Source organism: Vipera ursinii, assembly GCF_947247035.1.
Source record: "Vipera ursinii genome assembly, chromosome: 1".
NCBI classification, from domain to species: domain Eukaryota; kingdom Metazoa; phylum Chordata; class Lepidosauria; order Squamata; family Viperidae; genus Vipera; species Vipera ursinii.
Window position 1 is genome coordinate 207189784 of NC_139512.1, and position 54212 is coordinate 207243995.

The following is a 54212-nucleotide window of genomic DNA, read 5'->3' on the forward strand; positions in this document are numbered from 1 at the left end:
GGAATTTCAGGTAATTTAAAAGTAGAAGTGTGCATTTGCAATTATGGCTGTAGCAGAGAAAGAAAAGGGAGCAGCTTGAAACCTGTGGTTTTTTTTGCCTCCTTTGTTTTGACTCTTTGATTCAGTCTTGCCTCCTGGCCATTGCCTGGACTAAGCCCTGCAAGTGGTTGGTTTTTGTGTTGTTGTTGTTTTTTGCAAAGTTGATCAGAAGTGGTTTGCATTGCCTGCTTTCTAAAGCTGAGAGAAAGTGACTGGCCCAAGGTCATCCCACTGGCTCAAAGTCTCCAGCCTAGTGCTTTAACCTCTATACCAGGGGTAGGCAACCTTGGCTCTTTTATGACTCGTGGACTTCAACTCCCAGAATTCCTGAGCCAGCCATGCTGGTTCAGGAACTCTGGGAGTTGAAGTCCACGAGTCATAAAAGAGCCAAGATTGCCTACCCCTGCTCTATACCAAACTGAGTCATGTATATAATTGTATAACTGTAAATCAGATGTTAGCATTAGGCCACATGACCACGGAGACGTCCTCGGACAAGCGCTGGCTCTTTGGCTTTGAAACGGAGATGAGCACCGGCCCCTAGAGTTGGAAACGACTAGCACGCATGTGCAGGGGGAACCTTTACCTTTACCTTTTTAGCTATTAAATAATTGATGTATCAATTAATTTATTTGTCATACTTGGAGAGCCACCTACTTCCATAAAGATTCAGAGCTTCTCAGCTCCTTCAATAATAAAATATGCAGTGGGGAAATGTAATGGATGTGACTCACTCACATTTACAATGTCGTACACCGAGCCTTTTTACACAGAAGCAAATCTCACTGAAAGACCCCAGTCCAATAAATTGGAGGTTACCCTAAGTCAGGGGTGTCAAACTGCCAGCCCGCAGGCTGGTTGCATCATACAGAGGCCATGCCAAAACCAGCTCCTGCAATGCAAACAAAGTTGTGATACATCATGTGATGCGACAAGTTTTTACACCCGTGCCCTAAGTAGCACTTCTGAGGCCAGACGTTGGCTCAGCAGCAGGAAAGCTGTAGAAACCCAGATTACTAGCACATTTTCAATTAAGGGCCCATATCTTTTTTTTCAAGTTGTGCCCAGTTTACACACACACAGAAGCATGCACATCTATGCCATAGAAGGGATTTATTTAAGATGCAGCTTTCATTTCTAATAAATTCACTTTTGTATAAGATACAGACGGTGTAAAATGCAGCAGAAATCTTATTTAGGATTTAGCATATTTGTTTGAAGGAAAGTTAACTTTCAACATAACCACCATCATTTTGGATACAAAGCTTAATACAGTTTTGTAGTTCTCCAAATATGTTCTGCAGTAATATCACAGCTGCCCTAGGGCTCCCAAATATGTGCATCCAAGAACCTAGAACCATTAGAAGCTATTCAATCATGCTTCCTAAGGAACCTGGTTTGGTTCATTGTTTTAACTCAACCCTTCAGAATGAATGGTCCAATTAAAACTTGTGCCCAAACACCACATATAAGTTACTGGTTCAAATTAATCTTTAACCTAGGTTGTCCAGCCTCTGACTTTTCAAGACAAATTCTAGGCTTCTTGGTGAAAATTACCTGGTGCCATCTTAGGAGAGAATTACAGATATAAAAATACACATACCATTTTGTTTTATTTTGCTATTTGTTATAATTTGTTGCACCATAATTGTCTTAATCCCAACAAACCCTAGCATGGTCTTAGCAAGTATTAGAAGTAATATAAGTTAGCATAGTTTTACATCCTCATAGTTTAATAAATTCTAGCATTACTTATGTCTTTTTATCTTTTTATTTATGGTGTTTTATTCATTGTTAAATTAGTTATAATTTTAAAGAATATTTTTGGCATTTTAATTCCTATACTCTATAATTTTATGTTAATACCCTATTTTATTCTGTCAATAGTACTTTTTATTTTTCCTTTAGAGCAATTGTTATGTTATTAGTTCTATGTTCATCTATAACCAAAATAAAACTGATTGATTGAGTGGATAGCACTGGGCTTTATCAACCATGGACCAAAGATATAGAATGTCTCAAAATGCCACATCAGTGCTTGCAAACCCTTTAAAATGCTTAATTAAAAACAATAGACTTGAGATTAACATGATTCACCAAAACATTATATTTCAAATCTATTATACTTCCCAGAGAATATATATTTGAAAGTATGGATGGCAGACTAGCTCTTGAAAATGTGTAAATTATCCATTTTCAGAAAAGCAATATTTTCACCTAATCAGAAAATGAAGCAATGTGTTTTTCTTAGTATAGATGTCATTATATTTATATAATTTATTTTCATTTCTATTTGTTAATTATATAGTATTATAATATAGATAGATAGATAGATAGATAGATAGATAGATAGATAGATAGATAGATAGATAGATAGATAGACAAGACAGACAGACAGACAGAGACAAATAGACAAATAGATTAGATTGGTATTTTAATTTTTTGTTTGTATACTTATGGGTATTATGAACTCTCTTTAGTATTTCATTGTTCCTTTTATTATTTAATGTTTGGATTTTTTGTACTCTACATTTTTAAAATCTTGCTATAAAAACAATAAAATGGGAGAAATTTACAAAATCTTAGACCTAGGTACTATATTCAAAATGAGAAATGGGAATTTTGGATCCAGGTATTCTGTGTGATCTATAGCTTTTTGTTAAAATGTGCTTCTTACTTAATGTTTTATTTATTTATTTATTTATTTTTGGGACTTATATGCTGCCCTATCTCCCGAAGGACTCAGGGCGGCTAACAACAATAAAAAACAACAATACAAAAATTAAAAAAGAATTAAATAACAGCCCCAAAATAAATTAACTACACAGTTAAAAAATTAAAATTAAAAATTAAAACATATTTAAAACCCATCATCAATCCAGGTCAGCCTGATGGAAGAAAAAAGTTTTGAGGTCGCGGCGAAAGGACCGGAGGTCCGGGGCCATCCGAAGCTCAAGGGGGAGTTGGTTCCAAAGGGCTGGTGCTCCCACATAGAAGGCCCTCCCCCTGGGGGTCGCCGGCCGACATTGTCTGGCCGACGGCACCCTGAGGAGGCCCTCTCTGTGTGAGCGCACTGGGCAATGGGAAGTCGTCCCCGGTAGCAGACGGTCCTGCATATATCCCGGGCCTAAGCCATGTAGGGCTTTAAAGGTAAGTACCAGCACCTTAAATCTCGCCCGGAAGACAACTGGTAGCCAATGCAGCTCACACAGGAGGGGTGTAATATGGGAGTATCGGGATGCTCCCATCACTACCCGCGCGGCCGCATTCTGCACCAGCTGAAGCCTCCGGGTGGTCTTCAAGGGCAGCCCCATGTAGAGAGCATTGCAGTAATCTATCCGAGAGGTAACAAGTGCATGAGTGACCGTATGTAGGGCATCTCAGTCCAGATAGGGGCGCAACTGGTGCACCAGGCGAACCTGGGCAAATGCCCCCCTGGCCACGACTCCAATATGATCTTCAAAACTGAGTCGTGAGTCCAGGAGGACGCCTAAATTGCAACACCTCTCCTCCCATAAGCAAAGATGGAAACTCTTGGACAAGTCGAGATGCCAGTACGTAAAGCCACTCAGTCTTGGCCAGGTTGAGCTGGAGCTTGTTCTTCCCCATCCAAATCCGTACTGCTTCCAGGCAACGGGACATCACATCGAGGGCATCACTGGCTTGGTTCGGGGTGGAGATAAAAAGCTGGGTATCATCGGCATATTGATGATACCTCACCCCAAAATCACGGATGATCTCACCCAGCAGCTTCATATAGATGTTGAACAGGAGGGGCGAGAGCACCAACCCCTGAGGCACCCCACAATTATGGGGCCTAGGGGTTGACCTCTGCCCTCCTGTCAACACCGTCTGCGAGTGGCCCGAGAGGTAGGAGGAGAACCACCGTAAAATGGTGCCTCCCAACCCCGCAAGACGTCGCAGCAAGATACCATGGTCGATGGTATCAAAAGCCGCTGAGAGATCTAAAAGGACCAGGACAGAGGAATAACCCATCTCGGGCCCGCCAGAGATCATCCACCAGTGCGACCAATGCCATCTCCGTGCTGTACCCAGGCCTGAAACCCGATTGGTATGGATCCAGATACTCAGTTTCCTCCAGGACCAAAGGGAGCTGCCGTGCCACCACGCTCTCAACAACCTTCGCAAGAAAGCGAAGGTTGGAGACAGGACGAAAGTTGTTTAAGATAGCTGGATCCAAGGCAGGTTTCTTGAGGAGGGGCCTTACCACCGCCTCCTTCAAGGCGGCAGGGAAGCACCCCTCACTCAAGGAAGCATTTATAATTGCCAGGAGCCAGCCTCGTGTAACCTCCCGGGCTGCATAAACCAGCCAGGAGGGACACGGGTCCAACAAACACGTGGCGGCACTTAATTTCCCCATGGTCCTGTCCACTTCATCCAGAGTCACAGGATCAAACTCTTCCCAGATATTATCGGCCAAACCCGTCGTTTCCCCCTTATCAGATACTGCCCAGTCGGAGTCCAAGCCAGCCCGAATCTGAGCGATTTTATCCACCAGATACTCACTAAACTCCTCGGCCCGTCCCTGCAAGGGGTCCTCTCCCGTCCCCTGATTTAAAAGGGAACGGGTCACCCTAAACAGGGCGGCCGGGCGGTTATCTGCAGATGCAATGAGGGTGGCGAAGTGAGCACACTTCGCCACCTCCATTGCCACAAGATAAGATCTAGAAAAGGATCTTAACTGTGTTCGGTCAGACTCAGACCGACTGGACCTCCAAATGCTCTCTTAGGCCCCTTCTCCGGCGCTTCATCTCCCGCAGGTCCACGGAGAACCAAGGAGCGAGCTGGGATCTGCGCCGGGTCAGAGGCCGCAAAGGCACAACATGGTCGAGAGCCTCCGAAGCCACCCGTTGCCAGGCATCAACTAAGGTCTCGACCGGGCTGTGGGAAAGGGAGGAAGGAATAAGTCCAAGCGCCGTCTGGAACCTATCTGGGTCCATCAGGCGCCTGGGGCGGAACCACCTGGTCGGTTCCGCCTCCCAGCAGCGGGGAGTGGCATGACGGAGGCTCAGCCGCAGGAGATAATGGTCTGTCCATGAAAGGGGTTGAGATGTTGGAGTAACCCCACCCAGACCATTAAACCACTGCCCAGAGATGAAAATGAGGTCGGGCGTGTTTCCCCCCTCATGAGTCGGACCCTGAATAATCTGGGTCAGGTCCATGGCTATCATGGAAGCCATGAACTCTCGGGCCACCCCCGACGCACCACCCAGGGAAGGCAGATTAAAATCTCCCAGAACCATAAGCCTGGGAAACTCAACCACCAACCCTGAGAGAGCGTCGAGTAGCCCGGGCAGGGCTGTTGCCACGCAGCTGGGAAAAAGGTACGTGAGCAACAGACCCAACTGAACCCCAGGACCCCACCTCAGGAGAAGGGACTCACATCCGCCAATCTGCGGGGCAGTGGTCTCCCGCGGATTTTAAAAAACTGTTGCTTTAATTTTTGTATTGATTAGAATCCTATTTACTGTATTATTTGCTTAAAATGTTTTATTCCAATGAAAAATGCTAAACATTTGTAAGAAGTGCAAATTTTTGGAATTTATACTAAATGTCAAGTACTGAGGAGATTCATTGGTTTATACTATTTTATATGTTAAAGCTGGATTTTCTTTTCAACCACATGGTTTTAAAGCAACCAACTACAAGAATACAAACATAATTAAATGGAATAAATACATAATAAAAATAAAAAGCATAATATATTTTAAAAGGCAGATAATTCAGAAATAAATAAAACCCGGTTAAAATTCCAGAGCCTATAAAGCAGTCACTTAGCCTCAACTGCTTACCAAATAGGCTTCAGATGTTTGTGAAATTTTATTGGTATTGGATGTCAAAAATGTATTTTTTTCCACTTGATTAGATCTGGAAAATTACATTTAATAAGATGATATAAGGTCAGCTTATTGTAACCCATTTTCTGTTTTTTTCATATTTCTCTTTTCATTTTCTAAAAGCTTCAGCTCTGCATCTATAGTCCTAAATATTAGCAGATTTTAGCTTTGAAGAACAATGATAAAATCTTATGATTCCTTAGGGACTGGCAGACAAATGTGGAATTTCAAAAGCATGTCATGTGCATTCTCACAAAATGGGTGGTATGGTAGATTTGATCAGTCACAAAATTGGCTTCTTGTGATAGTCTTGCCCTCCCAGTCTACTTTTATTTTTTTCTGGGCTATTTGTCACAGTTCCAAACAGTACTGAACAAAAGCCACTCACAGTTTTTAATTTGTTTCAATGCAACCCAACAGAACGTTCAAAAGAAACTATGTATAGTAAAGGGCTCTGAGTTGTGCCCATTTGTCCAAACACCTATTCATCTCTCAGTAGGATAACTCGACCAAAACAGCACACAACAGAACCAAACTAGGTGTGGGAGAAAAAGCTGACAAAAGAAGAATTGTGTTATTAACCACTCTGGGTATTTTTTGCATATCAGGTTTAGACATTCATGTTTACCTTTTGTCATTGATACCAAGAATGGGTGAAATTATGATAATCTCTGAGGTTTAGCAGAGTGACGTTGTAATTAATTGGTCCCTCCCAGACATCTAGGTGAGCAGCTGTTGTGAAGTGGTCTCCATTTTGATGCCAGATGTTAGGTTTTTTTTTTCTCCCTTCCACAGATCTTGGGATGTTATCACCTTTCCACAGTGGCATTTGAATGATGCATCCTGAATGTTATCGTGAGTGTGAAAATTGATCTCCTAAGCTTATACCTGCACAAGGATACTTAATTAAACCCATGCAATCACCAGAAGCACACTGTCAAAGTGTTAACTGAATGTCCTTCCCACCCACCCCATTTCCCCTCCAAAATCCCAGTCCCTTGGCAACCGTTGCCTGGAGTTACAGAAGCTTCACTCATCCCATTCCTCCTTCACAACACCCAATGGATGAATCCCCTTGTACTTGCCCAGAATTGTTATGGCCACCCATCAAGGATCCAGAATTGGCTGTAGCTTCCCACTACTGCTAAATGAACTTCAAACAACATCTGTGCATGGCCTTGGGTGCTTATGTTTAGTCCTTTGCTACAAAAACTATGAAATTTAAGATTTGTTTTAAGTATTCAAAGCATCATTGTATCGGGCTTTTTTGTAAATGGATTAACCCTGTTTTTTCGTTTTAACAATGTTATCAAACATGTAACAGGAAAACTGCCACCTGTGGTTATATGTAACCCAAGCTACATGTAACAATTTGGCAGCTACTGATAAGTTTTTTTTAAAAAAAAGACAGAGAAAAAAATCTATTCTTTTGTCAGAGCTGCCAGAAGAGTAAAATACGATGTTTATTTTACTCCCAAATTTAGTTTTTAGAGGTGGAAAAAGTGTTCCTACGTGGCTCTCTTGCTTATCATTTATTTGCCCAAAGTAGCAGTATGGCACAGAGCATAAGATATTGGGCTAGGCCTGAGGAAAACCAGATACTAATTCATCCTTAGCCCAGAAGCACCCCCAGTGACTTGGCTCAGTTTCTGACTTTCAGCCCAACCTACCTGGCAGGGATGTTGTGGGGAAAATTTGTGGTTGTAAGTTGAGGCATAACGTGACTGGACCCGATTTTTCAACATTTTCAACATTGTTAATATATGGTGGTTAAGTGACTCAGTTTTCCCCAATGGAATTTTTTTGTTGCAAACTTGAAATAAACACTGTAAACCAACCAAAAACATTGCAAATCATGGTCATGATAGGACACTGCAATCGGCCATAAAGATGAGCAGTTGTTAAATGTCCAAATGTAAGTCAAGAACTACCTGTACACTAGTTCTTCTCCCTCCCGGACATAAAGGATGGCGTTCTGTGCTATATTTTTGGAAGTACAGTCGTATTTCAGGAGCTGCAGCCACGGGATGGAGCATTATCTCAGTACTGAATCAAAGGTTCCAGTACCTGGCAGATTATTGTCATTGTCACAAAATCTGTATTCCCTATACACTCTTCTAAGCCAATGCTAATGCTAATAATATACTTGTTAAGTGTTGTTGTTGGTTGTATGAAGATTTTATGCGCTGCATTCATTACAACAGGGCTTTTCAACCAGTGGTACGGGTACCACCTGTGGTACATTGGCACCTGGCAGGTGGTACGCAACCATCCTAGAAAAGTGGTAGCGGGGGAGGGGAATGAGCTGAACCAGTGGCAGCACCACACAAGCCTGAGCGAGAGATGGCTGGAGCTGCAAGGCTGTCAGGGCTCAGCGAAAGCGCCAGGATCAGTGCTTCTTTGGGGCTGTCAGGGCTCAGTGGAAGCACCAGGTTTAGTGCCAGGCTCCAGCTAGAGTTCGGCGCTGAGCCCAGAAGAAGCGCCGATCAGCTGGAACTGTTGTAAGTCGAGGACTACCTGTACTTCATCACTTTTTTCCTTTTGGGGGGGGGTGTCAGCAGGTTTTTGACACCTTGCTAGGCGACTGGTGGTACTCGGATGTTGCCATATCCTAAAAGTGGTACAATAGGTGAAAAGGTTGAAAAGCCCTGCATCACAATACACAGGTTCTGCTTTAAGCTATTGTTAGCCTATCCAAAACACAGGGAATGTCCCACAAGAAGGTAAATGATCCATCTATTAAGATGAAATAGAATAGAATAGAATAGAATAGAATAGAATAGAATAGAATAGAATAGAATAGAATAGAATAGAATAGAATAGAATAGAATAGAATAGAATAGAGCTGGAAGGGACCTTGGAGGTCTTCTAGTCCAGCCACCTGCTCAAGCAGGAGAACCTATACCATCTCAGACAGGTGATTGTCCAATCTCTTCTTAAAAATTTCCACTGATAGAGCACCTACGATTTCTGGGGGTAAGCTGTTCCACTGATTGATTGTCCTCACTGTCAGGAAGTTTCTCCTTAATTCCAGGTGGCTTCTCTCTTTGATCAGTTTCCAACCATTGTTTCTCATCCTTCCCTCTGGTGCTCAGGTGAACAACCTGATCCCCTCTGCCTTGTCGCAGATACTGGATTACTGCTATCACATCTCCTCTATTTCTTCTTTTCTTTAGACTAGCCTAACCCAAGTTCTGTAGCCGTTTTTCATAAGTTTTGGTTCCAGGCCTTTGATCATCTTAGTTGCTCTTCTCTGAATTTTTTCCAAACCCTCAACATCTTTTTTGTGATATGGTGACCAAAAGTGGCTGCAGTATTCAAGGTGTGGTCTTACTAGGGCTTTATAAAATGGTACTAATACTTTGTGTGATCTTGATTCTATGCCTCTGTTTATACAACCCAAATAATTATGTAAGGTCAGAAGTAAACAGCCTGAAATCAGCAACGATATTTCAGCAACAATATCCAGAGGTTAACTGTTCCTCTCAACTAAAGACACAAAGCTCTCAGCCTGTAATGCCCCACAGAATAGAAAAAGAAGCATTCAAATTGAACCTTGCTTCTAATATAAACAGGGCTTGTATTTTACTCTTGGTAGTGGCTGGATCTCTACTGTACTTTAAGGGCTTTAATTGTTCTTGCAATAAACATAACTTATCAAAGATCGACATTCTTGAATCACTGCCTGCAAGGCTTCTAATATCAGTTGGAAGAAACCTGACACCAAAGCCAGCAGCTTTATGATCACGTTTATGGGAGGAAAGAATAACAGGAGTTCATTGACCCAGACTATGCTGACCAATCCTCTCACAATACTGTTTACTTCTGATCAGGTTGCTGACCTCCACACAGCAATAGAACTAAACTAGTGCAATTGATACATCAGAGTTAGGTTTTCACTGGTCACTACAGTATCCCTTCATGCTTAAGATCCTGGAGTTGCAGCTTTGTCATTCTCCCACATTTTCCTGGTTGATTGGTTGGACAGATTTCTAGGCCACCCAACTCCGGAGTGACTTTGGGCTACTTAATAGGATTAAGTTCTTGAGGCACCTTCCCCGCTGCAAGCTGTGGATGGTCCCCATTCTGCTGTTGTTTAGAAGAGCTGTAAAGACCTGCTTCTTCAGCCAGGTGTTTGGCAAAAGAAACTGACTTCTTGCTTCATTGTGCTTGCCACCTTTTATCTTTTATCTTTATCTTAATGAAATAAAGTAAATGCCAGACTCACAAGCTCTGCAACCCCCTACTGCTTTCCATGCAGATCAGGATATTTCCCTGATTTATTTACCAGCTGCTCCATAGAGTGTCAAAAGCGGGGGGGGGGGAAACAAAACCCTGAATAATTCTCTTTACAAAGATGAGAATTGTGCAGGGATATTTTTTTTCCCCAAATGGACAGGTCACAGCATCGGAATATCTTTTTCAAGGCTTTCATTGCGATCCTACCAAGTTCTAGTCTGTGGGACATATCTTTCCTGCTTATTTTTTCTGGTCTGTAGCCAGTCTTAAAAGGCAGAAGCTATCTACTACTCCAGTATCTTCATTATCAATTCTAAGCCTAGATCAGGGGTGTCAAACTCAATTTCATTGAGGGCCGCATCAGCATTGCAGTTGCCCTCAGGGGGCCGGGTGGGCATGGCCAGGGTGGGCACGGCCTACTGGGTGGGCATGGCTAGAGTGCATATGGCCTACTGGGTGGGCGTGGCCAGCTCTACATCGTTTGCATCAAGGGTGCCTATGGGGGCCTGGGCAGGAGTGGGACAGATCTGAGGGTCTCTGGCAGAAGGAGGGTCTCTGGGCCAGGGCCAAGGCAGTGGGGGTCGTTCCCTCACTGTTTCCGGGATGGCTTCATGGGCCACATGAAACCACTTCGTGGGCCGGATCCGGCCCCCAGGCCTTGTGTTTGACATGTCTGGCCTAGATGCTATACCTGTTGTCATTACTTTGGCCTTTATACTGTATTTAATCATAGTCCCTTATTTGCATTTTAAGCTGTGTCATCAGCATTGTATAAGTTGCTGGTGTTTCTTCTTCCAGTGTTAAAACAATGCTTATTTTCTGCCAACCCAGTCTCTCTTAATTAATGTTCAGCATATAAATTGAATAAATAAGGAAAGGGTATACAACCTCGTCTCAGTTCTTTGCTGACCTGAAGCCAGATTTTTTCTCTATGTTCCATCCAGACTGTGGCTTCCTGTTCTGCCCATAGTTTCACATCAGCACAATGAAATGTGCTCGGATTCTCATTTTTCTAAAGACATTCCACAGCTTGACACAATCAATACAGTAGTGCCCAAAGTTGTGGAAACCTTTTGGGGAAAGTGTACGGTAGAAATGCCACCTTTGGTTAAGTTTCCACCAATTTTTCTTCTAATTTCTTTATAACTGTAGCCTTTTTCACTTAATAATACTATTTTACATCGCTTTCTGGGCAGCCAGTCAACTCTTTGCACCATTGCTTTAATTTTATTACGTTTTACAAGCTCACTAAATGAGAGGAAAAAAACCCAACCAACTTGATAGCGATCACATAACACACTGACAAATGTCTTCCTCTCAGCTTCAATAACTGATTCCTACTGTGATCTGACTGGCTCATTGCCAAAACAAGATGACACCTGATTGTCTCTTTAAACACTCATGCTCATTGGCTACAATCAGATGAAGGAAAGCTACCTGATATCAACCTAAGCAAGTTGTGCTTCCTTTTTCTGGTTATTTGGCTATAACTTTTCATAGAATATAGTACAGATAATTGAACAAACTTTGTTGCATTACATTCTTGATTAAATTATCTTTCCATTGATATATAATTTTATGGTACTACTCCCCCCCAAAAGTGGTGTTATTAGCCATCAAACCTAAAAAATACACTTTTCCCAAAACGTTTCCCTAATTTTGGCCACTACTGTACAACTGAAGGTCTTTCTATAATCAATTAAGTGCATACTGACTTTTAGGGGTGATTTTTTGTTGTTGTTCAACTATCCACTATGCATCAGCAAAAATGTACCTTGTTGCTTGACCTTTTCTAAAACCATCTTAAACATCTGGCATATCCCTTTCCTTCTGGAATTCTACTCTGCATTGCATGATTCTAAGCCTCATTTTGATAGCATATAAAATTAAAGATATTATATGGTAGTTTGCACAGCCTATTAAATCTCTTGAAATATCTTGCCATAGATTCTTCATTAATTCCTGTAACTTTCCAATCTGGTGTTGACCAGAGTATATTCTAAGTTATCTTGAATGTTGACCTCTCTACAGTATATTATTTCATTCTTTCTTTGATCTTCATTGAATCAGTAACTACCCATTCAGTGGCATCCTTTAGCATACCAGTCCCAGGTGGGAACCTCCTTCTGAGTTTGGAAAAATCTTTTGCTAAGAGTTTCCCTGTTTTTCCATGTCTGTTTCCATTTTCAACATCTTTACGGATGTTGTAATGCTGCTACTCGTCTCAGCTCTCTGAAATTTAGCGAATTTGTCTCACATCTTGCTTGCTTATTTTGTCAGCTTCAGATTGAACTTGGCCATAAAACTTATCAACCTCCTCTTCTTTGCATCAGTGGTTGGAGCATAAAATAAGAGTGGTTGACATATTAAAGGCTTGTCTGTAAAGTGTGATTGATATTATCCACTGATTGACTGTGTTGTACCCAAGTATTGACTTTGCTACCTTCTTCCTTACTATGAAAGCAACATTGTTCGTTTTCTGTGTGTATCCTGAATAGTAAATAGCATATCATGAGTGAAAATGTCCAGTTCCAATCCATTTCATTTGTCGATGCCTAAGAAGTCAATGATTCATTTTATCTTTCACTAAGTTAAGGTTTCCCATGTTCATCTTCCCATTGCCATTCTATCTAGCTGCACTTTGGATGTTTTTCTCCTGCATAGCAACTGATCAGCAACTTGATGTCCTGAAGGCCTTAATTTAGCCACATCATAAACATCATTAGTTACTCTTGAGATGCTCAGTTCTTCCTCATCTTTAGTGCCATCTGACCTGAGGGGCCCATCATCTGGCACTCTATTGGCATAATTTAATATTTTCTATCCATGTGGGTTTCTTGAAAAAAAAATTACAGGAATGGTTTACACTGCTTCTCCTGTGCAAAATGAAATAATGCATTTGCTATTGTCACTAAAATGATCATCCACTACCAGCCTCTTCTTATGACAGTGCTGCCCAAAATCGGAGCATGTTTGCTTTAGCTGGGCACTCAGAATGACTTTCACATCTTGGGTGACCCTCCTTGGAGTATATTTCTGGTGTTCTATTCATGTCTGCCAGGAACATCCTCACCACTATGAAGAAACACAGCAGGACTTGATGGGGACGCTACTGTAAATTATGGTTAGTGCATAGCCAGGTATTTAAATTGGATTTGGCAATTTTGTCTACCTATCGAGTCCTTTTCAAGAACCTAGGATAGGCAGATGTTGTTTAATATTATTAAAGGTATTGTCACAGGATGTAAGCTGTTCCAAGTGAAGTTGTCTTTTGCAATTGACTGATGGTGATTTTGTCAATGCCAGTAGTGTTGAAGTGGTGCTCTAGATCTCAGTGGACTTGATTTGTAATTGCCACGTTACTAGATGTCCAAAAACTTCCCACACCTAGTGTGTCAAGTGAGGGTCTGTGATCCTGAAGCCCCTATAAACAGAAGAACAATGACACCGACGTCCCCTAAACTCTGCTGAAGATGTTACCTAGTTACAAAATGTTCAGAAACCAACCCACAAGCTCGGAGAACGAACCTTCACCCTCATCCTACACCCGAGCTATAGATAACTCATCACCATTGCATACCTAATATTCTTGCCTCCCATTTTCCCCCTAACAACTCTGTGGAGTGGGTTGTTCTAAGAGTGACTAGCCCGGTCACCCAGCCATCCTTTGGGTCTAAGAGAGACCTAGAACTCACTCTCTCCTAGTTTCTTAACCAGCACCTTAACCCCTACACCACCAAACTAGATAGCCAGGAGTTATTTTAAATTCAAATGTTTGTGACCTTGTCCTAGAAAAAAAAATACTAAATTTAGAAACAGAGGTAAAAGTTATTATTTGAAAAAAATAAGAAATGCTTTCACTTTATCTTGCTTTAATAGCAAATTCTTTTGTAAGCTATTGCTTAGCTATTATAGGGTTACTCTTCCTTGGAGTCTGGGGAGATGTTTACTTTAGCAAGGTGAAATAGGTCAACACTGACATCTTGTGGGAGAGAAAATGTGGTACAGTATAGCTTCCTCTAATAATCAGATTTTTGCATATAATCCTCAACTGTATATGAATTATATTAAATCCCATTCCTTAAATGTTTACGTTATGTAGCTAATTATATTTAACTATAGGCTTAGATTCTTTCTTTGCTGGTCCTGGTCCTTAATACTGACAGATGGTTTTCAATCCAAGTGATACTTATCCTTTAGGCTTGCACTGCCCAAGCTTAAGTTTACACCATCTTATCTACTCCTACAGAGTTATGATCAGGCAATATTATTTCTCAAGTCATGCATTATGGATATAAAATGAGCTTGACTTAAGTTAATTTCCTAAGCTTCCCTAATCAAAAAGCAGATTAACACCTTCTAAGCAGCTTACAAAAGTACAGAAGATAATTATATTAAGTTATATGCAGTTATATTAAAGGGAACATAAGAAAACATATGGTGCTTATGTCCATATGAAGATAAACAGATGATTATGTTTCTGCACTCTAGTTCTATAGATATTAGCAGCGCTCTTATTTTCTGAATACCAAGTCTCTCAACCCAATTCCATCTTTTCAAAAAACCTTTCCAATGATTTCTCTGTAACATGCAAAGTTGCAAAATTCTTTGCAAGAACACTGATATTTTCTACCTTATACTTACTTGTCCAACACCAACAGAAAAATTTGATTGGCTTTTTTCAGATCATTCCTGATCATGTAAGTATTTCATTATGACTTTGGGCCACTCCATCATTCTTAACCCAATGTAACTCATAGGCTCTTATTACACATAAAAGAGGGAGGAGGCAGATCTAGGGGTTAAGGCGCTGGTGTAGGAAACCAGGAGACTGTCTTGCTTTAGACATGAAAGCCAGCTAGGTGACCTTGGGCCAGTTACTTTCTCTCAGCCCAACCCTCTTCACAGGGTTACTGTTGTGAAAATAAGAGGAGAAAGGAGTATTAAGTATGTTGGATGCCCTGAGTTACTTATAAAGTGATAAAGGAGGGATAAAAATCTAATAATAACTAACTAAATACACAAATACAAATACACACACACACACACACACACACACAGAGCCTTGGGCTCCTAAATGAAAGGTAGGATGGAAATCTAAAAACCAAGCAAATAAACCACAATATCATGCTCAACAACCAGCATTTCCTTTGAACTGAAAGGATCTCATTTGCATAATGCCATTATCTTGTCCTTGTAAAACGGTAAACCTACTACTAGGGACTAAGAAGACTGGAATATAGCTTAAGCTGCTTATTGGATGGGATTAAAATATATGTACATTATTCTCATGAGAACTGTTGAAAAGGTATTGGATAGAAAAATAGAGAAACATTAACCGAAGTGGCATAATTAGCCAAAAAATGGAATTTACAACACAGGTAAAATGATTTTTAAAATTATGTTTAAAAAAACACTGAGAAGAATGGGAGAGTTGAAAAATCAGACAACGCTGATAAATACATGGGATCAGTAATTCAGATTTGTTTTAAAACTGTATTTCAAGCCGTATGTAGTATTATTTATCTTCTTCAAATTCCAAAGCAATCAATGAGTCTGAATAAAAGCTTATTTTCATATCTGATTAGCTGTATATAAACACACACACACACGTACAGAATTGAGAATGAAGGCAAAGAAAACATAAGGTGGTGCAGTATATAGATCCACGTGGAGAGGAACACCATATCTTTTTGCAAGATATTTTTTCCTGAAATAAATCTCAAACAATAAACAAGTAGAATATTCCATGATCTAATTCTGTTGAAAATAGGGAAATAAAACTAAAAATACAGAAAGGTTTATCTTGAAGTGCTATACTATTAGTCAGCATTACCAACGAACATCTGTTGGTGGTTTCTCTTTAATCTTCAGACTGATTTTACTCCAATATTTTTAGAGCAAAACATTGTAAACACTAAGAACATTAAGAACATTAATAAACAGAGAACTATACACTTTTATTCAACAATTTGCAAGCCAGATTAAACCACCATTGCCAGTTTTGATATCTCTGAATCAGGCTCTTTCCGGATTATGATGTACAGCAGGACTTTTTGAGTTTTCATTTCGATATGTTCTCTATTTGAATCAAGGCTTCCTTCTCATGGGCTTCAATTTCCTTAAGCAATTGTTCTTTTTCCTTGAAATAATCCCGGAACCATTGAATGTGTTCTATTTTTTGTTTCACACTTAAACAGGGGTTTTTGGAAAGGCCGCATGCTACAAGTTCCATGAAGTGGCGAATTGGTCCTTCTTTAGGAAAGTCTGCCAAATGCTTATCCAGAAATATATGTTCGTAAAATTCACCCTCATCTTCAAGTCCTGATAAAGTTAAGGGAAAGATACAATCACTGTCAAAACACTTCCAATTCACAACCTCCCTGAGCAGACTGCAGTACCGTCATCTTATAATTCACAAATTATTTGCAAACATTAATCCCTATTGTCATCTAAGCCAATATTCCCGTTGATATCTTGAGCTTTAAAAAGCCACTCTGATAATTATTTGTTTTTAGAAATACTGCAATAGTTTTTATAAATTCAATACAATAAATTCAATAATTCAATGCTCAGCTGACCATGTGGAATGAAAAGCTTTATGCATCATCTTGTGCTATCTGGATATCTCAAAAAGACATCTAAATGTTTGAGTCTGTCATTCAACTTACATTCTATTAAAGAGATTTTTAAAAAGTCAAATTGATAAAACTAAAAAAGAGCAGATTATTTATATTTATCAAAATTATATACCTCAGTAAGGTAAAGGTAAAGGTTCCCCCGCACATGCGTGCTAGTCGTTTCCGACTCTAGGGGCCGGTGCTCATCTCCGTTTCAAAGCCAAAGAGCCAGCGCTTGTCCGAGGACGTCTCCGTGGTCATATGGCCGGCATGACTAGACGCCAAAGGCGCACGGAACCTTCCCACCGTAGTGGTCCCTATTTTTCTACTTGCATTTTCACGTGCTTTCAAACTGCTAGGTTGGCAGAAGCTGGGACGAGTAACAGGCACTCACTCTGTTACGCGGCACTCGGGATTTGACCCGCCAAACTGCCGACCTTCTGATCGACAAGCTCAGTGTCCTAACCCACTGAGCCACCACGTCCCTTGCATATACCTCAGAACTCATCATTAATTGGTTCCAGGAGGCGCTATGAGTACCAAAAACAATGAGTACCAAACAATTTTTCCCCATAAGGAATAATGTAGTGTCACAAGGGAGCTGACACCGACAAGTTCTAGCTTGTGCGTTGAGTACCAAATGATGAGTACAGGGACAAAATTTTCTTATCAAAATGTGTTGAATAGTAAATTTGATGAGTTTCAATGCAATTGAGTACCAACGCACCACTGTATTTACCCATGTTGCAGTTCGAGGTGACTCTTGATTAAGGTGTATCTGAGGGGACCTCATACATACAGGTTTTATCTTTTTTGCTTATCAAATGAAATTATGTCCTGTTTACTTCATTTGAAGTAGCCCTTAATTCTCATTTTGAGGACACCAAGTAAAAGGAATCTCTTTGTTTTCCCAGAGATTATCATAAAAAATGATGCTAACTCAGAATTGGTTTCTTTGTTAATTTATTCAAGCAAAATAAAATAAAATAAAAAACAGCTATGTTTGAAACCAGCTAAAGTCTCAAAAACAATATGCAAATTCTACAAATGACTTACACTAATATAATATAATATATAATTCATATATCATATCATACCATATAACGTTACATTTTTTCAGCTCTCTCCAAATCCAACTCCCCAAAATCTCCATCCCAAATTTTCACTGAAGAGCGGCAGAACCAAGTGCAGAGTTCTTTTAGGATACTCACCAGCTTCATTGTTAATTGGGAACTCCCAAAGTTTTCCCTCATTTGTCCACTGTATCATCTCCTCAAAACCATTCTGTGGTAGATGTGAAAAGGTTGATGTAATAGTTTCGGCAAATTCCAGATCCCAAATTGTTGGTATTGCTACTGCGTCTAAATTGTCAATGTATTAAAAAAAAACCTCACATCAAGCCAAGTTAACCACAGAAATGCTATTCATTGGAATTGACAAATCTCTCTCTATCTATCTATCGAGTCAAATATATTGTCAAAAAACCCCAATTTCAAAATTCCAAAATGTTGGCTGTTTTCACTGTTGGTGCTGCAATAAAAGCTAATTTTGTGTCAACATTATGAATGGAAGCATGGACAGCATAGCACAGCTCAATAAAAGGACAACTCTTTTCCCTATCACTTTCTCTTCTCAATTTGCTTGCTTTATTAGCTTCAGAACTGACTAAATAGATATTTCAATTTAAAAAAACAATTATTTGAAAATACGTTCAAAAATGTTTTATGAATGAAGAGTACTATGAAGATAAGTACCCTTTGACATTGTTGGACATTATTTGAACTAGCAGGAAAAAATAAGAGAAATTATAATTTTATTTCCTTGTGTTTCAGTCTGAAGTGGAAAAATTTAAAAAAAAAAAACAACTGGAGGAATTTTCTCTAGCTTCTATATAATCTGTTCCTTAAAGCAAATGTTATAGTTACAAGTGATCCCTGACTTAGAAACACAACTGAGACATGGGTTTTGGTCCCTAAGCAACGAGATGTCACATGATCGCATCACTTACCAACCATAATCCCTTTTTTTCCTCGTTGTGGTTGTTAGGGTTTAGGGTTAGGGTCAACTTCCCCAATCTCCCTATCTCTCTCCTCAATTCTATGCCCTTTTGGCTACCCTACATCCTGCTTGTGGCGTGCAAACAAACGCTGCTGCTTGCAGGGAGTGAATGAATGCTGCTGCTTGCTGAGGTTTGCTGCCCCAGAACGATGGCCAAAAGGGCATAGATGGAGGAGATAGGGGGCTGGGTAGAACTGTGTCCCTGTGGCTGTAAATGTGAGTGGGCTACAAAGCACTTAAATTTTGATCACACGACCACTGGTGGGGAGAAGGGGGGCTGCAATGGCCATAATTTCGGACATGGGATGGGAGTCCATTCTTTCAGCACTGTCGCAATTTTGAACAGTCACTGAATGAAGGATTGTGTGTGTGTGTGTGTGTGTGTGTGTGTGTGTGTGTGTGTGAGAGAGAGAGAGAGAGAGAGAGAGAACAGGATGGACAATTTTCTTATTCTGGGGATACAGCTTTTCTATAATTAGCATGTAAATGCGGTCAAATATCTAAAAATGCTTTGGAATATGTGCTGATAAAATACCTCTAAGAATATCCTTTCCAAATCCCATTAAAAACCTAAAATGCAGTACAGGTAGTCTTCAACTTATGACCACAAGTGAGCCAAAAATTTCCATGGCTAACAATTGTTAAGTGAGTTTTGCCCCATTTTACCACTTTTCTTCCCATAGTTGTTAAGCGAATCACTGCAGTTGGTAAATTAGTAACGTGGCTATTAAGTGAAATCCAGCTTCTTCCCCATTGACTTTTGCTTATCCGAAGGTCGCAAAAGGGGATCACATGACCCCTGGACACTGCCACTGCCATAAACATGAGTCAGCTACCAAGGTCTGAATTTTGATCGCGTGTGGGGATGCTGTGATGGTCGTAAGTATGAAAAATGGTCATAAGTCACTTTTCTTAGTGATGTTGTAACTCTGAATAGTCACTAAATGAATGGTTGTAAATCAAGGACTACCTGTATCTGCCTCAAGTTCCTCATTAGTGGGAACCTAGGATGCTGCTTTAGATAAAGTCAGATTACTGAACTGTTTGGCTATGTACAACTGTTGAAAGCAGCTTCCCCAATCTGGAATCCTTTAATGTGCTAGCCTACATCTTTTAGACACCGCAGGGGCATGAATTTTGGGAATTATAGAATTGTCAGTCCAAAGGATCTAGAGGGCATCAAACTGGACAAGGCTAGTTTGGGCGTTCAGATGGGATTTTTAAAGATCTTATCCAGAAATGCCAGGAATTAAAAACAAACTTTTTTATATGTGAAGCCTGCACTCAGTTACTAAAATGAAATCCCTTCTCTAATTGAGAGCCAAAATTTCTATATTTATCATAATTTTCAACACTTCTACATAAAGAGCAGGTACAATTCTCTATTTTATTTATTTATTTACAGTATCTCATATCTGGTTCCAAATTCTCCCTTGCTGTTAAGCCAGATGTGCCCAACCCCCGGTCCGTGGCCCGGTACCAGGCTGCGGCATGCCAGTAACCAGTCCACACAAACAAGCAAAACCCCATCTGGGAAATGCAGGCAGCACACAAAACCAAGCACTCTCTGGTCCATGGAAAAACCTTTGTCCACAGAACCAGTCCCTGGTGCCCAAAAGGTTAAGCAATTAACCTCTTCTCTAAATACAGACAGGGAGTTTCTGTAGGTTAAACATTAAGATGGTTTATGGTATGTTCAAGACTACTGCATTGAGCATAGAATGGATGAGTTTTATTACACTCAAATTATCTTCCTGGCATGACTATGACTATAGTAATTATTTTGTGACTAACCTGTTTCATGTGCTCCCTTTGATTTAGGAGTGAAAATCTGTAGCCTTTCTCCAGAAAACAGATTCCTAAAATAATAATAATAATAATAATAATAATAATAATAATAATAATAATAATAATAATAATAATAATAATAATAATAATAATAATAGTAGTAGTTCTCATTTTGGTAGAAAACGTAAAGGATCCAATATGAAAAATTCCAAATTCTCTCCTAAACAGTTTGAAATCTTAAAACATACTCCTCTGATCTGTTTTCAAACAATCACTGCCCACGCATTTTTCAAGCATGTAACAATGAATATATTCATACACTGACGTATATACATACATAACTAAATTAAATTTATTTGTAGAGATTTATGTGGCCACCCAACTTGCCAAAATGTGACTCTAGGCACCAGGTCCATAGAAAGCACCCCTTCTTTTTGTGCTGGATATCCACAGCTGAAGAATAATGTTGAATTTAAAAATCTACATATTAGATTTTACGGACTAGTTAGCCTTAAGCTATTTTATTAAGCCTGATTTTTATGGCATATTAAACACGTGACAAATCTAATTCACTGTAGCACATCACAATAAAGGGGGGAGGGTTCATAATGACAAAGAACCTGGCATGGTTCAACACAGCCACATTTGATCATCCTTGTACAGGTAGTTCTTGACTTTTTTGAGCCAAAATTTCTGTTGTTAAGCAAGGCATTTGTTGAGTTGTGCCTCATTTTATGACTTTTTGCCAGTTGTTAAGTGATTCACTGCAGTCATCTGAAAACCTGGTTTTTTGATCTATCAGGCCTGGACTGAAGGGGTTTTAGCTTTTAATATTGTTTTAATTGTTGGGCTTATGTAATTTAATCTATTTTAATTTATACTATTTTTATATTATATTTTATGCTGCCCTGTAAACCGCCCTGAGTCCTTCGGGAATAGGGCGGTATAAAAATTTAATTAAATAAATAAATAATAAATTAAGCAAATCTGGCTTCTACCATTGACTTTGCTTGTCGGAAGCCAGCTAGGAAGGTTATAAATGGTGATCACATGACCCTGGGAGAGTACAGCTGTCATGAATACATGCCCGTTGCCAGCATCTGAATTTTAATCACGTAACCCTACGGATGCTATGTATATGTGAAACGGTCACTTTTCTCAGTGCTATTGTAACTTCAGGTGGTCATTAAACGAATAGTTGTAAGTCGAGGACTGCCCGCCACACTTTACAAATTCAGGATTTTAAAGAGATACCTGCAGAAACTCATCAAGTAAAGTACCTTTTAATTCTACTGATTTCATTAATATGTGCCATATTGCCATCTTCATCTTCATCACATTCAATTTCACTGGATGCGCTAACGGCTTTTCGTTTCATAGGTTTTCTTCTAATTTTCATGCTTGCCATCATTTTGCTAAAATTAAAAATATTAGCACATATTAATATTAGGATGTACTGAAGGATGCATAGTACAGATTTTTTTTGTTCATGTTAGCTATTCTGATGCAATAAACATAAATATGAAAATGTAAAAAAAAAATCAATTGTGTGGAAGTTCCGAAACCTATTCTTTTTTCCCCCCCTTCCAACTTCCCTTATTTTTTTAAAAAAATCTATTTGATGTTTCACAGACCAGAAACCTAGCAGCAATAACTATATTTTTTGTATTTGAACTATGGTGATAAAACTAAAGAACAGTGCCAAGAATGCTTTAAAAAAACAACAAATAAACTCCACCATCTTTATACACAATTTACAAAATAATACAACTTGATCTATCCTTCTCTGGAAGTTCAACCGGAACAAGGCTATCTTCCCTACTGCCTTAGAAATCTGTAGGAATAGGCACCTATTGGCAATGGTCAGTGGTAATGTCTTCCCAAGCATTAGGGCGATAACAGAAAATGTTCTGTTTAACCATGTATTGTTTGTAAGTAGTAGACTGAAAAATGAGTGAAGGCAGTTACTGACTCCAGACCACAAAGAATTCTGTAAGTCAATACAAGCACCTTAACTAGATTTGGCTGCTGAAGGTCAGAGAAGTTCTATTAATGAAGTATGAAGATGCACCTGACTGCTGATCTAGAGCAGGCATGTCAAACTTGTGACATCTCGTGATTTTTTTCCCCCATTGCCGGCAATGGGGTGGGTGCGGTTTCGGTGTGACGGACCCGGCCCGCGGGCCAGCAATCTGACATGCCTTATCTAGAGGTTAGGCAAAAGATACTGTTAGCAAAACTTTCAGAGTGTTTCCAAAGGAAGCCTAAGCATCAGTTTTCCAATATACAAACCTATGAATCGTAGAACAGGAACCTGGAAGCATACCTGGCTAGACATACAGTACCTGTCCACCCAGTTTTCTAATAGCAAGCAATTTAACCACATTTCCGGATCAGATTCTTATATTGGATTTTAAATAAATAAGAAAGCAGGGTGGTTTAACCGTAGTCTTCATATTGACTAAATACTCCATCAGTTGACCTAAGGGCTCTATCTGACATTATCAAACACCTGCTTCAAGATGTTAATACGTTTACTGGGTATTAACAACCTATTAATGACATCTTATTCCATAAAGCTCAATATATACTGCCTCTCCCTATAGGTATTAAAAGGTCTTATCAGCACAAGGATCCCCCCAAAACACTAATGCCAAACTATTTAACCTTTAGCTATTTAAACTTTAGCCTTCCTATCTTGTATCTTTCAGAAACACTGGATCTATTAGCTGCCATGATTTTTAGCCAACTGGTCTAGGAACGCTGGGACTACAGTGCCAAATATCTGGAGAGCACCCATTGAAGAAGATTGCTCTACTTTTTTTAGTTGTTTTGAAGGAGGCTTACTTGTCACATTTTTAAAGAGGTATCAACTGCACTGACTGCAACCTGCCAGCTCAGACTAGAAATCTGTAGGAGAGTGGCCTGGAGAAGATGAGATTAAAGGAAAGGCTTGTGGGAAACTAAAGTTTTAATTTAATTAACCACTCAGTGGGTTAGGATGCTGAGCTTGTCGATCAGATGGTCGGCAGTTTGGCGGGTCGAATCCCAAGTGCCACGTAGCAGTGAGCGCCTGTTACTTGTCCCAGCTTCTGCCAACATAGCAGTTCAAAAGCACGTGAAAATGCAAGTAGAAAAATAGGGACCACTACGGTGGGAAGGTAACAGCGTTCCGTGCGCCTTTGGCGTCCTCGGACAAGCGCTGGCTCTTCGGCTTTCAAACGGAGATGAGCACCGCCCCCTAGAGTTGGAAACGACTAGCACGCATGTGCGGGGGAACCTTTACCTTTACCTTTAGTATGCCAATGTTCATCATTGACAAGCAGTGTGATGAACAAACCAATTATTTGGTAAAAACATCCATGAAGTGGTTAGCCCTGAATTTTTTCTTCAAAATCACTCTTAATAGAAAGAGCAAGCACTCTAGAATGTATTCTTTTTTCCTCTAAACAACACGTTACTATTGTTGCTGTGTTTTTTCTGACCCATCTGAGCTAGAATTAAACAAGATCTGTATTAGGCTTTTTCAATGATTTATTATGTCAGAGCACAGTGGGACTGAGAAAGAAAATGTTGTGAACATATACAAAATCTGGGTCTGAATGCCATCCTTTGAATATCAACTTTATTTTAAAGATCTGGGATAATGAAGATGTATCTTAGTTCTAAATGTTATTATTTATAATAAAGTTTAAACCTTTAACACATTTGTGAAATTATGCCATAATTTCCACTGAGAGAATACTCATTCCACCGTCAAATTCTGTATTGTTATAATTTCCATTCAGCAAATATTCAGTCTTTCTTATGTTTACAAACCAAACTAATAGTGGAGATTTTGTAAAGCAGCGACACCCACAGGCTATCTTACATCACTGCAAAGAGAGAAAAGCTTAGCCATAATTTACTAGCAGAAAACCAAAGAAATGCAAGACTATATTCAGTTACACAGGGATACATTTATTCATTACGGAGACCTGGCTGGGCCCAGAGGGCGGTGTCCCTCTAGTTGAGTTGTGCCCTCCAGGTTTCTGTGTGTCTATCTGGGCAATGGTTGGATGATTTGGGAGGGGGCTTGCCAACTATTGTCCCCCTGTCATGGTCCGATCATTATCTCCTGCGGCTGGTCTTCCGCTATGTCACCCCCCGCCGCTGGGCTGTGGAACCGACCAGGTGGTTCCGTCCCAGGCGCCTAATGGACCCAGAACAGTTCCAGATGGCGCTTGGGTCTTTACCTATCTCCCTTACTCACAGCCCGGCCAATGCCTTGGTGGATGCCTGGGAAAGGGCGGCCACCGAGGCACTCGACCGTGTTGTACCCTTGCGACCCCAGACCCGGCGCAGATCCCGTTGGGCCCCATGGTTTTCTGTGGAGCTCCGGGAGATGAAGCGTCGGAGATGGGGTCTAGAGAGCGGTTGGAGGTCCACCCGGTCTGAATCTGACCGATCGCGGCTAAGAGCCTTCACAAGGTCTTAAAGGTAAAGGTAAAGGTTCCCCCGCACATGCGTGCTAGTCGTTTCCGACTCTAGGGGCCGGTGCTCATCTCCGTTACAAAGCCGAAGAGCCAGCGCTTGTCCGAGGACGTCTCCGTGGTCATGTGGCCGGCATGACTAGACGCCAAAGGCGCACGGAACGCTGTTACCTTCCCACCGTAGTGGTCCCTATTTTTCTACTTGCATTTTTACGTGCTTTCGAACTGCTAGGTTGGCAGAAGCTGGGACAAGTAACAGGCGCTCACTCTGTTATGCGGCACTCGGGATTCGACCCGCCAAACTGCCAATCTTCTGATCGACAAGCTCAGTGTCCTAACCCACTGAGCCACTGCGTCCCTATTGAGCCACCGCGTCCCTATACAAGGTCTTACCTCGCGGCAATGAGGACGGCGAAGTCTAATTACTTCGCTGCCCTCATCGCGTCCGCAGATAATCGCCCAGCCGCCCTGTTTAGGGTGACTCGCTCTCTCCTTGATCGGGAGGTGAGGGAGGAACCCTTACAGGGGCGGGCTGAGGAGTTTAGTCATCTGGTGGACAAAATCGCTCACATCCAGACTGGTTTGAACTCTGACTGGGCAGAGTATGACATGGAGGAATTGAGCGGTCTTGAGCATGTTATCTGGACTGAGTTCGACCCTGTTTCCCCCGATGACGTGGACAGGATCATGAGGAGACTGAGCTCTACCACTTGTTTACTAGACCTGTGCCCCTCCTGGCTGGTTTATGCGACCCGGGAGGAGACACGAGGCTGGTTCCTGGCAGTAATAACTGCTTCCTTGAAGGAGGGCATCTTTCCCGCCGCCTTGAAGGAGGCGGTGGTGAGACCCCTCCTCAAGAAGCCTGCCCTGGACCCGGCTGTTTTAAATAACTACCGTCCAGTCTCCAACCTTTGCTTTTTGGCGAAGGTTGTTGAGAGTGTGGTGGCGCATCAGCTTCCTCTGTTCCTGGAGGAAACTCATTATCTTGACCCATACCAATTGGGTTTCAGGCCCGGGTACAGCATGGAGACGGCATTGGTCGCGCTGGTGAATGATCTCTGGCGGGCTCGGGACAGGGGATGTTCCTCTGTCCTAGTCCTTTTAGACCTCTCAGCGGCTTTTGATACCATCGACCATGGCATCTCAGGGGGTTGGGAGTGGGAGGCACTGTTTTACGGTGGTTCTCCTATCTCCTGGGCCGCTCGCAGTCGGTGTTGACGGGAGGGCAGAGGTCCGCCCCGAGGTCTCTCGTTTGTGGAGTCCCTCAGGGGTCGGTCCTCTCTCCCCTCCTGTTCAACATCTACATGAAACCGCTGGGTGAGCTCATTCGTGGTTTCGGGGTGGGGTATCATCAGTACGCTGATGATACCCAACTTTTTCTTTCCACCCCGAACCAACCCAGTGATGCACTCGACATGATGTCCCGTTGCCTGGAGGCGGTCCGGGTTTGGATGGGGAGAAACAACTAGAAACTCGCCAGGCCAGCAAAGATTGTTGGTCGTATGTCGTATGTTACCTTAGTTCCACCATGTTGCTCAAACACATTAAAATCTTCCTGATCATGTGGCCTATAGCCCTTACTATCCCTCCCAAAACTATTCGCCTTCAAGAGCCAATGCAGCCGCAGCCATTCCAGGCGCCGCCATTTGTCCTGCATGTGCTCCAAAGCACCTTTTGTAGACTGAATCTAAAGTACTGGACAGCCCAAATATCTTCCTCCTTCAGGCTTAGTGTAATTTGGTTTTACATAAATTGTTCTGCAAGAAGCTGTCTAATAGATGGTTCTTCTGAGCTGGCACTTTGATTCAGCAGGTTTAATATAAATGCATTTTATAAACTTCACTAATTAATCTCTCGGTTAAGCTTGGTAACCCCAAAACCAGTTCTAGCCAGTATTGAGGAAAAAAAAATCTGAAATATATTACTGCAAATATTTCAATACCATTTGTTGCTGCATATTTGATTTCACACTCTTTTGTAAAATTTACTAAAGGAGACAGAAGCAGAAAAATGAGAAATTACAGCAATGTGCTGTACATCATCATCTTCAAAGAAATAATGGAAACGAAGAGACTGGCTAAGACTGCTTTAAACTTTCTGACTCCAAATCAAAATGTGCATTTTTAAAATAAAGCAAAGGAAGACAAATAAAAGCAATTATCACTATTTGTCTCATTTCAACGTGACAAGCATATTATGGGAACAGAATGATAGCTACAAACCTTAGGTCAGCCATTCTATGCGCATTCATTTCTTCCTTGTGCTTCCTTACCAAATGCAACAGTTCAGAAGTTGTCTTTTCTTTATCGAAAGGGAGTGAAGATGCAACAGCAGAGGCTGCTGCCTCCAATTCTGGAATACGTTGGTTGCTGAAAAAAGAAATATAAAATATAAATGCTCATTTTACATTCTTTGTTGCCCATATTTCGCTAACCTTCTGAAAACAGACAGAAAATTGGTTTGTGCTTAAATTGTAAGCCGCCCTGAGTCTTCGGAGAAGGGCGGGATATAAATGGGATTAAAATAAAAATAAAAAAATAAAATAAAATGAATAATGAACAAATGAATAATGAATGAGGAAATCATCACCCAATATTTTCAGATGGTCATACTGTACTAGCAATGTACAACAAACAGACAGCTTCAAGGACCTTTCTCTCCCTTATTCTTTCCAAGTTAGCTTGTGACACCCGTTCAAACAGAGAACTGTTCTCTGGAAAGCAGGAGATATGTCCACTCGATTCCTTATTAGTTATGGGAAGGAAACATTTTCCAGGCTTTAATATTTATATTGAAAAATAGCTTCATAAATGTAATAATCTAGTAATGGTTAAATTATACCAATTGCATGATACAGTATTAGACATCTTTAACATTTCAATTATTGTTTTTCAGGGGATAACCCCAGGCAAATATTTGAAATTATTCACTCTTTTTATCAGAACACTTTGCATTTCAAACTGGCCATTTTCCTACTCAAATAACCTTAATTTGCATAGGAAATTTTCCAATTCCTTTTTTTCCCCTTGGGAAATTTGAATTACTATTAATATGACAAAATCTTTGCTCTCAGGAAAGTTTATTCTGAAAAATGAAATGAAACCCAAATATATGTTTTTTAAAAAATATATTTAGACCAGTCATCTTATAAATTGTTCAACATGAAGCAGGCTCCAGATAACGAATTTCTAAAACTGCAAAGTACTAGCACTGACAGGATATAACAAGTATTCTGGTTATCTTCATATTTTCATTTTTAAGGGGAAAAAACCTTACCCCTTGGTACACAAAGATATATCAGTAATGTTTACATGTATCTGCATATCCTGAGTAAACCCAAAATAGTCAAAACTACTGCACTCCATAGGTTGCTATACTCTAGCTCTCATCAATTGCAGTTATTATAAAACATCAGCATCAGGACTTCAGGACTCCAGATGTTATCCAGAAAACTGAAGGAGTTTTAATCTACTTTCTTCAACCTGTATAATATTTTAACATCCTAGTCCCTCTCATGTGCGACAGACAGAATTCTTTCTGCCTAGTTAGCCAACCAAAATTCTCTAATAGATGATCTGTGATTCACAATGAAAAGGCTGAAGCCAGGACACCAGAACAAGTAGGAAAGAAATCTTGCCAATGCTTAGAATGAAAAGTGATGTGAGAAACAGTAACACAAGGAAAAGAAACCTGGGATTGTTGGGGTCCCCATATAAGGCTTTAGCTGTGGTACTGCAGAACTGGGTTAATAAACTGCTAAAACCAACAGAAACAGCAGCAGGTATCCTGGCAAAGAGCCAGTATGCTTTAGTGATGAAGGCACCAGGCTGGACACCAGGAGACTGTGGGTTCTAGTCCCACCTTAACATGAAAACCAAAAGGGTGACCTCAAGCCAAGTCACTCTCTCTCTCAGCCCAACCCACCTCACAGGGTTATTGTTTTGGGGAAAAATAGGAGGAAGGAGTATTGATTATCTTTAGTCATTTGTAAAAATAATAAAGATGGGATACAAATAAATAAACATAAAATTAGTTCCTGGAAACTGGTTGGGTTTTTCTTTGTTCCCTGCCACCACAATTTGGCAGAACAATTTAAGGAGAGAACTCTTGGGGTCATACCCAGAGCCCACAAGTTTTGAATCCTTCACTGAGAATGACTCCACACAAAATCAGAATAAAGAGTCAGAAGAATTTTTCCTTCTTTCCACAACATAGTGAATAAATCTGGTCATTTCTGAATCAAACAGAACACATATCAAATGTCCCTCTGGCTCTTTATTATTTTCCCTTTTAACGCACCATTTATTTATCACTACACCTTTTTGGTTAAGTATCTCTTCAAACAACCACAATATTTTTAGACAAGCAGCATGAAAGTATACTCCCATAACTTTACCTTTTTTCATCATCTTCCAGCAATCTGCTTTTGGCATTCTCCATAACCTTCTTCTTTGTACTTAGTTCTATTTTCATTCCATGGATTAACTGCAGCAAATTTTTCTTTCTTTGCACTTGTGTTTTCTGCTCCCGAGCTGGTGAAATATTTCTATTGGTGCTGCTGATTTGGTCATCTTCCTTAGTGCAGAAGACAGGAGTTGTGCTGAAGAATTTGGGTGCTTTACTAGGAAAGATGTAGAAAACACAAACTAACAATACAAACTGAGTTTTAAAATTTTTACAACTTAAAGTCTCATAACAAGAGATCATTATCACAAAATCAGTTAAAATACAAATTACAATCACAATACAAAAAAATTATGAAATACATACAGCAGCCAAGAAAATGAGACAATCCATAAATGTTAATATAACCAGAAAATGGACTCCTTCACATACTCAGGATTTCAAACCAGAGCACATAACTAGGCTTTCAAGGCCTTACAAGTAAATATTTTTCTGGAAAAGAACCATATCTTCTGCCAATAGTATACTGATTTTGAGCAAAAACAGATCGCACATAAAAATTGATTAGAAACAATCTTGTAAGGATTCGGGTTTACAGAATGGGGGCTATCTGATGAGAAAATCCCAAAGATGACACGAGTTGGAATTGTGTATGTGTGTGTGCGCGTTAGAGAGAGCGAGAGAAAAGCAATGGATGGAAACTAATCAAGGAGAGAAGCAACCTAGAACTAAGGAGACATTTCCTGACAATTAGAACAATTAATTAATGGAACAACTTGCGCCCAGACTTTATGAGTGCTCCAAAACTGGAGGTTTTTAAGAAGAGATTGTCTGAAAAGGTATAGGGTTTCCAGCCTGAGCTGGGGGTTAGAAGACATCCAAGGTCCCTTCCAACTCTGTTATTCTGTTATTGTAATCATGCACAAAACTACTGTTGCTGAATCAATGCCCGTGTTCACACAGCACATTAACACTATTCTGATTTACCGAATTAGTCAAATTTGTAGCAACCACAGCCTAATCTAGTGTCTTTCGTCAACTTAACCCAAAACTTTCTGAACGAGCTGAAATTAATATAAACCAGGCTTCTTATCGCTCTCTCACCTCTAAAACCTACTGCCTGCGCATGATTCTTCACCAACATTTGGGGAAAAAAGTGGCTGAAAAGGGGAAAACATCTGAAAGGAGACTATTATTTTGCCTTTGAAATGGGGCATCAAACACCAAGCCACTCCCTCCCAAGTACCTGCACAAGGCCACAACCACGTCCTCTCTTGGAGCACCGAAGCGAACCAGAGCACAAAACCTCTCGGGGACCCTGACGCTTCTCCGCCACATTATCCTCGAAGCAGCCACAAGCTTTCTGCAACCACAAAGCACAAGCTTTCTGCAACCACAAAGTACTTCCGCCGCAAGCTTCCGATAAGCTTCCGCCAGTCCGTCCGGAACGCAAGCCCTCGAATATTGGTTCCGCAGCCAGATCACTTGGAAGAGAGGGAAGCTTTCGCGGTCTTTTGGATATGGTCGTTTCTCGTTCTAAACGGGACAGGAACGCCGCCGTTTAAATATTTACTGCATACATGCTAATATTCAGAGGGTGGGAAATTATGGTTTCCAAATCATATTGGTAAGGCTCGCCTAAAACCCTAAGGCCCAAACCGAACGAGCTACATAACCTACATGTAGAGCGAGGTGGCAATCAAGTCTACATGCTGCATCCAAAAGGGGTAGATCCAAGAAGGGAATGGTAGCCCCTCGACTACCAACGCCTAAAAGGCAAATTGAGGGGTCCTTGGTGCTATCTGATCCTGGTTGCTTTCTTGCAGATGTTTCATTGCTAGATAACATCATCTAGTATTTCATCTCGTGTCGGTGCCGGCTTGCTTTTTTTTCTTTCTTTTCCTGTTTTTAAATAATGCATCACTTGATCGTCTACTGCTAGCACTGGTGAGGTTACCTAGTTTCATTGCGTAATGAAACATCTGCAAGAAAACAAGCAACCTCAGAGAGCACCAAGGATCCCTCGTGTCAACCCTGAGCTACAAATAGTCTCCTTTAAAAGGTAAGTTGCAGAACGCCCCAGAGACTCGCGATCTCCCCGTTCCCTCTAAGGCTGCCAAGACCACCTGGCCAGCCTTCGGGGCGGGCTTTGGGGGCGGCGGCAGCAGCACCATCACCGCCTCCGGTTCCGCTTCCCAGGACGAGCTCCAGCTCCTCCTCCTGTCCTTTCCCCAGCCAGGCTCGTGGCGGGCGGGTGCCCCTTCCACCGCAGGTATATAGCGCTCGCTGCGAGGAGAGCGAGCCGAGCCGTTCTGGAGAGGCAATGCAGCTGAGGCAGCCGAAGAGAAGCGCAAGGCTTTCGGCGACAACTCCAGCGGAGAAAAGTAGCCGATTTCAGCGGACACCCACCTGGGACACTGTCCGTCCCTCCCTCGGGAGCTGCCGTCTTCGGTCTGCAGGGATCGGCCGGTGCGAAGTCCTGTTTTCTTGGCGCTGTTTGGGGGGGGGGGGAGTCCTTCGTTGGTCTTGCAGCCTTTCATCTCGTGTCGGTGCCGGCTTTCTTTCTACACCCACCCGCCCCCATTTTTAAATAATGCATCACTTGATCTTCTGTGGGAGACGCAAGCTATCACTGCTTTTGCATTCGGAGAGATGGATGTAGCGTCTGCCTGCAGATCTTTAAAACGGCTAAGTCCCTCCCCTGGATCAGCTGGCCCACAAGTCCCGCAAAAGATGCAAAATGCAGCTGCTTTAAAGAGTTGTAGACTGATGCTAGGTTCACACTCTTGTCTTCGCTAAAGCAGATTTTTGGAATAGAACCCGAAGCATCCCCAGCCCTCATTTAGGTATATACATATAGCACATGAACATGGCACATGAATTAACCATATGCCTAAATATATATATCCTGCCCTTATGATTTGTATCCAGCCCTTTTTACTGTATAAGTAACTCAAGGCTGTGAACATACATAATACTCTTCTTTTTTCCCCACAACAACCCTGTGAGGTGGGGTGGGCTGAGAGAGATTGACTGATCTAAAGTCATCTGGCTGGCTTTCATGCCTAAAACAGGACTAGAAGTCACAAACTTCTGGTGGTGTCTAGGCCAGCACCTTCATCAGTATACCAAATTGACTCTAAGTATACAAGTATACACTTTGTTTATAGATATGATATGCATATACCCACCCATCCTAATGGTATACAGTAATTAATACATTTTTGGTTGTGGCAATGGCTCCTCGCTAGAGGATGTTGATAATAGAAATATTTATATATCTCCAAGTAATTTAAATATGCCTTTTTAAATTCATGTGATCAGTTGTATTATTAATATTGATTATTGTGCTTTGGCTGTTTCTGTGTTGAGAAATGTTGCAAGAAGGATATTATTGCTTGAGACAAATAAACCTATATGTATTTTCCTGAGAAATTGAAAAAGAAAACTATACATTTTGCCAATACAGATAGTCCTTGACTTATGACTACAGTTGAGCTCAACATTTCTATTTCTACAGTTACCGGTAAGTGAGTTGTGCCCTATTTCACAACCTTTGATAAATTAATAACTGCAGTTAAGTGTATCGTGTGGTCCTTAAGTGAATCTGGCTTCCCGCATTGACACTGCATGTCTGAAGCCACTTAGCAGATGGTGATCACATGACCCTCAGACAGTACAACTGTCATAAATACATGCCAGTTGCCAAGTGCTGAAATTTTGATCACGTGACCATGGGAATGTTGCAATGGTCACAAGTATGAAAACCAGTCATAAGTCACTTTTTTCAGGGCTGTTGTAACTTCAAATGGTCACTTAGCGAAAGATTGTAAGTCGAGGACTACCTGTAATATATTAACTTTGAGCTATGCAAATTGTTAAGTAAGTGAATATGATCAAGGCTTTCCCAAGACATTCCTTTGCAATGGGTAATTTTAATTTAATGTAGATTATCTTAAAGATTAACTTGTTACAACTAAGAAAACTTCAGCTTCCTAAAGAAGGAGGATTTGAAAAAAACCTAGATAAGTAGTTGGTTTAACATTATAGGGGAGATGGGCAGCACAAAAACGTAACACATAAATAAAAAAAATAAACCTGATAGTGTGTGAATTGTCCATGTACTTTCCCCCCCCCCACAAGATGTTCAGAAGTGTGGTGTGTGTGTGTTGCCATTCTTGACTCCTGGCAAGTGCCCTGCAGATTTTTGACAATATTTTCTAAATGGTTTGCCAATGCTTTCTTACTAGAACTGAGAGAGAGATTGGCCCATAGTTCAAGAGCTGAAATAAAGGAGTCAAAAGAAAGTAATATATCCATTATAGCCTTACATTGTGATGCCTTAAATAGCAAATTTCTCAGTCCTGATGATCACCAGTTTTATATACTGTATAATAGATTTAGTAATACAAAGATAAAATGTTTGAATAGATATATACCGGTAATATTTAATTATGTTTGTTTTGTTGGCTGGCTGAGATTGGCAAAATTCTAATCCCTTGGTATTATTGGTAGGTAGATGACTATTTTTTGTTGTTGTTAGGATGCCAAGTTTTTCTGTAGGGGGTAGATGGAGAGTGTGGTTGTTGTTGTTTTCCACTGATACCTGTCCATTAAAGTTATTATTGTTGTTACTGATTGCCATCAATTGTCTACTACCATCCTTAAAAACACAATTTTAGTTAGCTAATGATGAGATTCTTGTATTTAGTATTTATATATTAATGATTAATTGTATAATCATTACAATTATTATAACTATTCTTGCAGTTCTAGACTGCTTTCAATAAATACCGTATACCCTTGACCGAAGATCGGTACACTCCCTCTATCTGGGATGGTCATCCTCTTCCACCGAGCACGCAGCTTTGGGAGGGATGCACATGGAGCGGTGAGGGAGGAAGGGGACACCTGCCTAGCCAGCCAGATCGCCCTCACATCCTACAATAAATACAATAACCCATCTATAAAATATTCAAAAATACAATAGTAGCCTGTTAAAATCACTGAATATTATTAATTTTTAAAAATTAGTTTTTAAAATTTAAATTTTTGAAATTAGTTTTTAAAATTTAAATTTTTGAAATTAGTTTTTAAAATTTAAATTGTTAAAAAATTGCAATCAAAATTGTTGCTCATGGACAAATTTTTATATCTGAATGGTCTCTTGGAAAGGACTGTTCTTTCTTTTTTACCTCAGAGTACCAGCACACCTGACCTTGTCAAGCTGTTCTAAAGAAAGGGGCCTGCTACCAAGAGTATCTCAAGCCCCGTTAGTGGGTATAATCCTTTATCCCCTGATTTTTTTTTACAGGATAAGACTCCTTGTAGGGCAAGCAGAGTCTATATGAAAAAGATGGTCCTAAAGCTAACATGTTTCCAAGCCATATGGGGCTGACCAGCACTTCATGTTGAGCCATAAATTTACTGGCAAACAATGTAGCTCCTATACTAGTATCAGTGTAGCTCTGTAAAACTGATTGGTACCAATCAGCAAATAAGTTGTGTCATTCTCTGCCTTCGGAGTTATTTTCAAGGACAGCTCCAAGTAGTTGATAGAGGCAAGAGTGTGACTCACTACTGTCTTCAGCACCTTCTGGATTTTGCAGTTATTTTAGAATAAATCATTCCTCAACCGGAGACGTCTTGGAAAAGAAATCACAATACGTCTCCTGAAATCTATATTTTGAAGATTTTTAAAGAATGCATTGGAACAGACTTCAGTTATCTGACAATTCCTTAGCTGTACTAAGCCTGCATATCTTTATAGCAAGAGAGAGTGCTAGAACTGGGCAGGATTCAATAGAGTTTGAGGAAATATGAACAGGAAATAGTAAGATGCTTGGGCAGGAGAGCTTGATGGTGCTTTGCAGTATGGCTTTATTGTGTCTGATGCTTTTATTGGGAGCTAACTTCCTGTAAAAATCACTGAAATTGTTCAGATCTGAAGCATAGTTCTGGAATCATTGTGCTTAGATCCTAACAAGAAACTCTTGCCTGTACTTTCTTTTTGCTAACTTTTTATTTTAAAAGTTTGTATTCCCGTGACTTTTCCACATGATTTGGATGAGAAATCTAATCCCAATAATTTGGAATAATTTTTAGATAAAAAACCAAAACACCTGAACAACTAAGTATATATTTAAATGCAACATGGTGCTCAGCGTGACACATTTACTTGCTGTCAGACTAACGTTGTCATTTCCCTCTCTCTCCAAATCTAATTTAGAGATACCCACCCCAACTCCCTGTGTGCTACAGGAAACTTTGTGATTTAGAGTCACCACAAAGCAAATAAAAAATATGAAAACAAATCCTGTCATCCAAGCTGCCATTGACCTCACAGCTGGGGCTGTAGGTAAGTCTTAGGCATTGCTGTTTACATAAATCCTGTTAAGAACTGATAGCAGATACTTTTATGCTCTTTAAACAAAGATCTTCTCTGGAGGTATAAGGCAATTCTGTTGACAGCAGTGTGAGTCCTAAAAGTGGCTTTTATAGTGGAGGCCACTAAAGGGGGAATAATGTTTTGACCTTGCCCTGAATTATGATCTTCCCATGAATTTCTTCCTTTCGTCTAATCCCTTCCTATGGAGGAAAAGTAAATGTGTAAGCATTTTTTGTCTAATAATTTCCCAACTGCAGCTTTCAATTTATTGAGCCCTTATTTCATGCTTACACAAGCATTTCAAAATATGTCACAAGAAAAGGTTGAGCAAAGAGTGATTGGAGAGACAAGATAATCTTTGCTTTGTGTTGCATTCTTTGGTATATCTAAGTGGTGTGCTGGTTTAGTCAACTGCCTTTTATTTGTTTGCTTTCAGGAATGCAGCAGTGTAGATGGCAGCTACTGCTGTTTCTCTATAGTGTCAGCTGTTACCCAGGTGAAAAGTGAAGACTGCCCACCACAGATATAGAACAAGGCCTGTCCAGGTTTGGAGCATAAAGCTCTCCTTGGTAGGGGGGGCTTTCTCCCCCCCCCCACTGAGGCCAAGCATTTGCTCATGGGAAGCCTATAAGCTAGAGACACATGAAACGCATAATACTTCAAAGTGAAAACCAGCTGTTTGTGTAAACTAGAGGAAAGTTTCAAATTTACTCTTGAGACTCCTTTCCTTCTGATGAGACCTGCAGAGAAAATGCTGCTGATATCAGAAGCCCCCCAAATTGGCTCTGATGCAGAACTGCTGCATTTTCCTTCTTCTAGGTCTGACCTGGGTGTGTCAGCGAGGCCAGTCTGAATTAGTGGAGCTTAATAGCCAGCGTGCTGCCTGGGGAATTCTGGAAAATGAAGTCCACACATCTTAAGAGTTGACCAAGTTAAGGAATACTGACTCTATTGTATTTCTGGACAAAGATCCAGAAGTGGAATCTATAAGAAGCCGGTACATACAGGTGAAACTCGAAAAATTAGAATATCGTGCAAAAGTTCATTTATTTCAGTAATGCAACTTAAAAGGGGAAACTAATATATGAGATAGACTCATTACATGCAAAGCAAGATAGTTCAAGCCGTGATTTGTCATAATTGTGATGATTATGGCATACAGCTCATGAAAACCCCAAATCCACAATCTCAGAAAATTATAATATTACATGCAATCAATAAAACAAGGTGTGTACATAGAACAATATCGGACCTCTGAAAAGTATAAGCATGCATATGTACTCAGTACTTGGTTTGGGCCCCTTTTGCAGCAATTACTGCCTCAATGCGGCGTGGCATGGAAGCTATCAGCCTGTGGCACTGCTGAGGTGTTATGGAAGACCAGGATGCTTCAATAGCGGCCTTCAGCTCTTCTGCATTGTTCAGTCTCATGTCTCTCATCTTTCTCTTGGCAATGCCCCATAAATTCTCTATGGGGTTCAGGTCAGGCGAGTTTGCTGGCCAATCAAGCACAGTAATCCCACAGTCATTGAACCAGGTTTTGGTGCTTTTGGCAGTGTGGGCAGGTGCCAAGTCCTGCTGGAAAATGAAGTCAGCATCCCCATAAAGCTCATCTGCAGAAGGAAGCATGAAGTGCTCCAAAATCTCCTGCATTGACCCTGGACTTAATGAAGCACAGTGGACCAACACCAGCAGATGACATGGTTCCCCAAATCAACACAGACTGGAAACTTCACACTGGACTTCAAGCATCTTGCAATGTATGCCTCTCCATTCTTCCTCCAGACTCTGGGTCCTTGGTTTCCAAATGAGATGCAAAAGTTGCTCTCATCAGAAAAGAGGACTTTGGACCACTGAGCAACAGACCAGGTCTGTTTTTCTTTAGCCCAGGTAAGACGCTTCTGACGTTGTTGTTCAGGAGCAGCTTGACAAGAGGAATACGACATTTGAAGCCCATGTCCAGGATCCGTCTGTGTGTGGTGGCTCTTGATGCACTGACTCCAGCCTCAGTCCACTCCTTGTGAAAGTCCTTTTCCTGACAATCCTCTCCAGGCTGCGGTCATCCCTGCTGCTTGTGCATCTTTTTCTTCCACACTTTTCCCTTCCACATAACTTTCTATTAATGTGCTTTGATACAGCACTTTGGGAACATCCAACCTCTTTTGCAATTACCTTATGGAGGGTGTCAATGATGGTTTTCTGCACAACTGTCAGGTCAGCAGTCTTCCCCATGATTGTGATTCCTACTGAACCAGACTGAGAGACCATTTAAAGGCTCAGGAACCCTTTGCAGGTGTTATAGCTTAATTAGCTGATTAGAGTGGGACACTTTGAGCCTAGAATATTGCACCTTTTCACAATATTCTAATTTTCTGAGATTGTGGATTTGCGGTTTTCATGAGCTGTAAGCCATAATCATCACAATTATGACAAATCGTGGCTTGAACTATCTTGCTTTGCATGTAATGAGTCTATCTCATATATTAGTTTCCCCTTTTAAGTTGCATTACTGAAATAAATGAACTTTTGCACAATATTCTAATTTTTCGAGTTTCACCTGTATATGAAAGAGAAATTTGCAAGCATCATTTAGCTGCTTGCTTGTTCTGTTCTTTAAGAAGGGAGGAAAAGCAGGAGCCAGCAATGCCCACATCCACACCAGACCTAGCCTCATCCAAGAAAGAGCCAAGTTTGTACCTTGTTTGCAATTCTTAAGCGAGCGTAGTTGTCTCCACCGTGGAAGAGTAGGGTTTTTTTCTATAGTTGCATCCAATTGTTAAAAATGATTGTCAGGAGCACAACATAATTAATTTCAGCTGTAAAACGTGTGCTTTTGGATACAAAGAATTGTTTTTTTATAGTTCAAAGCATTTCACTATAGTTCAAAGCCTACAGATTCCTTTGATTCTTTGGTTTTGGAGGAGAATGATGGGAAGATAACTTTTTGCTCCCAAGTGTTTCTTCTGTAGGTCCTTGGTGCTATTTGAGTTTCATTGTTTTCTTGCAGATGTTTCATCATGAGTGTTTCTTCTGTTCAGGGTAGCAGGATTTCATAGAAGTCGCTCTCCATTTCTTTTCTTTTCACCACCTTAAGCTCTTCAGTGCCACTCCTGAACGTTAAAAAAATCTGAGAAGTATTGTGCCTCTCTTCTACATCTCTAGAACTTTGATCACTGAGCACTTCCAAGTAAGGAGAACGTTAGTTTTTTTCTGTGCTTTCTTTCTTCAGAAGAAAAAAAAAGTTTGTGCTGGGATTCCTACTATTATATGTTGTTAACATGCGGAAATCCCATAATTCTTTCAGGTAACTTAATCTTAGAGCAAGCATCAGCAGCTGTTCTACTTTTTTATGATAGCGCTGATGAGATTAGATTCAGATCACAGTTCTTTTCCATGCTGAGTGAGGAATTAAACTTTGGTTTCCTAAATCTGAGTCGTAGCCACAGATCCCCTCTGTGCTACTTTTCTAAACTGATGTACTCCATGTATCGCGAGTCCCAGAATTTCTCACCAGCACGCCAAAAGCTGCATTGGCTGAGAAATTTAAAATTTTAAAATTTTAAACAACAAATGACAGAAAGCTTGCACTGCACCAGAGTTCCCCAGCCTTTCTGGCTTTGCGGACTGGTGGTGCGGAGGGAGAGAGGAGATGGTTTTGCGCATGCGGCTGGCAAGCATGCGCATGCGCAGCTCCATTTGCATGAGTGGTGGGCACACTGTTTGCCCAAATGGAACGCACCTGCTCGCCCACTGCTCACATAAGTGGGGATGTGCGTGTGCTTGCTCACTGCTTCTGTGGCCTAATTTTAAATGGCTCACAACCTAATAGTGGGCTGCAGCCTGGGGGAATGGGGATTCCTGTACTACACTGATTCAGCTCTTGATATTTGTGGGTACTTACAGTGAGATTCACAGTCTGAGACTGAAAGAAACTTCATTCAAGTCCTAACCAAGGACCTAAAAATGATTAAAGTAGTATCTAAAAATATAGGCAGTTCCAACCAGTTCCTAATTTTGTAAAATTAGGGTGTTTCCTTTAGGTTATGCTCCAAGGGCCCCATTCAAAATTTGTATAACAACAGGTTTTTTTTCCCATCAGCATTCAGCTTTGATCTGCAAGTTCTGATATTTCATAATTTTTTCCGGTTGTTTTTCCTCAGTCATAGCATCATCCAAAATAGCAACATAAATGAACCAGGCTTTCTTCTTTTCAATAAATGTTATATCAGGCATGTTATTAACAAGATGCTTGTCTGTTTCGTTCTTAAAGTCCCATAAAATGTTAACCTACTCATTTTCCAAAACCTTCTCAACTTGATGGTCCCAAATTCAAATCCAAACCTCTGGCAATGTTTCCATTGACTGTTTTTGGCAGTTTGTGAAATTTTGCTTCAGCCACTAATCAAATGGTCAGTTGTGTCAGCCTTTTTACTACAAAGGCAACATTTGCTATTGTTTGTAACATGTTAAACATTCGCCTTCACGCAACTAGTTGGCAAAGTTTGTCCTTGAGCTACTAAAATAAAGCCTTCAGTTTCTTTCTTTAACACTCCTGGTCTTAACCAACTCCATGTGGGGTTTTTTAAATCAGCTTTTCCTTCTACATCTTTCATGCATTGACTTGTTCTTTCGATTAATGTCAGTTTCCAGTTGTTTCTTTTCTATACTCAGCCTTCACTTTTGCAGTTTTCAAGAGCTATCCTTGATTGAGTGCCTTCAGCAAGGATTCTTGGCTTTTCTTAATGTAGCCATTCAGACCATGCTTTTTTTTCTCCACAGTTCGTTTCACCTTTAGAAATTTTTTTTTTAATCCCATTTATATCCCGCCCTTCTCCGAAGACTCAGGGCGGCTTACAAGCTTAGCAGTAGCCTTCATTCTATGTATATGCCTGCTTATTAGGGCTTTCACACACACACACCCAAGCGGCATTATTACAAAGTCAGCTTAATTGCCCCCAACAATCTGGGTCCTCATTTTACCTACCTGGGAAGGATGGAAGGCTGAGTCAACCTTGAGCCTGGTGGGATGCGAACCTGCACTAATTGCAGGCAGCTGGTGTTACTTAAGGAGGCATTAGCCCACTGCTCCACCAAGGCTCTAGCTTCTTCAGTTCTTGGGGTACAAAGCATGGTCCAATGTCATTAGTTTTCTTGTCTTCCAATTCAAGTCATCAGCAGTATTATTTTGTGCAATTCAAGAGAGTATACATAATGCTCTCACTTCCTATTTTCCCCCAAAGCACCACTATGTAAGGTTTTAATAAGTCCCTTATTTCCAAAAAAAAAAAAATTGGGATAGTATGATTTTAATACATCAACTCCATCCAGTCACCTGACTCTACCCTGAATTAAGAGATTGTAAGGTCGTAAAAAGAGAGAGCATGATTTTAATATATATTGTTCTTTATTTTGAAAGAGGGAAGGAGTGACTGAAATGAAACATAATCCAAATCTCAGAAAATATGCTCTTGCCTTCAGATTCATGAGACTTGGCTTATTGAATATTTTTTTAAGATAGCTTTAGCACTATATGAAATTGCCAGTTGGTGCCCTTTCGGAAAAGTTGAGCAAAGCACAACTTTATACACATACACACACGCACATAAAATAAAATAAAAAATGTATATGTGCCTTTTTTGTCATGGATAATTTTCTTTTTCCAGTTCACCTCCTTCTGTTTGAGAATGTCACGTAATTGCAAAAACAAAAAACAAAACCCAGCCCCCCAACAACTCCCATTTCTAATGTTTTTACTTTCCTTTCTCATGTAGGAGGTACTGCCTGTGTGATAACCGGTCAACCATTTGACACCGCAAAGGTGAAAATGCAGACATTCCCCACCATGTACCAAGGGTTTGTGGACTGTTTTGTGAAGACCTATAAGCAAATAGGGTTCCGTGGCTTCTACAAGGGGACCACCCCTGCACTTGTGGCAAACATTGCTGAAAATGCCGTGCTCTTTATGTGTTATGGCTTTTGCCAAAATATTGTGAGGAAAATTGCCGGCCTAGACAGGAAAGCAAAGCTGAGGTTAGTGTATTATTCCCTCAACCGCTCTGCAACTAATAGAAGGGCTTTTGGTGTTTTTTTTTAAAGTATCACAGTTCAGACGTAGAAGTGCAGTTCCCACACCAGAAAATGAGATCCTGTTGAAATAGAAATGCTGCTGCTTGATTCACATGTTTTTTCTTTTAATTACATCTTGATTCTCCTCTGCATTTCTGGTACTTAGAACAAATAACAGTAGTTTAAAAGAGAAACAGCTGTGGATGAAATCCTTAAGTTTTGATTAATTCACTTAATTAGGTAATGCATCAGACAGTATTCCAGGCAACCCAGCCTACTACTATGGCTTTCTCAGTGAGATTGTTTTAAAGAAGAGTCTGCAAGAACTACTTCTTTTGTCACATAGAAGAAACTCTGAAAATCTTTTCCTTGCCTTCCTATTCCTGAAGGAATGGCAAGAAAACTTGCTGTTTGTAACATGGGACTTTTTGTCCTTTACTTTACCTTAAACCAAGGATGGGAAGCTTACGGGCTGCACGTGGTCCTTCGTCTGCCCCAGATTGAGCCACTGAACTTCAGTGGCAGAATGTCTGATTTGGGGGGTGCTTTTTCTTTTTTTCCAAATACAAGAGTGGGAATGTAAGCAGGAGGCTTTTCAGAGGCCTAAAAACATGTTTGCAATCCAGGTGCTGGAATTGGAAGCAGAAACTCAGTTATGCAATTTCATCCTGTTTTGGGAGTTTCTTAAATAAGGATGGGAATATTTATTTATTTTATTTTAATTCCATTTATATCCCGCCCTTCTCCGAAGACTCAGGGCGGCTTACAAGCTTAGCAGTAGCCTTCATTCTATGTATATGCCTGCTTATTAGGGCTTTCACACACACACCCCAAGCGGCATTATTACAAAGTCAGCTTAATTGCCCCCAACAATCTGGGTCCTCATTTTACCTACCTCGGAAGGATGGAAGGCTGAGTCAACCTTGAGCCTGGTGGGATGCGAACCTGTACTAATTGCAGGCAGCTGGTGTTACTTAAGGAGGCATTAGCCCACTGCTCCACCAAGGCTCCATAAAAGTGGCTTGCTCCAATAAAAGTGGCTTGCTCCTATTCCCACTGTACATCCCTACAACACCTTGAAAAGCAGGTGAAAAATACTGAACTCTTCTGTTGATGTCACTGTGTCATTGGATGGTTTCCTGTGACTCCCCAGAAAATCAGGCGGCTGAGTTGAGGTCCCCAATCTAAAGAAATTGCTCGCCTCTGTTTTAAACCATGGTTTGCTGAAGGAATCCTAAATAGCTGATTCTACAACATGATAAATGATAAGGCATAGATTGCAGTCACAGTGGCTAGAGTCATATGATAATTGAACCAAAATTCAAATCATATGATGGCTTTGCATAATATATAAACTACATCCATCCACTCTCTACCAGCTTATCCAGACACTGATTTCTTTTCAGATGAGGTTTTTGTATTCCTTGCTAGTCAGATATCTATAGCAAAGGGTGTTACAATGAAAATCCAGTTGATAGATTTCAGGTCAGCAACATGCAGGGAATATATTTTTTCCATATCCCATTTCCTAAAGAATTATATCTGGAATTTACCTGTTTGCGGCTCTTAGTCAATTGGCAGAATCATGTGAGGCTTCAGTAGATCCCCCATGGATCTGCTAATCTGACCTGTGACCTTTGACAAATATATGATTTTCTTTCAGAGAGTTGCATGATTAGATCACCTGTTTATTCGTAAGCCCAATTAATGATTTTTAAATGTTAATTGTTGACAACATTAATTGCAAAAAATCCAAGACAAAATTAAAATGAACAAAAAATAAAATATATAATATCAGCTTAGCTTCTTTTAAAGCCAAATAGATTGCAAAACAGCTATAGGGCTACTAAGCTTGGTGTGAAAGTAGATGAACCTAGAGGGAGTATTAACATACTCTTAATGCCTATGAGTTGTGCTAAGTTAAAGGATTCTTGAAGATGGATGTAAGACACTTGAAACTTTTGAAAAGATAGAATACTCTGGACAATGGATAGGCCTGGAAAACAAATGATAGAAGCCAACAGGAGCGAATGATTCTGGAGTTTGAAAACTTTTTCAGGACTGCTCCTTTTAGATCATGTAGGCATCCAAGGATAGGCAAAGCAAAAATAGAAATACTGTGGAAATATGCTGCATCACTGAGCAAGAAAGGATGGTGACTGGAAAAAAAATGGATACAAAACTCTTATCACATCCCCAACTTCTTTCTTTCCCCTAATTTCATTACTGGAAGTGTTTATCACTGTTGACCAGTTACCCATTGAAAACAACAAAAAGAGGCTATACCACTCTTTTCCTTTAATCTTGGTACAAAAAGACCCTTATCTATTAATGGTATTTATACTGCATCCAATTTTACAGCAGGGAATTTAAAAGGTGCTTCATTAAATCCAGTGTAGAAAGCATGATCATGGTGATATAATGATTTTATCCCACTAATTATACATATAAAATTCAAGACGGCGAGCATACCTAATACTCCTGCCTTCTGTTTTCCCCACAACAACCACCCTGTGGTTCACTCAGTCAGGTGGGATGCTTAAAATGCTCCTTTGCTATCTCTTTCTAGAATTACCTGCAGCAGTGACTGAGTCAAGGCATGCCAGCCTTGAGCTTCATGTGATTTCCATATACTACAGGAGTCTTCAAACTTGGCCCTTTTATGACTCATGGACTTCAACTCCCAGAATTCCTCATCCAGGCACGCTGGCTGAGGGATTCTGGGAGTTGAAATCCATGAGTCATAAAAGGGCCGAGTTTGAAGACCCCTGATATACCAGATACGTGTTGTCTTTTTTGCAGCGACCTTCAAAATGCCATGGCTGGCTCCTTTGCTTCTGCCTTTGCCACTTTGGCCCTCTGCCCTACAGAGCTTGTGAAGTGTCGCTTGCAGACCATGCATGAATTGCAATTATCTGGGAAGATAGTGCAACAGCACAAGTAAGTAATTCGTTAGCCTCAACCCTGCCTGCCTTTTCCAGGTTTGGAAGTGATATGGCCCTTTTAATGAGTTTATTTCTCTGTACTTAAGATGCTTGTATTTTTTTTAATTATGTTTCTTCTATTTTTTTATTACATTTTTATTGATTTACTGGTTTTTTAATTTAAATTAAGAATTTTTCATGGAGTAAAAGATAAATGGAAGGAAAGAAGAGAAACAAACAAAAATTAGGAAATAGAATCACTTCCCATCTTTTGTTCAATTCGAGTTATAATCATATAGTCCCTCCTCTTAGATATTATACAAGTCTCTTCAGCCCCTCATTTAGTCTACCTAAATGAGGGAATAGTTTAGTTTTTCTCTCACGACTAGAAAATTTGTGCCTCGCCAGATGCGAATGAACTGCAGCTCCAGGATCTGTCCAACATCTATTACATTTTTCCTGTTTTAAGTAATAGGCAAGATTCCTAGAAGCTTAACCACTGGCAATTAAGATAAAAAGTTTTTTTTTAAAATCAGGGATTTGTAGTATCTAGATATCTATAATCAAAAATTTGTACCAAACTACTTCTGAGATGGGTTTTTGAGAAACACACAGCTTAATTTTAACTATTGATATGTACTGTGTTCCAAGACAGGAACTAGACATCTTTGGAAGCAGTTTTTCCAGCTAGCCTTTCCCATCGTTAGCTGGCAACCTATGTTTATAATAATATTCTTTTTCTTCTCCTAGTACAGTTTGGTCAGTAGTCAAAAGTGTTCTGCAAAAGGACGGCCCCCTTGGCTTCTATCGTGGTTGGTTCAGCACTTTACTACGTGAAATTCCAGGCTATTTTTTATTCTTTGGAGCTTATGAATTCAGTCGGACCTTTTTGGCATTTGGAAAGCCAAAAGAGGAATTAGGTATGTCTGAGCTTGCTAACAATATGACTTCTTGTCTTGAGATAAATACAGCTCCTCTTAATCCCACCCTTGCTGACTTTCAACCCCAAAGGATTTCTGCATAATAAAAAAAAATCTTGCTGCCTGTTCAGAATCTTCTCCTATAAACACAGTAGCTTTAAATTATTTATTTATGGCATATCATACATAGACTAGCAGCCTTAAAGATTACTGCTGATTAAAGAAAAAAAGCCCAATCCAAATTAGGTGAAGAAGAACCAGTGCCCATTCTTTCCTTCAGTTCGTGACCTACACAAAAAAAAAAACACAACCTAACAGCAGCCAAGTCAGAGAATTAGCAGACAGCTTAATAGCCAATACACCCAAATAATGTTTCAAGTGATTCTCATTAACTCACCAATACACTGTACCTTAAAACAAACATGCTTACCTGCTTTAGTAGGATAACGGGAGTTTTTTTTTTTTAAAAAAAATGCAGGTTGGGGAAAATCACTTGAGGGTTTTTTTGCTATCATATTTATTTATTTTATTTATTTATTTATTAATGGGACTTATATCCCGCCCTATCTCCCGAAGGACTCAGGGCGGCTAACAACAATAACATACAATAAATACAGAAATTAAGATAAAATTAAAGGCCTCTGTACAATAAATTAAAATTAAAAATTAAAATAAATTAAAGAGTTAAAAATTGGAAACATAATTAAAATCCCTGTCAGTCCAGGTCAGCCAGGTGGAAAAGGAGTGTTTTGAGGCTGCGGCGAAAGGACTGGAGATCTTGGGCCATCCGAAGCTGAGGGGGGAGCTGGTTCCACAGGGCTGGCGCTCCCACAGAGAAGGCCCTCCCCCTGGGGGTCGCCAGCCGACATTGTCTAGCCGACAGTACCCTGAGGAGGCCTTCTCTGTGTGAGCGTACTGGGCGATGGGAATTTGTTCCCGGCAGCAGATGGTCCTGCAAGTATCCCGGGCCTAAGCCATGTAGGGCTTTAAAGGTAAGTACCAGCACCTTAAATCTCACCCGGAGGGCAACCGGTAACCAATGCAGCTCACGCAGGAGGGGTGTAATATGGGAGTATCGGGGTGCTCCCATCACTACCCGTGCAGCCGCACTCTGCACCAGCTGAAGCCTCGGTGGTCTTCAAGGGCAGCCCCATGTAGAGAGCATTGCAGTAGTCTATACGGGAGGTAACGAGTGCGTGGATGACTGTATGTAGGGCATCTCGGTCCAGAAAGGGGAGCAACTGGTGTACCAGGTGAATCTGGGCAAATGCCCCCCTAGCCACGACTCCAATATGATCTTCAAAACTGAGTCGTGAATCCAGGAGGACGTCTAGATGGCGTGCTCCTATCAACGGGAGGTAACATCTCTCCTCCTATAATCAAAGATGGAACCTCTTGGACTAAACGAGATGTCGCTACGTAAAGCCACTCAGTCTTGGCCGGGTTGAGCCGGAGCCTGTTCTTTCCCATCCAAATCTGTACCGCTTCCAGGCAACGGGACATCACATCGAGGGCATCACTGGGTTGGTTCGGGGTGGAGATGAAAAGCTGGGTATCATCAGCATATTGATGATACTTCACCCCGAAGCCACGGATGATCTCTCCCAGCAGTTTCATATAGATGTTGAACAGGAGGGGCGAGAGCACCGACCCCTGAGGCACCCCACAACTAAGGGGCCTAGGGGTTGACGTATTAGAATATGCGACAATATATTAAGCTCCTGCTGCTTGTTTTTATAGGTCCAGTTGCATTGGTGCTCAGTGGTGGCTTCGGTGGCATGTGTCTCTGGATTGCTGTTTACCCAGTGGACTGCATCAAATCTAGGATCCAAGTTCTTTCCATGGCAGGAAAACAGACTGGCTTTATGAGAACGTTTGCAAGTGTTGTCAAGAATGAAGGTTAGAATATGAAAGAGACTAATGAGCCCATGGGTGACGGTCTCTCTTAACTTCTGCAAAGCCACAGCTGTCAGCTGTTCCTTATACTTTTTTATGAGGGGAGGTGGGGGGGGGGCAAAACAAATCTGGCTGTTTTCCAGAGAGCACTTACTTAGTTTTCACAGGTGATGGTCATGTGTTTACTTTTGGTAGCATTAGGTAGTTTCTCTCTTCAGAATAACATGTGCCTGGACCACACTTTGCTAAAAAGAACCAGCTGGTTGTCAATTCACATCTGTTGGTGCTGCTACTCATTTTCTTTGTAATGACAGGAAGTTAAATTGCAGGGCCAGATTAGGATGGATTATCAGCATGATCAGATAACCATTAATTTTAGGAATGATGGTTGAATACAGCCAGGAAGAAAAAAGTAAGACTCTTTTACTTTTCAAGGCTGAGGTTGGCAAAAAGACTAGAAAGACAGGATTTAAAATGTTACTTATTACTACATGAACCTGAAATAGTGCTTAGGAGGTAAATGTAACTTAGTCATGGACTGTTGTAGGACAGTTTGCCTGTATATGAATGTGTATAGTCACGGTAACAGGATGTCGATTTCTCGTGTATTAGGTTTGAGTCTTCTTGCCTTGGTCTGATTCATTCATGCTAATTCATGGTTTGTTGAATAAAGCAGTTGGCTGGGTTTATAGAAGAGATTAAATCACAAACAATAACCCACATTTGAACTTAGTATAATGTGTAAACCCAGCTCCTCTCTGTCTCCATCATCTCATGCCCTTAGAAAGATTAGATAATTAGTCTTTAGGATCAACCTCTTTTCACATACAGCGGGCTTTCCTGACCTGCCCCCTTCAGGTTTGGGCTGCAGCTCACATCATCTCCAGTAACGTTCCATATCACAGCACAGTAATCCAAAAGCAAATTGTATTGTGACTGTTTTAAGGCTTTAGAATAGAACAAAGGCTTCTAAGTGAAGGGCAAATAATGTGTATGTCATCATGCAAATGATGCAACTTACATATTTGACTCAAATATGACTTTACATAATTACATTATTTGTATTATATCGACCTATACTTTTTATAAACTGTACACTCATTTCAGTTGTTGTTCAGATTCCTTCTCTTGGACTTAGCAGCCTTCTGGTCTAACTTTCTGTAAGAAAGTTAAGTTGCATAACCCGTGAATCCATGATTAATTTAACCCTTTTAAGATATAATTAACCTATGACACTGGTTATCAACTTGTGGTCCACTATCATAAGAGAGGGTCCACAAAGGTTTGAAGAACTGTTATGATTTAAATCTTAAGTCTTGGGGGTCCATGACCACAAAAGGTGAAAAAAAGATTGAGAACCTATGATAGTCACAGTCCAGATAAAAATTTAGATTTATTTTTCCTTTCAAATGCACTATCCAAATCAATTGCAAGATAGATTTATATATATAGTTTTATTATTAATGTAACCGTCATTTCAGTCTTATAATTTCTTCCTTTATTTTTCGAATAGATTAAATTGCTTAACACATTTCTGAACATTACCAACTACATGTTAAAGTAAATAATAAATTTAGATAAGGAAAAATCGTCTGATCAACCCAAAACTATTTACCGTATATACTTGAGTATAAGCCGACTCGAGTATAAGCCGAGACCCCCAATTTCACCCCCAAAAACTGGAAAAAGTTGGTGACTTGAGTATAAGCCGATCCGCCGTTCTGCAAGCCTCCGCCGCCGGCTGCTTCGTTCCGCAGCGGAAAGAAGCAGGCAGGCTGCTTCTTTCCGCTGCGGAAAGAAGGCTGCTTCTTTCCGCAGTGGAAAGAAGCAGCCTGCTTCGTTCAGGCTGCTTCGTTCCGCAGCGGAAAGAAGCAGGCAGGCTGCTTCGTTCCGCAGCGGAAAGAAGCAGGCAGGCTGCTTCGTTCCGCAGCGGAAAGAAGCAGCCTGCTTCGTTCAGGCTGCTTCATTCCGCAGCGGAAAGAAGCAGGCAGGCTGCTTCTTTCCGCTGCGGAAAGAAGGCTGCTTCTTTCCGCAGTGGAAAGAAGCAGCCTGCTTCGTTCAGGCTGCTTCGTTCCGCAGCGGAAAGAAGCAGGCAGGCTGCTTCGTTCCGCAGCGGAAAGAAGCAGGCAGGCTGCTTCGTTCCGCAGCGGAAAGAAGCAGGCAGGCTGCTTCGTTCCGCAGCGGAAAGAAGCAGCCTGCTTCGTTCAGGCTGCTTCATTCCGCAGCGGAAAGAAGCAGGCAGGCTGCTTCTTTCCGCTGCGGAAAGAAGGCTGCTTCTTTCCGCAGTGGAAAGAAGCAGCCTGCTTCGTTCAGGCTGCTTCGTTCCGCAGCGGAAAGAAGCAGGCAGGCTGCTTCGTTCCGCAGCGGAAAGAAGCAGGCAGGCTGCTTCGTTCCGCAGCGGAAAGAAGCAGCCTGCTTCGTTCAGGCTGCTTCATTCCGCAGCGGAAAGAAGCAGGCAGGCTGCTTCTTTCCGCTGCGGAAAGAAGGCTGCTTCTTTCCGCAGTGGAAAGAAGCAGCCTGCTTCGTTCAGGCTGCTTCGTTCCGCAGCGGAAAGAAGCAGGCAGGCTGCTTCGTTCCGCAGCGGAAAGAAGCAGGCAGGCTGCTTCGTTCCGCAGCAGAAAGAAGCAGCCTGCTTCGTTCAGGCTGCTTCGTTCCGCAGCGGAAAGAAGCAGGCAGGCTGCTTCTTTCCGCTGCGGAAAGAAGGCTGCTTCTTTCCGCAGTGGAAAGAAGCAGCCTGCTTCGTTCAGGCTGCTTCGTTCCGCAGCGGAAAGAAGCAGGCAGGCTGCTTCTTTCCGCAGTGGAAAGAAGCAGCCTGCTTCGTTCAGGCTGCTTCGTTCCGCAGCGGAAAGAAGCAGGCAGGCAAGGCACGGAGATCCGGAGACCTGCCGACGTTTGGGGAGGTTTGGGGAGGAGATCCGGAGACCTGCTGACGTTTGGGGAGGTTTGGGCACCTCCCCAAACCTCCCCAAACGTCGGCAGGTCTCGGGATCTCCGTGCCTTGCCTGCCTGCTTCTTTCCGCAGCGGAAAGAAGCAGGCAGGCAAGGCATGGAGATCCCGAGACCTGCCGACGTTTGGGGAGGTTTGGGGAGGAGATCCGGAGACCTGCTGACGTTTGGGGAGGTTTGGGGAGGTGCCTTGCCTGCCTGCTTCTTTCCGCTGCGGAAAGAAGCAGGCAGGCAGGTCACGGAGATCCGGAGACCTGCTGACGTTTGGGGAGGTTTGGGGAGGTGCCCAAACCTCCCCAAACGTCAGCAGGTCTCCGGATCTCCGTGACCTGCCTGCCTGCTTCTTTCCGCAGCGGAAAGAAGCAGGCAGGCAAGGCACGGAGATCCGGAGACCTGCCGACATTTGGGGAGGTTTGGGGAGGTGCGCGCGCACCTCCCCAAACCTCCCCAAACTTCGGCAGGTCTCCGGACGGCGGCTGCTTGGGAGAGGTGCGCGCAATCCCGGAAGCACCAAAGCCTCGGCCGCGCACAAGTCCTCGGTAAGTTTTTTTTGTTGACTGGAGTATAAGCCGAAGTGGAATTTTTCAGCCCAAAAAGTGGGCTGAAAAATTCGGCTTATACTCAAGTATATACGGTAACCGTTTCTTCCAAATTTGCAGGCAAGCTGAAATTCCTAAAAGTTTAGCTTTTGTTGGATTTCCTTCTTCAGTTTTAAATCAGTGCAACATAGTCTGAGTTTTAAAAAAGTGATGGAAATGAAATTCCAAGGTAGTTTTTCTAATGCTTAACGTCTTCCTCATAGGTGTGTTTGCCTTGTACTCTGGACTGAAACCTACTATGATCCGTGCGTTCCCAGCCAATGGTGCCCTGTTCCTTGCCTACGAATACAGCCGTAAACTGATGATGAACCAGTTTGATAGCTAGAACCTTTATCACAGACTGACATCATTGGAATTATTGTGGTCACCACAGCAATTGTCCAAGTGTGAGTGACAGATTTTAAAATCCAAGAGTGAAATGACTGCGATTTTTTTAAAAAAATGATTTCAGTAAAAATACTGTATTTTCTAAATATTGTGTGCTTTGTGGATTTATGCATTTAGACCAGCACTGATACTACGTGATCTTATAAGGGATTTTAATTACTCACTTCTATAGAAATTTTAGGTATGGGACTTTAAAAAAAGAATGTGCTGCAATACCAATTAACTGTAAGCTTGCAACATAAGTGACTGCATTAGAAGTATCTTAATATTCTGGAAAGCTGAGCAGGAAGTACATTGCAGAGAAGTTTTTATAATGTTCCACATTAGTTAATTTGTATACAACTCTACTTATTGGTGATTTGATTCTTACACAACAGAGAACATTGGAAAGCACCTTGCAGATAAAATCACTTGTAATCCAGTACCCAATATTTCTCTATAATATTCCGTGTTCCCAGAATATAATGCTCTTGTTCTAATCAGCATTCTGTTGATAGAGAAATCAGATTTTTTTTCATCCTCTAATGACATATTATCTACACAAGTCTAAACATTTCTCTTAAAAAGTATTAATATAATCTCCTGTCTTTGGCTATAATCACATTTCTTAGGTGTAGCATGTTATTAGCAGCAATATGGACAACAGTTGGCTCAGCTTCTATAACAATGCTTTGGATTGGAGTGATATTTTAGTCTGCATTTAGCTCACTGACACTGCATCTGAATTCAACGTACAGAACAAGCTTTTAGCTGAAACTCAATGTACTGAACAGTATCCTTCACAAATATGCATGTTACAAACTAATTTTAGATGCGTCAAACATCTTGGAATACAGTAGTAGCAAATTCCGCATTAGATGCTAATTTTGGAAACTCAAAGTAGTATTAATAACTTATTAAACACTAGATCACTTTTTTCAAAATTGGCAGCTTTAAGATGTGCAGGCTTCAACTCCCAGAATTCCCTAGCCAGAATACTAGCTGGAGAAGTCTCAGAGTTGAAGTTCATACCTCTTAAAAGTTGAAAAGTATGCAATATCTGCAACAGATTATATAGCAGAATATCTAATGTTGCTTGACAGGTTTGCATACAAATGATTAGAAGGACTGACAACATTTCAGAATAAAAATACAGCATATGATTTTTGTCGATATTAGATGTTAAACCTGCCTTACATATTACAAAAAATTATTTCTAGATTGTACATTTTTCTGATGCTGGTATAACATTTGACCTATGCTTCCACAGCTACCAATTTTATCATCAAAAATTATTTTTCACATTATCTATTCCAATGCTGGGCAGCATAGTTTAAATGAAATTATAAAATTATATAAATCACACATTGAAACTAGAAGAAACATAGAGGGAAAGTATTTCATTCCTTCAGGATATTGTGCTGCAAACATGAATTGCTAATATATATATGAAATGACAAAACATCAAAGTGGAACTAATATAAAGCTGCTGAAATGGAATTCATGAACAAATAGTATATTGTAACTAGATCAACAGGTAGAATTTCTAGCTTGCTAAAGAAAACATGAAAGGGTTTTAATAAGGAAAAATTTGGGGAGGTTGTTGTGATTCAGGGTCAGCCTGTGGGTTCGGCAGTTGGGTCGGATGACTCAGAGGAGGAGGAGGGGGGTGTTGAAGACCTTGCTGAGGGGGTTGAAGACCTTGCTGAGGGGGTTGAAGATCTTGCTGATGAGAGCCCTCAGTCAGGCCCCTCCCACTTGGTCACCACGGAGACCCAGCTGTGTGAGCCTGACAGCGTGGATGAAGATGACCCACAGCTGGCCCTGTTCAAGGACACCCGACGCAGGAGGCAGTCAATTAGGAGTAGACAGAGGAAGGCAATGGGGCTTCTCGGAAGGAGGCAGAGAGAAGCCACGCCCTGAACTCTATATAAGGGGAATGTGTGGGGAGGGCTGGTTTGCTGAAGGCAACCGCTTGGATAGTTCGTGTTTCTTAAAGCTCCGGTTTCTTGGTTCGTGTCTTGTTTGTTTTTGTAGTAATAAATTTGGCAGGCGTAATTCCAGCCTCTTGCCTTATTGTAAAAGGGGTTGCCCCTGCCTTTTCTGCAGGGCTGGTAGCAGGCTGGTACAGAACAGAGGTAATGTAATCACTTACATGCATTATCTATGGTGAAGGAGCCATCATCATTACATATCATAAATTCCAGCCATTTTAAAAACAAAGCAACTTTTCCTAACATGATATTCTCCATACACATACCCCTATCATGCCTGGAAACTGAACTGTGAATTTAAAGCCTTCCCAGTCAATGTAAATTGTGAAACTAACTGTTCTTACAATGTTTGGAGTTCCCACATGAGGGATAAAAATTATAAAAAATATACCAGGTCAGAAACTCAGTGAAAGGCCAATGGAATGCAGAGAGGGAGGAAAAGCAGGTAGAATCTCTCCAACCTTGGGGCATCATGGCTCACACATGAATCTGATGAATCTGGCATTAGAAGCCATTACAATATAGTTAAGCCACATCTCCAGACTCCCAGTCATAAACTGCAATTGGAAATTGGCCAATAACCCAGTCATTTTGGGGGGGATAGAAAGATAAAAGCTTTTTAAAAGGTCAGAATA

At 41.0% G+C, this 54212-nt stretch overlaps 2 protein-coding genes across 3 annotated transcripts; one reads left to right on the plus strand and one right to left on the minus strand.

Annotated features, from left to right (window-relative positions):
• Positions 1-15531: 15531 nt before the first annotated feature.
• Positions 15532-32011, minus strand: MRPS31 (mitochondrial ribosomal protein S31). Its single transcript, XM_083349248.1, has 8 exons — positions 31888-32011; positions 30725-31014; positions 29471-29695; positions 27297-27443; positions 21883-22017; positions 20609-20673; positions 17968-18117; positions 15532-16460 (listed from the first exon to the last, which is right to left on the minus strand). The coding sequence occupies exons 2-8, from the start codon at positions 30814-30816 to the stop codon at positions 16201-16203; spliced, it is 1074 nt and encodes a 357-aa protein (XP_083205374.1). The 5' UTR covers positions 30817-31014; positions 31888-32011; the 3' UTR covers positions 15532-16200.
• On the plus strand, positions 31519-51684 carry SLC25A15 (solute carrier family 25 member 15). 2 transcript variants are annotated; one of them, XM_083349250.1, is made up of 8 exons: positions 31519-31540; positions 34679-34754; positions 35708-35836; positions 41638-41896; positions 44735-44872; positions 45607-45776; positions 47517-47675; positions 51421-51684. In XM_083349250.1, the coding sequence occupies exons 3-8, from the start codon at positions 35782-35784 to the stop codon at positions 51540-51542; spliced, it is 903 nt and encodes a 300-aa protein (XP_083205376.1). In that variant the 5' UTR covers positions 31519-31540; positions 34679-34754; positions 35708-35781; the 3' UTR covers positions 51543-51684. The 2 variants fall into 2 exon arrangements, with proteins under 2 accessions (XP_083205376.1, XP_083205375.1); XM_083349249.1 differs by lacking the exons at positions 31519-31540; positions 34679-34754 and adding an exon at positions 31705-31947.
• Positions 51685-54212: the final 2528 nt, after the last annotated feature.

Bases quoted from the DNA above. Each gene is read 5' to 3' on its own strand.
- MRPS31 (XM_083349248.1), bottom strand. From the start codon at position 30,816: ATGTGGCGGAGAAGCGTCAGGGTCCCCGAGAGGTTTTGTGCTCTGGTT. The intron at 27,444-29,470 runs GTAAAGTTATGG...TTCTTTTTTCAG, and splicing joins CTGGAAGATGATGAAAAAAG to CAACCAACGTATTCCAGAAT. The intron at 22,018-27,296 runs GTTTGTAGCTAT...TTTTAATTTTAG, and splicing joins CATAGAATGGCTGACCTAAG to CAAAATGATGGCAAGCATGA.
- SLC25A15 (XM_083349250.1), top strand. From the start codon at position 35,782: ATGAAAACAAATCCTGTCATCCAAGCTGCCATTGACCTCACAGCTGGG. The intron at 41,897-44,734 runs GTTAGTGTATTA...TCTTTTTTGCAG, and splicing joins GACAGGAAAGCAAAGCTGAG to CGACCTTCAAAATGCCATGG. The intron at 47,676-51,420 runs GTTAGAATATGA...TCTTCCTCATAG, and splicing joins AAGTGTTGTCAAGAATGAAG to GTGTGTTTGCCTTGTACTCT.